The 72,089-nt window shown below is 36.3% G+C and overlaps 1 long non-coding RNA gene across 2 annotated transcripts; it reads left to right on the top strand.

Moving 5' to 3' along the window:
• The first annotated feature begins 4,061 nt into the window (after positions 1 to 4,061).
• Positions 4,062 to 28,723, top strand: LOC107979989. Of its 2 annotated transcripts, none has more exons than XR_003482667.2 (4): positions 4,062 to 4,087; positions 23,641 to 23,900; positions 26,105 to 26,170; positions 28,511 to 28,723. It is a non-coding gene; the product is annotated as an uncharacterized LOC107979989 (long non-coding RNA). The 2 variants fall into 2 exon arrangements; XR_004768026.1 differs by lacking the exon at positions 4,062 to 4,087 and adding an exon at positions 8,808 to 8,908.
• The last annotated feature ends 43,366 nt before the right edge of the window (positions 28,724 to 72,089 follow it).

The following is a 72,089-nucleotide window of genomic DNA, read 5'->3' on the forward strand; positions in this document are numbered from 1 at the left end:
ATTAAAATAACTATTTAACATCTATGAATGCATCTTTCTAAGTTACCTGCTGAACCCTTTGCCCTCTGGTACAAAACCAGACATTGTTTTTCATGGCAAATAAAACTGTGCTCCCATTTAGGTTTAAACATCCCTAAATCCAAATTGAAAAGCGTTCTGTGCTACATATATTTACTTTTATTTTTTCTCTTCTCCATTCCCTCTTCCCCTGCACACCTGCATGTGAATACAGAGTATATGATTCTGCCTTTGGCATTTTCACTTCCTGCCTTATCAAATACATTGTCTCAGATGTACTTGTCCGTGTTCTCTTAAGTGAACACTCCATTTTTACATATGAGGAATGTACAGTATTTTATTTAACCACATTATGATTAGTGGAAATTCAGGGTGCTTTTCAGTTCTTATGTTTGATCATTTCATTTGATCATGAAGACCTTTATTTTCATGTGTCTGCACTTGTATTCCTAGGGAATGACATCATATGTCTTCTAATGTTCCTCAGTGTTCATCATTTCAATCAATAGAAACCTGTTTGTGTCTGAGGAAACACATCTTAATGCTACTGCTTCTGTTGGAGATGAGAGGCAGCCAATAAAAGTTCAAAAGATCATTTGTTTGCTGAATATTGAAGAAACCTTGTAGGCTTCATGAAAAGAAACATATATGATCCCTCAATCTGAGAGATAGCCCTAGAGACATACAACTTGGTGAACAGATTTTAGTTTGGTTAACATGGCTTCAAAAACACCAATACTTGACCAATGGATGGCAACTCCATGCCAGTTCGCATTTTTGCATGTATTTCTAGTTTATCTATTGTGTAATTGAATTAATTTGTCTCATAAAATATTGAATTCAGTAACCATTGGGCCACTTCCAGTTCTAAAATACAAAATCTTTGAAACATAGTTTATGATAAAACATTAGGACCTAAGGCCAATAATAGGAGTTGAAGTCTATCTCTGCCCATTGTGTGTCCATTACCTAGAGAAGTACTTCTTTCTCTCAGTCTTTAATCTCATATCTGTATGAAAATATTAAAGTAGAATTATTGTGAGACATACAATAACAAAACATATATAAAGTGATATTAGCTAGTGAATGGTCAGTATGATATTCACCATAATGAAAGACAAATGCCTAAGAGATTTACAAATCTCTGAGTGCATAAAGCTGACCTTCATCTGCCTTGTGCATTCTAGGTTTCTTGTAGGAAGGAGATTCTTTTCTGATAGCTTCAAATTTTTTTATTGCGTCACCAATGGGAGAGCAAATCCATGTAATGGAACAATCTGCAGTAAATCCTTATTTTTTCCTATGGAAGAGGCTATTCTTCAGTCTATCTATCACAGTCTTATACCTACGACACCTTAGTGTTGATAACCCCTCATCATTTCTGCATTTCTATCATCAGAACATGGTGTGGTCAGTTCTTCCTAAGTGTGTATGGAGACTATGCTTCCTTTTTCTTGTAGCTCACCCTGGCAGTTGTGGGACTACAGTAGAGTAGGAATAATCTGATCTGTTCATAGTGCCAATGATTTTTATTCTGATTATATGATAGGATTTCAGTCCCATCTTTCCTTTCAATCAGATGCATCCTTGTCACTTGCTTTGGTGAAGGAAATGGAAAACCATTTAAAATAGAACAAAACATTTTATCACATTCTGGGAATTACCAAAGAATCACTCCAAATTATGCTCTTTGCTTAGCCCTTGTGATCCTATCTTAATGAAAATCATGTCAACTTGGTCACTAAATGATAAAATACAGGTTTTCCTCTTGCCAATCAGGAAGAAGCATTTGTCATGAACAAAAAACTGAGCACTACTTTAAGTAAGTGCAACTGTGGTCCTTTTTGTTACATCATCGAAAATTAGCCCATACTAAAAGATGAACCAGATTAGGATCAGGGTAATAGCTTTATGCCTTTCCCTATTTTTAAAGTAATTTTGCAAATGTAGCATGCATTATTGTTAATAGGTATCTATATCAATCGTGAAATTAATTTATCTAATATTAATGTTCTTTACCCAATCTTCACAAATAACATCTTGCATTTTTAATATACAAAATTGAAAAAATCTTAATATTCATTAAACATTTGTCTGAATAGGAATTCACCAACAGGCTCCATCTAGCACTTATTTAGAAAATTGAAGCTCCTAAATCCCCAATGTAATATTGCCCTGAGAGGTTTTGTTTGGCTGAGGTTAGCAAATGCAATGATCTCAGGACAGTACCTATGACCTGTATTCACCTGAGACATAGAGCTAGATGTTCATAAAGTCTGTCTGGGAGTGATGCCCTCTGAGTCAGGTAAAGGCAGGTGAAATACAACCCTGAGGTTTACTGAGCCTGGATCTGCTATTTCCAACTGGGAAAAGCACCACCAGTGCCTGATACACATTTATGAAAAGCAGACATTGACACATCTGTACTCTGTGCTCACCATCCAAGAAAGATCCTACAATCAGTGGGGTGATTGAGCAAGCATCAGTCTTAACAAAGAGAGTGGATCCATATTAAGAATTTCCTTTATTGGAGCCTACTTATCTTGTTTTTTGGTCATATAAGTAATGCTTAGAGGTCAAATTTTAACTTGATATTAGTAAGAAAACATGAAGAAAGGAAGCTTTGCTGTAAAATGTGTATTCAGATTTTTTTGTCATCTTTTGCTGTACAAATTAGTAAAATTCTTCAGTAACAAAACACTCAGAACAAGTTTTAATCTAAAGTATAGCTGGGTGAGAAAAGCAAAATAACAGAGGGATGTCTGAAAAATTGCCATAAAACAGCCCTTCTTTACTGTTGGGTAACTTGGGGGAAAACAAGACATGTTCTGTTCACATGCCTTACATGAAGTCTTTTATGCAAGCAAAGCTAATACCAAAATTGATTGTTTTTTTATGTGAACAGTATATTCCCAAATGACTCCTATTGCATACATGGTAATAACTGTACCCTTATTAAAAATGTGGTGTTAGAGAGTGAACCTGATGCTCTGTCCATGCCAGGAAAACACAGTATTGCTGAGTTAGTCACTGGAGCTCAAGCAGATTTGTAAGATTATTATCTAAATCAACCAGATCACTGGGCTTTCCTTATTTGCTTCTCTTCAACTGTGTAACAATGTGGAAGTGAAGTATATTACCAGGAATACTATGCAAAGTGCCGTAATCTTGTCTTTGTACTTTCCATATATCACATATTCAGACATTTCATTCACCAATCTTCAAAAAGACAAAGTATATTCCCTGGAGAATAAGGCAATAACTAACAATCATGAAGTCTTCTTAGAAGTATAGAACTTATAAAATATTGCATAAGTAGTATTTATGTATATGAACATATGTTTGTTGCCTAAAATAAAGACACTTATACCCATTTTAATTCATCTTAAAGTATAAATATTATTGAGTGGTTGGCTAACTTCTAAATCTTTAAAAATATGTAAAATCTGGTAAACTGCAAAAATTCTCTTTTAACCTCATTCTTAGAAACAAAATCAGTAATTATGCTGAAGAACAAGAAGATAAGCTAATTCACAACAAATTATTTGTTCTGGGTCAGTAAACAGTGACAATATGCTAATGGTCATTAATGGAAACCAGGAATGGTGTTCCCCACATTTTCCTTAACTAATCTGTTACATATTCATACAGGGTCCACAGATGTAAGGAAATAAGATTCAAGTCTGTTGAGTCTGAACAACAGTGAATGTAAAAATGGCTTCCTTCATTACTCAATGAAAGAAAAATTCCCAGAAATATTATAACTTATACATTTTTCAATGAAAATATAAGTACATATTTTACAGGGACTCAGCATTAAAGTGTGTGTGTGTGTGTGTGTGTGTGTGTGTGTGTGTGAGAGAGAGAGAGAGAGAGAGAGAGAGAGAGAGAGAGAGAGAGAGAGAGACATGTAGGGGAAGCTGTAGCCACGCCTTCTTAGGGGCTGGCTACAGGAGTACCTGAGGGCTTGTGAGGGCGTGGTCAGAGTGAGTACAGGGGACTGCGTTTCGGTTTCGGTTTCTCTTTGCTTCTTGCTGTATAGACTACCACCGGCTGGCTGGTTCGCTCTGTAAGTAAGGCTTTTCCCTATTAAATACCCTTATATTTCTACCTGACTCCGTATTGGTAATTTCCTACTATAGAGACAGAGACAGAGACAGAGACAGAGACAGAGAGATGAAACAAAAGATTTTAAAATAGGGTATAAAATGCTGCTATATAAAGTTTTAATTTATAAAACAAAGAAATATTGAATATTTATTTATAACTCTCATTGATAGAAAATCAAGAAATTCTCACTATATGGAGAGTTCTTAAAAATCATTAAACAGAAATGCCATAAACTAATAAAACATAGATAATACACATAAACAGAAAATGTAATGAAATAAAAACAACTGTTAGTGATATGCATCATAAGATGAATGTAACTCTCTATGGGTGTATTCATTTTTTATCAGATTGGTAATGTGTAAATGTTTGATCATAGACTAATTTTAAGAGAAAAGTAGCAGGAAAGGTAAGGTTCAAACTCTAATGAGAAGGTAAATGATGACAAAATTTTTGAAAACCCGCGTGCTGCTATTAATTAAAACATAATACCAACATACATTTAGTAACAACCATTCCATTTCTAGGTATTTAGATTACACACAAGTTATGAGGAAAGGCATATAACAGGAAGAATTGCAATGGCTTCTGTCATAATAGAACACAGACCCACAGATAGAAGGTTGGAATAGTAATGAACATTGTTGCAATAATTTTGTCATGTCCATGGATTGTGAATTCAGTCTATAAATAATCCATTAATATGTTCCTAAGCTATTATGAGGTTATTTAAAAATGAAGACAAGGGACTGAGGCAAAGGGTTAAAGTAGTATTCTTGTGGAAACAAGAGCATGTCCTGACCTGAAGTAAACAGAAAGCATTTGTAGTGTTGCTCTTTTGATCGAAGTGGATAGGTATTGGAAGACAAGAAGTTTTCATCGTACCAAAATTTTAGTTTTTGTATATGACATTAGAGCATCACCTACACTGTGAAATCACCAGAACTGACTAAGCTCACTTGAAGGTGTTGTCACTGTGACTGGCTTGTTTGTGAAACAGTATCTTAGTGAAGCTGTTGTTCTTCTCACTGAACAAATTACATCTAGTTTGAAAAAGGCAGATTACCCATTTCAATAAGGAAAGTATTATTTACAGCAATCTTTTGTTTAGTTGTGACACATGTCTTGAAATTTATGTCTATACAAATGCCCAATAACCATAGTATACATACAAAATTGAGCTGAATGAATCCTATTAAAATATGGTATCTATATAAAACTTCATTAGAAAAAATAAGATGACACTTAAATATGAAGATATATTTTGATGCCGCTTACTCTCCATCCTACATAAAAATAATTTAAAATTTGAAAATTAAATAAATGCATTCTTAGTTTCAAATTGATTTATTAGTTGATTTTTTCACAATCTTGGCTTTCAACTGATTTATTAGTTAATTTTTCACAGTCCAAGTTTTCAACTGATTCATAAGTTGTTTTGGAGGGGTTGTTTTGTTTTTTCAAGATGCAGTTTCTCTGTATAACATCCCAGGTCATCCTGGAATTCACTCTGTAGACCAGGCTAATCTTGAACTCATAGAGATCCACCTGCCTCTGTCTTATGCATTCTGGGATTAAAGGCATGGAACATCACAAACCTGCTGATTACTTTTTGTTTTGTTAAATTAGGGTCCCACTCTCTAATGAAAACTGGTTTAAAACTCACTATGTAGCCAGACTGTTGCTAATTCATGATAATTTGCCTTTCTAAGCATTCAGAGATTCTAATAGGACAACCAGCTTTTTTTTAAAATAGAGCTTTACATTTAATCCCTGTTCTCTGATGAAATATGAACATATTGTAGTGATGATTTTTTTGCAATGGATGTAATGGCAAGCCATTTGAAAGTCTTGTTCCTTAAAATTTTATCTATCAATCTATTTTCCCATCCTTTATCCTCCAGAATTTTATCTTTTGTTTTAATGTCCATGAGGAACAATGCTATGTGCCTAGAACAGGAACTCATATATCAAAAACACACAAAGAACCAATTTTACCAGGAACCAAAGTTCTTCCTACACCCCTTCCCTATGGTTCCCAACAGTTGTATTAACTTTCTGACTTTTAGAAATATAAATTAATTCTTAGCATTTTGTACATTATAGACATGGGATACATGGCATGTTTAAAAGTATATATTATAATTGCTTCTTATAATTTTAATAAAAATTGTTCATTGTTATCAGAAATCACTATGTAATCTCTAATGTTATACTTAAAATCTGTGGGTAATTTTAGTATTTGTTTCTAAAATATACCATGTACAAATGCTCATATATTTACTTCTTTGTTTTATCATTGAATCAGTTACTTGGTTTTTATCTTCTAATTCAGTAACTCTATTTATAAAACAACAGAAATAAAAGTGTATGTTGTGTTGTTTCTCAGTTTCCACAGAATATATTTCAAACACGACCTTTAGAATGAACTGCCATATACCTTTAGTGCCCAAATTCTATCATGATATGGGATCTAAATTATATCTCAAGGTTATTGTTGATATTTTTAATTAAAAGTGAGTTTTGAACCATTTCAAAATGTCTTTACTGTTATTTTTTAAATTTTATGTTTGTAGTTATTTTGGTGATCCAGTTTTTCCTTGTTTTTATGGTGTGTTAAGGGCAGTTTTGTCCTGTTTGGTTACTTCTAACACTTGTCTTCACTTCATAAATTTTGTGATTGTATTTTTATGTACTTTGTCCAGTATCTAAAGCAAGCCTGCAGTTTCCCTTATTAAAGCACTACTGTCTGCCCTTTGAAGTCTATTGTTGTAGAATCTGGGTGAATTTACCCTCAAGGGAACAGTGTTCTCTCCAGAAAGGAGAGGTCTGGCCAAGACATGTGAGGCACATCTCACAGTTCTTCTGTCTGTCCTTGTTCTCTGAGGAGTTCCAGTGTTGATTCGTGGTATTGCTTAGATGATAATTCTGGCTTTCTCAGAGTCCTTTGTAACATTTTCATTTATATTACTCTATCCACAGACAACTACCTACACTTAATTTCAACAGAATTTAGTTTCCTTGTGTTTTTCTCCTGATATGTCTTAACAGAACTTTCCTCAGGCATTAGATTTTCCAGAAAACCTAAGAATAATTTCCTGCCATTTCTCTGTGATGCAGTTCCAAATGCATGTATTTCTAAGTATTTAAACAATTACATGTGGTCTATTTTTTGTTACTGTCTGAGAGCTTTGGAATTTTGTTTTATTTTATTTTATTTTATTTCCTGCGTGCATGAATGGCACACATGTGCCACAGCATGCATGCGGGGTTAGAGAGCAGCTTTCAGGAGTCAGTTCTCTTTCCAGAAGGAGGTGGTGAGTGTGTGGAGTGAGTGAGCGTTCTTGCACACATGTAGGAAGACGGCCATCTGTCCTCCCTCCTTGGCTGGCTGCAAGTAATGTTCATCTTCAGATCTTCAGAACATGAACCCATGATATCCTCAGTTAAATCAAAAGGAAAACTTCTGACAAATGATTTCAAAGAAAAACTAATCTGTAATAGGCTGGTCAAATTCTGTAGCAATACAGGTGGACCCCCTAGGCCCCATGACTGTAAGGATCTGCATACACACTGCAGCTCACTCACATGTTTACTTTTCATTATGGTAACCTGAAAGCTTGTATCCGACAACACCACTTCAAAGTGGAACAGTACCTGACTCTTGTACTTTTCGAAATTACAGTAGGTCAATGTTAGAGAGAAAAACCCCGGATCTCCAAATAGGTGGAACCAGTAGTTTGTTCTTAGGAGAAGCTACACATATGATGTCTCTGTGCTCCTGGGAACCTCATTATATCAGCAATAATATTCAAATCCGAGAACCTTTGACTTCTTCCTTTTGTACGTTTTCACCTGATTCAGGTTAACTTCAGCATTTAATTTCTGAGTCATTTATTTGTTGTTGGCCTTTTGTTTACTTCTTTTTGGGGGTGGGGGATGTCAGTCTTCTCCCAAAATAAATCACACATGGAGGCTTATTATTACTTTTCAATGCCCAGTCTTAGTTTAGATTATTTCTAGCCAACTTTTCTTATATTATCCTATCTACCTTTTGCCTCTGGGCTTTTACATTTCTCCATTTCTGTATTTATTTACTTCTTACTCAGTGGCTTTCCATGTAGCTGGATAGCTGGCCCTTGGAGTCCTCCTCTTTCTTTTCTAATTCCTCTTATCTTTCTTGCTTCCCTATCTTTACTTTTCTCTTTCTATTTTCTCTCTGCCTGCCAGCAACTTCTATCCTTTCTCCTGCCTAGCTATTGGCCATTTAGCTCTTTATTTATTAGACCTATCAGCTGTGTTAGACCAACACAATATGCTGCTTCACATAGTTAAACAATTGCAATATAAAAGAATACAACACATCCTTGCATCTTTAAACAAATGTTCCACAGCATAAACAAATGTAGCAGATGTTAAAATAATGTTCTACAACGTTTATTATTCAGATGTGTGTGTGTTTGTGTGTGTGTGTGTGTGTGTGTGTGAGTGTGTGTGTGTGTGAGTGTGTGTGTGTGTATGTGTGTGTGCGCGCGCACGCGCACACAAGCACATGTGTGCACATACTTGAATATATAGTATGTCTCTCTGTGTGTAGAATCAAAAGACCACTCTTGGATGTTTTCTCATGAATTTTTCATTTGTTTTTATCTTGAGTTTTCTTTTTTCTTGAGAAATAGATTGCCATTGAATTGGGAATCTCCAAGAAAGCTTTGTTGGTTAACCAGCAAGTACTGGAGTCTACGCTTCTTCACATACCTAGTGCTGGGACTGTGAAAAGGTACTACTGTGTCCAGATTTTGGTATGTGGGTCCTGGGGTTCAAAGTCAAGACCTCACAGACACATGGCAAGCACTTTACAGATTGATCTATTTCCCCAACTGTCAGTCAGGAAGTGAGACAAGCACCATGTTTATGTGTGATCTGCAGCACTCCTGTCTTCTGTACACTTTCTTGAATCTGCTGGTAAAGACACTGTTGTCCTGAATATCTCACAACCATCTGTAATTTAACATACTTGTTTTTAGAGATAAGAATTTATAATGTCCACAGCACCTGAGCCATCCATGTGCCGAATTACATCTCTGCATGCTCTTTTACTTTGAGACTTGTAGCTATGGAAACATTTATCATTTCTTCTTGCTGTTTTATACAATAGTTGGACATAATGGTACCTTTTATTCAGTGACATTTAGTGATATTATTTGGTTAAATAAACTCAAATTCCAGATGAAGTCTCAGACAAGTGTTGCTGGTTCTGAAAGTACCTGAAACTGCTAATCATCATGATAAATGTCCCACTGCAGGTTGGTGAGGGACAATGGGCTGTCACTAGCTGCATTCGGAATCACAATTGTTTTGTGTAATATGAACAGTTTGCCTGACTAAATATGAAAATGGAAAAAATGAAAATGAAAGAGCCTTTATTCTGAGATCTTACTTTAATCTTGATTTGATATAGACTAGAAGAAATGTGCCCAAATAAATTAATTTTGATATCAACCGAAGCTTAAATCCTCTTGTCTTATTTTTTGAAAATAAAATTTTTCCCATACAATATATTCTGATCACAGTTTACTCTCCGAAAGTACTCCCAGTCCCGTCCAAACTCCCCACTAACCATTTCCAAGCCTTGGATCAGTGAGAAGAATATCAAAAGCTCATGAAAAAAATATGAATAAGATACATATTTTTTCTCACAGTGTATATACATCTAGTGTTCTACTAATAAATAACTCATATAGAGCACAGTAGTACACCAGAGTAAATTTGGTCTTGGCCATTGTTTCCTCTGCAAAACACTATGCCTAGTGTTTTGGGCTGTCCAACAAGGAAACCAGAGTTGAGAGAGGTTTAACTAATGTATAGCAGAGTGGCACAGCATGCATTTTCTAATTGCTATAAGTTTTGTATTTAGATTAATGATTTTTTCTTTAATCAGCTGCTCTGTTTGAAGGTTCTATTTAGGTTTTCCCTCTATTTTCAGAAAGAAAACCTGAATAATATGTTTCAGAGCTTTAAACTTGTAGAATACATAGGCACATTTTTCCGTATCTTTCTCACATTCATCAATTTCATGCTTTTGGACTTGTGAACTTAAATTTGCACTATTCTAGTTTTAGAATGTGTTGTGTGTGTGTGGAGGGGGGCAAGCACACATGCATGCAAGCCATATACATGAGGGAGCCTCCTAAGGTCATAAGAGGGCATCAGATTCCATTAGAGCTGGAATTACATACAGTTGTGAGCTCCTGGACCAGGGTACTTGTAGCCATGGAGCCATATACCCAGCCCTTCACCCACATATATCTTGTACAAATAGAAACAAAAGCACACAAGTTAAAGGTCAATGCCATTAAATGCATCGAGTCACACAGTATTGGATTAGAGGAAGCTCTTTCAAGACCACACTTTAAATTAATTTTAGTTGTTTTCAAAATTAACTGAACAACAGAATTTTTTACTTGTATATGTTACACTAATCCTGCTCATGCTGTGGTAAAGGAAATAAAGCCCACCAGGCAAAAGCCCAGGCACTTGATTAACAACACTGAAAGCTCTGCTAGAGTTAATTTGGTTAATGTGGAGTATGTGGATATATTTAGAAATTTAGAAGTGAGCTAGGCACACAAAGAGATGGAAATAAAGATTATCTATTGATGTTCTTCACACTTAAAACCTGTAATTGCCAGGAATGATAGAGGAAGATTCCATACACTTGAGTGACTTTTATATTGCAGTTACTATAGCATTTCATTGCAAAGTAAGAATGCTTACCTTGAAGATATACTTTATTCTGAGTCAAATATGAAAGGCCATGGCTCATGAACAAATATGTAAGTTGCCTTGTGTAGAAGATTTGAATAAGCAGTCTTTATGACAGGGATGATTAATGAAAACTTCTACTATCAACATTCTCATTTGAAGTATATTAAAAATCAAGGTTAAAATTACTTCAATCATTTAGAAAAATATTTCAAGGCAAACCCCAATTACCTCATACAGCATAAAATATAAATATGAAGAGAATGAAGCTGTATAGTGAGACAGAATAGGGGTTAGTATATCTGTTGTCCAGGGTGGTATTGTATTATATGGTGTGTTCAGTTGTGAGAACAGGTGAAGCAGCTTAGCTCTCAACTTTTAAGTTCACATGTGTTTGCTATGAAAAGATCATTGCATAATTTGCGGTTGTGAATACAAACCCAAGAGCTCATGTCCTAAAGGATATTTTAGCACAGGTGTAGTTGACAGCACTTGACAGAGTCTCCATCCTGAATGAAAAGAAGCTTCAATGATCAAAGCAGCTTTTTTCCATTGATGACATCACTTGGCTAGGACTCTAGTTTAGTTAGTTCTTCCTGCCCAGGATTCACTGATGAAAGGCATTTTAAAACAAATTTTAAATATTAATTCATCACTTGACTTAGTGTATAAAGTTGACTTGTCATATAGCTGGCTCATGCAGTTTCACTTTATAGGTTGTCTAGTAATAGTAATTATTTTGTAAAATCATGATGTTTTCAAGAAAAGAAGATCTTAAATTAAGAAGAACTAGTGAGAGTTTTGGGCTAAGAATGTCAAATACTTTAGTCAGTTTTGATAATGGAGATCTTGAAAATATAAATACGTATCATGTTTTTAGATTTTTCTTTTTTATTTTAATTAGAAAGAAAATTATTTTACATGTCAATCCTAGGTCCCTTTCCCTCCTCTCCTCCCCTGTTCCCCCAACTAACGCTCTACCTATCCCATACCCTTTCTGCTCCCAAGGGAGGGTGAGGCCTTCCATAAAAAAAAATTTAAGCAAGGGTACAAGCATATATATACTGTGTTATAACAGAAATTAATTTAAATTTCTATTAATATACCAAATATTTGCGATTAATAACTTGTTTTTAAGTTACAGTAGATTCAATAATCTACCATTTTGTCTTATGATTATTAAATACATATCATTTTTATACTACTCTAATGGTTTTTGAATTCAAGACATCTTTTGATTTATGGTTACATATATTATGTAGGTAGGTATGCATGTGTATTTGTATCTATTATTTATCTCTCTATTTCTGTTTCTGTCTCTGTCTCTATCAGCCTATCTGCCTAAACACATACACAGATATGTATTTTATATTTTAAATATAATGTATTTTGAAGTAAACTTAGAAAATAATGTTTTCCTGTGACCTTTTCCAAACATCCTTGATGTTGTGAATTCCTTGTTCCTCCTTCTCCCTCTGTACTATTGTCCCTTCCCCATTCTCAGTTAATTCCTCCAGTTGTCCCTGTTTTGCCCTCTTCCCCTCCATAGCTTCTGTGCTCTCCTATCTCCCTTCATAGGGAATTTTCATTTTTTATTATGGGTGTTTTACCTAAGTGTGTGTCTAGGTACCATTTGTGGGCCTGCTACCCATGTAATCCAGAAGAAGGCATCGGATTCTCTACAACTACAGTTACAGATGGTTGTGAGCTATGCTGGGAAGCTACCACTGGCTCACTGGAAGAAGAGTCAATGCTCTAAACTCCTGAGCCATCCTTTCATCCCCTAGGACAAAATTTTTTTGGCATACTTTAAGCTTGTTTTATCTTTACCCTTTCTTTGTCCATGTTAGAAAAATCATCCATTTTATCATACAGGACAAAAATATATTTTACTATGAAACTAGCCTTCTCCACTTTCCTATCCAAAAGCACATTTTTGTACTTACAACTATTTATCTGTATCCTACTTGACACTTATGTTCTATAGCTTTTCTAATTATTTTTCAAAATTCAGAAAAGATATTTCTTAACAACTCTTCATATTTCACTGAAACCCAGGAAATTCTATATGAAATACAGGCAAAGCATGTTAACAGTTCTGAACCATTTTTATGTTCTTATCAACACATTTAAATGAACTATTTGTTAAAGATTAAGTTCTGATATAACAGACATGTGGGAATTACTTTTGCTAAATGCAACAACTTTTTATTTGGACTCACAAAGCAATCAAAATCAGGATGAAAGTCTGACATCCATGCTTTCATTTTATGTTTAAACAGATTAAGCATGTTTCTTAATCACTGTTCTGTTGCTATGAAGACACACTACAGTCAATGCAACTCTTATAGACGAAAGCATTTCATTGCAGAATTCCTTACAATTTCAGAGATTTAGTTCATCATCATTATGACTGAGAGCATGGTGCCTTCCAGGCAGCCATGGTACTGAAGATGAAGCTGAGAGTTCTACATTCTGAGCCACATGTAGAGTTAAAAAGAGAATGAGAGAGAGAGAGAGAGAGAGAGAGAGAGAGAGAGAGAGAGAGAGAGAGAGAGAGAGAGAGAGACTGGGAGAGAGAGACAGAGACAGAGAGACAGAGAGACACAGAGAGAGAGAGACTGGGTGTTATTGTATGGGGTTTTGAAACTTCAAAGGCAAGCACAATGACATTACTTCCTCCAACAAGTCAACACCTTCTAATCCTTCCAATCTTGTCCAAACAATCCTTCCTAAACAGGTCCATTGTCTGGTGACCAAGCATTCAAATACATGAAGTTCCAGGGACTGTTCTTACTCCAACAACCACAGCATATAATTTCAATAAAATATAATTTATGGCTTTAAAGATGAAAGCACAGACAAGTTATCCTCCTGGCTAAAAAACAGAAAACCTTCCAAAATAGGCGATCCCCTTGAATGACACTTACCAGTGATGGAGAAACAGTGCTCTGTATCATGAATAATCTTCTCTTGGCAAAGTTTATTTTCTTACAAATACTTCTTCAGATCAGGTTGCTGACCTAGAACTGAGATAATGATCCAGGAGGCGACTTCTTGTTCAAGACTACTAAACTGTGTTTACCTCTTTCCTGTAAGCTCAATTTTTTTCTCTGTTTACAGACAAACCTCATGTCAACACCATAGAGACATACTTGAGTTTATTAGAATCACCTGTCCATTCTCCTCCCAGTTAAGAGCAAATTGATCACATTTCTTTACTTTGTTGTTCTTCCTTGGAATTTGAAACAGTACTATCTGGGTGCTTGCTTTGGGTTGGTATAAGATGGCAATATGCTAAGATTTCATTTGGGACTCTTAACTACTCAAAACACATGGATACAGAGATGGATAAATCAAGGCCATAATGAGAATAAAGATATCCATGACAATTCAGACTCTTGGTTTGCAGCATCCCATATCTTGACAATCACAATGTTCTAATTTGTCAGCCATATAATATTTTTTGTTCTCTCCAGGTACTTCTGTTCACAAAGGCATGGTTATATCTATCAGAAAGCTCACCCAGTAATTCAGCAGAGAGACACACATACCTAAAACCCTTATGTACATATAATCCCCAAAATAAAAAAAAAAAAAGATGGTTTAATGCTGAGATAGTCAATAATTTTAATAGTAGCATACTTTGTGGTCCAGTTGAAAAACATAGACAGACAGATGGCATAAAAACCTCAGCTGCATGCCACAGGAAGCTCACAAGCAGAGTTCTTCACTCATCAAAGATCCTCTATGGATGATCCCACTGTAGCAATGGATGTTTAGTCAGTAAACAATAAACAGTGTGTGGTGGTACATGGCTTTAATCCCAGCACTCAGGAGCCAGACAGATCTCTGAGTCTGAGACTAACCTGGTTTATATAGTGAGTTCCAGGAGATTCAGGGAAATGTAGAGAGACCCTGCCCACCCTCCACCCCTGCCAAAAAAAGGAAAGAAATAAGGAAAAGTCAATAAACAATGTAAGACAATAGTTACATTCAGAAAATCTGTTAAATATGATACAATCTTTATCAACAGATTTTAGAAAACATATCTAAGAGGGATTATTTAAAAGTTCTTTAACACACATTTATAAAACTGAGGAACTTGGACTGATATGAATTGAACAGGATATGAGACTTAGGACTTAATGGTGGCACTGTAGGAAAATCAAATGCCTCTGCTTCCATGTGCATTCTGTAGAAAATTCTGTAGGCACTGTAGAAAAAAAATGGCTCTAATTCCACTTTCTTTGTATCAGGTCTGTGTATAATCACATCACTATCAGACATTTATCATTTATGAAGCCTCCAAACAACACCTTTTTGTTATTGTCCTTATTTCCTTCTTTATCCTTAATTAAATTCTTGCATGTGATTAATTAGAACTGTGAATAGCTAACCTCAGTTTTCACAAGTACAAGTCTCTAATGATGTTTTCACTGAGAGCCTTGAAATAGATCTAGATTATCTGATGACTGCAACATACCTGTGTTTGTGCATTGTGTACCTGTGAATGAAGACTAAGTAGGAGATGTTTCACCTCCTACAGCTTTGCAATCCTGAGTCATATCTTCAAGTCACTGCACTTGACTCTAATGAGACACTGCATACCATTTTTTGAAGGTGAAATTTCAGATAAGGAAAAAAGACAATATTTTCAGCCACAAGAAAGTGTAAATATTTTCAGTGTGAGAATGTTATATAAGTTAAGCTATCAATTTTGACTCAAAATGCTCAGCTGTCTCTTTGACCCAAGTTTCTGTTCATGAGAATCTCAGTAAGAAATTATCCACAGAAAAGGTGTTGCAGTCATGTTCAGAGTTTATTCAGAAGACTTCCTCCGAGAGAGAAATTAAGGAATTTTAACAACTGTTTCATTTCATTCTGATGGTTAGAGCTCACTGATTAAAAAGTATCCTCTCAGAATCACAGTCCCGCCCAGTGACTAAAAGACTTCCTAATCAAATTTCAATTTTAAAATAAGGCAGTATCTGAATGCTTTCTTGTAACATAAAGATGTTTTAGAGAAAATCACTATTCTACCCAAAGAACTGAGAAGAAGTCCTTTCTTGCTATGATTTCTGAATCTGTAATTTGAAGCCATGTTTTGAAAAAATTCTGTAAAAGCACACTATGCATGCCCATGGCCTTATTTTCTCCACAATATGACTTCTATTCTACAGCATTTAATTATTACTAGTTATAATAATAAGTAAACTAGAAATGACATAAAGTTTACAGTAGGTGTTTCTACTTTGTATGTAAATGCAATTCAATTTTACATAAGATACTTGAGCATCCTGGAAGTTATTGTTCATGGACACCATCAAAGAGCAACATGTCTATTGCCCCAGTTAAACAAGGAGAATGTCAACTTAGGAAAACTAATCTCAGAGAAGACAGACAACAATTCATTCGTCAAGATGTACTCAAATCTATGTTATTCCCAGACTCTGGCTATTATAAATAATGCTACTATGAACATAGTTGAGCAAATATCCTTGTGGTATAATTGTGTATTCTTTTGGCTATATGCCCAAGAGTGGTATTGCTGGGTCTTGAGATAGATTGCTTCGTAATTTTCTGAGAAACTGCCATATTGATTTCCAAAGTGGCTATACAATTTTGCACTCCCACCAGCAATGGAGAAATGTTCCCCTTACTCTACATCCCCTCCAGCACTTAAGCTGTCATCAGTATTTTTGGTCTTAGCTGCTCTGGCAGTTGTAAGATGGTATCTCAGAGTTGTTTTGATTTGCATTTTCCTGGTGGCTAAGGATGTTGACCAATTCCTTAAATGTTTTTCAACCATTTGAGTTTCTTCTGTTGAGAATTATCTGTTTAAATCTGTACTCCACTTTTTAATTGGATTATTTGGTAGTTTGATGTCTAGCTTCTTGAATCCTTTTTAGAGTTTGGAGATGTGGTATTGGTGAAGATCTTTGAAAATTTTGTAGGCTGCCATTTTGTCTTATTGAGTGCATCCTATGCCTTACAGAAGCTTCTCAGTTTCAGAAGGAACTCTTTATTAATTGTCAATCTGACTTTGCTTCTTCCTTATAGTACTGGGATTAAAGGCATGTGATCCCAAGTTCTGAGATCACCTTTGTGTAAGCTGTTCCTCTTTTAGACTGGATCAATTTCATGTAGCTCAGTATGGCCTTGAACTATCAGAGTTCCATCTGCCTCTGCCTCCACTGCCTGGCCTCTATGGTTTGTGGCTAGCTTTGTATTCTGAACAGTCAGGCAAAATTTATTATATCATAAATAATATATCACCACACATAGAGAAACACCAAAAATACGTACTACTCAGTCTAAGTAACATTATAAAGTAATGTGTTTCTTGGGAGTGGGAAACCCTTTATTAGAGGAGAATAGCAGGCCCATTGTTTAAATACATATTTTATTTTCTGAGATTATAATATAATTATGATGGAGTTATAATATAATTATATTTATATAATTCATATTTTGTGTTTAATTATAATATGCAATTAAATATTTCTCCTCCCCTTTCCTCCCTAAAAACCTCCCATAAATCCCTTGGGTTCCTCTGAATAATGTTTCTTGTATATATGATTTTACGGATGACCATATGGTAGTGGATGACTATTTGGCATGCAATAATGCTTCCCAAAGAGAATAGATTATCTATAAAAATGCCAGTGTCAGGTTGAGAAAACTCCATTTAAATGATGATTAGAGGATCCCAAAAGACTCCCTATAAAATCTAGGCTATCTCCATTGCCAACAATGACCTCCTAGAACTTGATGGCAAGTCCTTATTGCATAAGATACCACTTTGGACACATGATTTGTAAAAATCAGGGTGGAAATAACCTGGCAGCTCTTCTCTGAGGATTAGCTCTTAGAATTGGAAGGTGTTAGGCAAGATGCCAAGATAGAAAAACAATCAGTACTGTTACCCAACTGAGACACCTAAGAAGCACAATGATAACCACCAGGCAAACTGCCCATAGTGGCACTTCTAACATGAGAATAGCTACTGGCTCTTGAATTGGACTTGAAGACTGATAAATATAAAGGGAGTTCACATTTTTTCCATTTTTTATTTAAATTAAAAACAAGATTGTTTTAGATGTAAATCCTAGTTCCCTCTCCCTCCCCTCCTCCCCTGACCCCACTAATACCCTACCTATCCCATACTCTTTCTACTCCCAAGGGAGGGTGAGGCCTTCCATGGGGGGCTTCAGAGTTTGTCATATCCTTTCAGATAAGGCCTAGGCCCTCCACTGTGTGTCTAGACTAAGGGAGTGCCCTCTATGTGGAATGGGCTCCCAAAGTCCATTCCTATGCTAGGGATAGGTACTGATCTACTACAAGAGGCCCCATAGATTTCCAAGGCCTCCACACTGATACCCATATTCATGGTTTCCCAGCTATCAGTCTGGGGATCATGAGCGTCCCTTTGTTCAAGTCAGCTGTTTCTGTGTGCTTTACCAGCCTTTTCTTGACCACTTTGCTCATCACTCCTCTTTCTCTGCAACTGGCTTCCAGTTCATTTCAGCATTTAGCTATGGATGTCTGCTTCTACTTCTATCAGCTGCTGGATTAAGGCTCTAGCTTGGCATGTAAGTTACTCATCAATCTCTTTATCAGGGGAGGGCATTTAATGTAGCCTCTCCTCTGTTGCTTAGATTGTTAGTTGGTATCATCCTTGTAGATCTCTGGACGTTTCCCTAGTGTCTGATAACCCACATACCTATGAACACCGGATTTTTGACAAAGAAGCTAAATTTATACAAAAGAATAAAGAAAGCATCTTCAACAAATGGTGCTGGTATAACTGGATGCTGGCATGTAGAAGACTGCTGATAGAACCATGTCTATTGTCATGCACAAAACTTAAGTCCAAATGTATCAAAGACCACAACATAAATCCATCCACACTGAACGTATTAGGAGAGAAAGTGGGAAGTACCCTTGAATGAATTGGTACAGGACACAGCTTTCTGAACATAACACCAATAGTACAGACACTGAGGTGGACAATTAATAAATGGGGGATCCTGAAACTCAGAAGCTTCTGTATGGCAGAGGACACAGTCAACAAGACAAAATGACAGCTCATAGAATCGGAAAAGATATTCACCAACCCCACATCTGACAGAGGGCTGATCTCCAAAATTTACAAAGAACTCAAGAAGCTAGTCTCCAAAACACCAAATAATCCAATTAAAAAGTGGGGTACAGAACTAAATAGAGAATTATCAATAAAGGAATGTAAAATAGCTAAAAGACACATAAGAAGTTGTTCAACATCATTAGCAATCAGGGAAATGCAAATCAAAATAACTCTGAGATACCATCTTACTCCTGTCAGAATGGCTAAAATCAAAAACACCAATGGCAGTTTATGCTGGAGAGGATGGGGACTTCACATTTATTTTTACTGTAAACCCAGTCAGTTGCCTATGGTTGGTGAGGTTGTGGACCCTAGAGGAAAACCTTCTACTGAAATTTTCATAGACCAGTTTATTCTAATATGTACTTTATATTTATTCATTCATATATCTGCAGATAGATGTCACCTTTTCCTTCATCAAAGAGGCTTCTTTTCAGCTGAGTTTTGATGGTGTCTTTAATTCCAGCACTTGGGAGGGAGAGGCAGGAGGATCGCTGTGAGTTTGAGACCAGCCTGGTCTCCAGAGCGAGTGCCAGGATAGGCTCCAAAGCTACACAGAGAAACCCTGTCTAGGAAAAAAACAAAAAACGAGGCTTCTTTTTGAAGTTCATGGAGGGATTTATGGAAATCAATATCTGGTCAAAATGCAGAGAGTGATTGGCCATGGGGTACCTAGCTCCAGCACCAATTGGCACCCTTGTCATGCAAACCCTACACTTAAATCTCAGAGTACATCATGGAAAAGGGGAAGGCTTGAATGATTGTTAGCAGCACAGCACAAGAATATTTGCTGATAAACAGTGACCTCTAAACATCACAAAAACAGCATCCATGAAATTTCAACAAAATACTTTCCTAAACAAGTCGTGTATAATGGCATCATTAGTTGACAAACAATGTCAATAGAGGTAATTTCAATAGGCCCCATCCCTAGGTGAAAAGTAATTAATGGCTACAGAAGATGAAAAGATTAATGGCTACAGAAAGAGAGCAATCCTTTTCTTCAGGGAAGAACCCCCTAATTGAGACCCACTCCCAAGAAGTCAGTCCAGAATTCATACATGTACATAAAGAGATCACTAAATGGGCTCAGTAGTTCTGTGTGTGCATGCATGTGTTTGTATAAAAATTATAATTCTAGCCGAAAAAGTCATAAACTTGAGCAGGAGTGGAAGGAACATGAGAGAGCTAAAGGTGGGAAAGAGGATGGAAAATAAGTATATCTAGTATTCATATATGGAATTCTCAAAGATTTTAAATCACTAGTATATTGGGGATAGAAACCGTGTACCTTTTATTTCAGCAAGGTAGTAGAAATGGAAAATAATTACCCCAAACAAATTAATTTTTAAATGATATAAAGTGGAATGAGTTACTAAACTCCCCAAATAGCTTGTCTCTCAGTGAAAGTAAAATACTGAAGACGGTTCTTTATGCTTTCTTTTTGCACATTGACTGCTGCGTTTACAGTTTCCTTTCTCCTGTGAAATTCTGAACATATGCTCTGTTATGGTCCATATCTCCCAGTTGAACAAGGAGTATGACTTGTAGCAAGTGTAAGGAATAGTAATTCTTTAGTTATTACACACACACACACACACACACACACACACACACACACACACACACACACACATATGAACAACATTACCTTGTATTGGCAGTCAGTCTCACAGAATTAACATCAGAAGGCATGACCTGCATATTTTCCAATTGCTTCTTTATTTTAATAATGAACACATTGATCTTAAAACTTAGTTCATTGGTCCTCATAATACATTCATTCCATTATCTTTTGTGTTTCAGCATTTGAAAACATTAAAGAGTAATATTCACACATTTTCCAGCTTCATTTATGGGAAACTTGTCTTTTTGTTATTACAGTTGAACCTAAAGGTCTTATACCAAGTGGAATAAGCTTTATTGAGAAAGATATGTGCTGCATCCTGGCTACTGATATGAAAGCAATGGGGTGAAGAGGAGTGTTGATGAATGGGTGTAGCCCATCACACAGAATGAGGAAATTCCAGACTTCCAGTGCTCAGGGTGTAATAACTCGCTGTGTATTTAAAATTTGCTGAAAGCAGATCTCAGTGTTCTCACTACACACCCACACAAAAGGATGTGTGTGGGGGATGGGTGTTCCATTAGTTTGACAGTAATTGCCATATGCTGTGCATACTAGCACATCACACAATTTATTTGCTCAGTTTACCTCAGTAAAGTTGGGAAAAGTGTCTTAGTTTTATGTGAGCATATTTTATAATATAGTGATATTATATTGGAATTTCGAATGAATATTAATGTCAGAATATTACAGAAGAAAGCAAAATGTATGCTCTCTTTTTTGCCTAAAAGTGGAAAGTTTCAGAGGATTTATAAAATTAGATACAGAAAAGTGAATTTCTTTCCATATTTACTATCTAGTGTATTTGGGATATTTATTCATCCTTATATACTTTACGATGAAGCAAGGAGTTAAGTCAATCTAATTTAGATTTGTTGAAAAATTTATCTTACTTGCAAAACAACAAGCCATAATTTACAAATAAAATCATTAATATAAACTATATCAACAAGACAAAATCCAAACATTTTATTCTTTTGAAGTTGTTTTTACTTTGAAATTTCCTAAATAGAAATAGAACACATTACATTACTTTTAAAATTATAGGCATATTATATATTGCATCAATGCATATTAGGGACCTTAGATTGGACTATTTCATATGCACTTGTGAATATCCTGCACATATAATTTAATGTGGGAATATATGCTTTAATCTCAGCTTTCACAATTTTGTTGTCTTCTATTCCTTCAAAATTTTCATTTTTCCCTTCAGAATGATCTGCTTCTAATAGGGTAGGCATGGTGCTGAGTTGGAGGTAACAGGATCTATATTGTAATTCCAGCACTATGAATCCTTAAGGCCATGAATATTTTGAAGAAATCATTTTGTTTTCTTTGGACTCAATGACTTCACTGGATTCAATGTTTCTGTGTGTGTGTGTGTGTGTGTGTGTGTGTGTGTGTGTGTTTTGATGTAAAAAAAGATCTTCAGTGGAATAATAGCAAGTCGCTTTTAGTTCTTACTATCAAAGTTTCCAATAACCCAGATCGCCACTGTTATTTAACTTCTAACTTTTTATAGTTATTTAACCCTAATTTTAAACTACACATATAAACAGGAATATTCATTACTAAGATTTCTCACCCTCTCCTGTGTTAAGGTTAATGCACTTTGAAGGTTGAAAGCAAATCCTGTTTCTACACACAGAGCTGAAACCCTTTGAAGGTCTGTGGAAATGCTGTTCTCCTTTGTACCCCCAGGAGTGGTCACAGGTCCTGGGTGAGCCAGATGGCCATCAGCCTTGTGCATTCACAGAGCTGAAGTCTTGTTGCTCTAAGTCCTGCCATTCAACTTCCATGCCCTGCCCTCTCCAAAACATGATGGGCACTAGAAGTTGGAAACACATGGGTGACATTGACATTGCATCCTCACAGCACCCACACTGAGAAAAGCCAACAGATCAGCCCATCAGCCGCATTAGTCATTAAGGATGTGCCTGGGAGCTTAATGAGGTCACTGTGATCTGGGGCACAGTGGGCTGTGAAGAAAATCAGAAAGCTAGTTTTTTTTTTTCTTTACCTAAATGGACAAAAGTCAGAGTAATATTTAGTGAATTACAAGATGTTTCATTTCCTTTGCTCTCATTCTTCTCTACCTTACCCTTGGTCATCACTAAATTAGTTGAACCTGATGTTCTTCTATGGCTGAAACTACTTACAGATACATTCTTACTCTGTTAAAGTACAAAGTTTCAAACAACACCTCCCCAATCCACAATGCAAACACAAAACAATTTTATCACTGGCATCCATAGAAAATTTGTAATTGTGTATTGTATTTATTATAAATGTATTTAGAATTCTTTCAAATCTTGAAATAACAAAGAAACCAATCCTCTCCAAATGTCAGGCAGTAATTATCTGAAAATCTAAGAGATAATGAGATAAATCAGTAAACTGATTGTATATAAATGCAGACATTTATGGCATGAAAGTTAATTAGTATGCTGGGCACGGGGCTTTTAATCCTAGCATTTAGAAGGCAGGGGTGGGTGAATCTCTGTATGTTCTAGGAAAGCCAGGGTTACATAATAAGACTCAGCCCCAAAACAAATAAACAAAAAGTAAATGCATTGGGAGCCCCCACTTTCTACCCACTACAATTTACTGTTACGTGATGGTTACTCTTATTCTTTTTACTTTTGGTTATAAAGTTAACAACTGAGAAGTTGCAACTTGGTAAATTTACCAATTTCTGGCATAAGTCTTCATTGTATATTGAATTAAAATCCAAATAACTGTTGAGAAGTGGTTTGTTACTTATAATCAAGTATGGATATTCAATTAGAATTTTTTAAGAAAAAGATCCCTCCTTTTAATACTAAAATGCTATTACTTTTTATACTCAATCTACATGCCTAAGTATTCATCAAAATATCTGCTATTGACACTACAAATATAAGAAATCAGGCTTGCCTATATTTACCCCAAGATGCCAATTACTTGTCCTGCTTGCCTCTGGGACCAGATTCTAGCAGAATCCTCTTCAAAGAGATCAGAGAGACCTCATCCAGCAACTAATGGGAGCATATACAAAGTCCACAGCCAAACATTAAGTAGAGCTGAGGAGTCCTTCGAAGGACAGGAAGAGTTGAAGGAACCAGAGGGGTCAGGGATGCCACAAGAACATGGCTGACAGAATCAACTGATCAAGACTCATGGATGTTCCCAGAGATCAAGAAGCCTATAGGGGTCTGACCTAGGTCCTCCTCTTCTTGTATGCTATGGGTGAGTTACTTAGTGTTCTTGTGGGATTCCTACAGTGGGAATAGAGGCTGCTGATTCTTTTGTCTACGTTTGGGACCCTTTTCCTCCTACTAGGTTGCTTCACCCAGCCTTCATTTGATAGTATATTCTTGTTCTTATAGTAGCATATTATACTGTGTTTGGTTGATATCTCTGGGAGGCCTGCTCTTTTCTGAGGGGAGACAGAAGGAGGGAGGATGCATCTGGGGGAGAGAGGATCTGGGAGAAGTGGTTGGGGACGGTAAGGAAGGGAAAATTGGTGTCAGTTGGGATGTAAAATATGAGAGGAGAATAAAAAAGGAGGAAAAAAAGAAAAAAGAGAAATGCCTTTAAATATCCACAGCATTCTTGAATGGATGCTCTTTCCTCTGCTGGAAGAGAACATAAACGAAGGCCATTGGCTTAGTTTTAGGAATCTAGGGAATGTCATGTCAGAGAAATGGCCTATGCTGAGGTCTGAATTTGATTTGGATTTATTGGTGCTGTGGTCTGAGTATCTATGTCCTCCCTAGATCTATATGGTGAAATTCTGACACAATAGGTAATGGATTATTAGAGGTGGAGCCTTTGGGAACTGATCTTATTCCTATAAATGAAATTAATGCTCAAATAAAAGAGATCCCAGAGAGCTATTTTGGCTCATTCACCATGGCATGATGCCCAAAAAAGAGTCCATCATGAGGCAGAGCCTCACCTGGACATATTCATTTGTTTTCATAAACAGTTCTGTCTGTAGTTATTTTGTTATAGCAACAAAAAGAGAATCAAATAGCTTAGAAAAACATTTTGGAATTACCAATAGAGACATAGGGAAGGAACACTAAGAGTTAAGATTCTGGAAAAAGACAAAGGTGACAGGCTGATGCAAGAAGTGAAAATGTATTCATGAGGCAGGTCACCATTGAAAAGACTTTAAAGAAAAGAATAACATTATTTGGTTTATGCTTTTTCAAATGTTTCTTCAGTGTAAAGGTTTTTTTTTAATTGAATTGATAAGGTGTTCATGTAGTGACCATGGATTTTTCTCTGCCCTTGAGCACACTGCCTACTTTTAACTTAAGTCAGTATCTCTCCTCCTCAGACAGTGATTGTCCCTGCTGTATTTTTTCTTTGTCTTTTTCTATTATATATAGGAAATTAACTATCTTATTTATCCTCTGTATTTTTATTATTTAAATCCTTTCTTTGATATTTTCTTTTTAAATATTATTTAATTTAATTTAAATTAAAACAAGCTTCTTTTACATTTCAGTTTCATCCTCCCATCCTCCATTGTCCCCCACTGACCCCCTGTCCCAACCCCTTTCTGCTCCCCAGGGAGGGGATGCCTTCCATGTGGGATCTTAAAAGTCTGTCATATCATTTGGAACAGGGCCTAGACCTTATCTGAACAAGGCTGAGAGAGTATCTCTCTATGTGGAGAGGGCTCCCAAATCCCATTTGTGTACTAGGGGTAAATACTGATCCACTACTAGTGGCCCCATAGATTGTCCAGACCTCCAAACTGACCTCAATGTTCAGGGGGTCTGGAACAGTCCTATGTTAGTTTCCCAGCTATCAGTTTGGGGTCCATGAGCAATCCTTTGTTCAGGTCAGCTGTTCGTGTGGGTTTCTCCAGGCTGGTCTTGAACCCTTTGCTCATAACTCCTCTCTCTCTGCAACTGGATTCCAGAATTCAGCTCAGTGTTTAGCTGTGGGTCTCTGCTTCTGCTTCCATCAGCTACTGGATGAAGACTCTAGGAAGGTACATGAGGTAGTCATCAATCTCATTATCAGGGAAGGGCATTTAAGGTAGCCTCTCCACTATTGCTTAGATTGTTAGTTGGGGTCATCCTTGTAGATCTCTGGACCTTTCCCTAGTGCCAGAATTCTCTTCAAACCTATAATGGCTCCTTCTATTATCATATCTCTTTTCTTGCTCTCCTCTGTTCATCCCCTGACTAGATCTTCCTGCTCCCTCATGTCATCTTCTCCCTTTTTTTTCTTCTAACGCCCTTTTCCCTTCCCCCATGTTCCCAATTAGCTTAGGAGATCTTGTCCCTTTCCCTTTCTCAGGGGGACCATGTATGTCTCTCTTAGGGTCCTCCTTGTTTCCTAGCTTCTCTGGTGTTGTGGATTGTAGGCTGGTAATCCTTTTCTCTGTGTCTAAAATCCATATGTGAGTGAGTACATACCATTTTTTGCAGGCAAACAAATGGAACTAGAAGAAACCATCTTGAGTGCGGTAACCCAGTCACAAAATAACAAAAATGGTATGTACTCTTTGGTATTTTCATATACTTGTAAACCATATTCTAATTTCTCTCACTTCCCCTCCTCTTTCAGTTTTGTTTCTCCTCCTTACAAATCTCCTACATGCATATTGTTTCATTTTGTGGCCCATTGAGTTTAATCAAGAGCACCTATGTAATCATGGGCATAGAACTATCTGAGCTTTGTGGGATCACCACTGAGTATACAGTGGGGCAGAATTTCCAGTCTCCTTGAACTTTTCAGTAGCTCAACAAGGAGGTGCATGGCTCAAAAGCCAATTCATGATTCAAGGTTATCAACAGAGACAGTCTTGGGCAGGCCCAGTACAGAGCTGATGTGAGCTCAAGATTACAGTAGATATGTCATGTCCAGAAGATGGCAATTTGCAGCCCTGTCTTCAGCCTTTATATTTTATTTATGTCTGTCTTTATGGTACCATCTGGTACCTAGCCTTAGTGTGTTTGGTGAAAGCACTTTTCCTTCTTTTGGAAAAGTGAAGGGAGAAAGGAAAAGTAGCCTTCTCCTGTGTTCTTGCCATGGGCAGAGGTTAATAGTGTTATGGATTCAGATCATCAAATAATATTTTCTCAGCACCCAGTACTGTCCCGGAGAAGACATTCTGTTTTGCCATAGAAAACACTTGCAAATGTTTTATCTTCTTATTTTCTTCTAATTATCATAACAGTTTTCCTCATGGCCTTTTCATACATAGTTTTGGTTCAATTTCTCTGTATAAATCATCTCCTCCATTATCTCCCTGGCTCCTATTGTTGCTGTGCCTTTTCTGAAAGTGTTCCCTCTCATATCACATAAATTCTATTCACCTCCCAATGATCTTCCCTTAAACTTAAACTCTTTTTAAACCTTTCTACTATGTATCTTTCTAGTTTTATAACCTCCAGCTACATTTATTGGCATATAAATACAGAACTAGGATTTGAAAATGTAAAAGAACATGTAGCATTTGTCTTTCTGAGCTTGTGTTACTGCAATTAATATGCTATTTTCCAGTTCCATCTATTTTAATAAAATTTCACAATTTTGTTTTTCTTTGTAGGTAAATAAAATAGTTTTTTATTTGCATCACATTTTTCATATTCATTAATTTGTGGACCTATAGGTTATCAGTGTTCTAGCTGTTGTGAATCCTGCAGAAATTATGCTAATTATCAATGAAGCTAGGCTATATGGTAATTATAGTCTTAATTTTTAAAATTAAACCCTAAAATGATGTCCGTAATGGCTACAAGAGTTTATATTATCACAAGCAGTAGATATGAGTTCCCCTTTTCTGAAATTTTTACTACCATATTTTTACCATTTTCTTGATTATAGCTGACTGAAATGAAATGGAATCTCAAAGAAATTTCAATTTCCATTTGCCTGATACCTAAAGATACTGAACACTTTAAAAACTATTTACTAACCATTAATATTTCTTATTTTGTGAAATATTTATTGTCATATTAACACTGAATTGCATCACTTTAAAAATCTACACCAAATACATAAACTAATTTAAGGTATATTTATTTCTTTATTAGATAATAGCTTATGTCACTAAAATTATGAATTAATTCTTTCTCTACTCACAGTCTGACTATCTATTGAAGAGGTTACTATTGCTATTTTCATTTTGTAATATGTTCCAGAAATATTCACTCAAGGTTTTTGAAGGGGGAAACATGCCATCCCTTATTTTCTTTATACATAGGGTCATACCATAAAATTCTTTTGCACTGTGATACTGATATTATTGTAAATTTATTAAATACAATTTCTTCATGGCCCAACAGATTGAAAGGTCACAATTTACTGAACTTTGAAACTACTTCTAATGTGACTCAAAATCCAACCCATGATCCCAAATCTAACAAATTCCCACCAACTAATCTAGCTCCAGGCCCTCCATTTTCTGTGTACATTACTTGTTACCTAAGTGTGGGGATCAGAGAGAAATGAGTTGCCCACAGAGTGTAGTCTTAATTGATCTGATTACCACTATGCTTTAGCTCAAGACACATTGGGATATGTACTTAACACAACTTCAAAGGAAAAAAAAATCAATACTTCCAAGATGGTGGCTATAGAGTAATTGATTAATTTGAAAGTCAGGCTCTTCCGGGTGTGAAATTGGATGAGACCAACTCTGTCTTCTGGATGCAGCCCTCTTATTTCCATGCCCTCCACATACACACTTTGACAATACCCTAGGCTGTTAAAATGCTTTAAAACATCACATGCATGTTTCTTGAGCCTTTTTGGACTTTGTTTTCTCTCTTCAGAGTAGCTGCACTTCAGTTACACACTTGACCCACTTGCTTCTATTTTACTTGTAGGCAACAATAAGGTTTGAACCCTGAGCATTCCTCATTTTATGGAAGTATTCTACAGACAACCTACAAGTCCTGCCAGCTTTCCACCTATTAATGAGACTGCAATGGTGCCTCCTCAAGAAGAGCTTATAGGATTAATGTCTCTTTATTTCAGAGGACAGCAAGGTGAAACACAGGCCAGAGCTAGGTTATAGAACCCAGCCAGCGCGGCCAGAACAAAAGAGAGCCAGGGTCCCCACGTGCAGCCCCTTAAGAAGCTCCCTTACGTCACCCCGGCTTTCCTTCACCACGCCCTTCTGGGCGAGTCCCCAGATCCACCTGGTACCTGCCCCAGGACTATTGGGCGGGGCTAGGGTGACTCCCTACAAGAGCTTATAAGTAACTAGTTTAAAATCATCATTGTTCTTAACAGAGAATTTCACTTACCCTTTGTTATTTTACTTTCTTTTAACCCATATAACATTTAGCTGTGTTGTGTTTGTTTGCTATTGATCATCTAGCTCCCTTAAACTACAAATTCCAGGGAAACAAGGACCAAATATCTTACAAATGCTCAATACTGGCTGAAATGTGATAGATAATCTGAAAATTTCAACTAAATACATGAAATAATTTTATCTGAAAATAAAGAAATAAAATTACTCTTCCAAGAATGACAACTGTTTCAGCATCAAGTATCTCTGAGTATGAGTGTGTGTGTGTGTGTGTGTGTGTGTGTGTGTGTGTGTGTGTGTATGTGTGTGTGTGAGAGAGCACTTTGTGTGTGTGTGTGTGTGTGTGTGTATGCACTTTGCTGTGTAGCAGAGAAAAGAGAAGAAAGATTGTAATGAAAACTATAACATATATTTGGAAAAAAGAAATGCTATTAATCAACACCAGGATGTATTTATCAAGTTTTTTCTTGTGCAAGTCTCATTAAAAGTTGGATTTAAAAGTAGGTACTTTTCCAAGTAAGTAACAGAGGTTGACCTTAAGACTACCTGTATTTTATGCTGAAGCCTGAGCTAAGGCTTCTCAGGGGGTACTTATATTTCAAAAGAGGTTCTTGGTAATTCACATCTCGACATTTTAAAATACAGAAGTGGTAGATAAATGTTAAAAGTTGTCAGTCTGTGAGTTATTAACAAACCAATGTATTGCTCCATTTTCAGAGTAGCGCATGCTTCATATAATATTACTTATGATATTAATACTGTGTCAACATCAAAATATCAAAAGCTTTGAGTAGCCAAAAAAGCATAGTGAGTGTATTAGGCCCCTGGTAAAGACTATTCATTATTTGAATAATGTGGAAACCCTTCTTTTCTCTTTGGATTGGTATTTAAATCATTTTGACAAATGAGAGAATACCAGTCTCAATAGTTCAGTTAGGTCTGGTATGTGTGTGCCTAAATACTAGAAAGGTTTCTGTAGTTAAAATCTACTGCAGTATTCTGCTAGGTTTGGTCTGTGTGTCCCTAAAGACTAGAAGGGTTCTGCAGTCAAAGACTACCTCCTTCCAGAATTCCAAAGAAAGTTGCTGTCTTGCCAGTGGGTAAGTAAGGATGAGATTGACACAATTAGGACTTTCTGCAAATAGGCTCAGAAAAGGTGTAGCAGTCCCAACTTTTCTCCTCGGGACTCTGCTCTGGATTCCAAACAAACTTGGAAAACATTTGAGCTCATCTATGACAATAGCAGAAGAAATAGGGTATTTTCCTATGTCAAACAGGTTTCAGCTTCATACTGAGTACAGTTCTATTCTCTCAGCATTTGCTCTACTACTGTGTACTGTCTGTGGATATCTTCTAGTGGATTTAAACAGCCTAGGTGTCTCTCATCTCTCTTTTCTCTTGTATAAGCAGTAAAAATTTACATTGGGAACATTTACATTAGTAAAATTTGCCCAATTAAAGTACTTTTAGAGTTAAGCAGTAATGTTGGAGGCCACTGTAAATAGTGTATGAGCTAACCCCTAATGAAATGATATTCTTATCACCCACACTGTTGTTTGGAGACATCACTCATTTTGATGGCTTTAGCTGTTGTTTCTACAGAGAAAAGCGTCTCTAAACAATGCAGCTATCCTTGAGCTTTTTCCTTGGTTTCATTTATCTCCTCTAGACAACAATATACAGATATCAAACATAAAATATGCAATCTAAGTCACAATGTTTATCTTTCCCTTTAGAATTTCTTACTCATTCTAATGCCATCATCATATTTCTGTTTCATTAACACCGAACTTCTATACAAAACTATTATTTTAGCACAACAGATTAAAATATTAGATGCCTTTTGTGCCTACAAAATAAATAGAGACTTCCTAACCAAAGTATTCTTATCACAATAATATTAAAACAATCTGAGGAAGGTAGTGTGTTAGAGAAAAACAAAGCAATACAGTTGTTGGTTTATGTATGTAAGAGCTAGTAAGAAGGAGGGTCGAATTCTGTAATATAAACATAAGAGACCAATAATAACATACAACAGAAAGTCCCAAGAGAATAAATAGATGGTAGATTTCTGTGTGCATTTACATAGTCTTTCCAAGCATAGAGGAGCCAAGTAATAGGAACTATTCCAAAGTATAAGCTGAAGACAAAGGCCCTCCTACCATTATGAAATGACACCTGTGCCATGTACTTATTTTATTGTTAAGAGTCTTTAATTAGCTTCTATAAATGAAAATGTCAGAATGAGCCAATTACCCAGTATAGGGTGAGATATAGTATGTGAAGATGGGAAAACAAGTCTTTTTTTCAGAAAACACACAGTTTTATTTATTTATGTTTTTGTTTTTCTTGTTTCTTTAAAAGTAAATACCCTATCATGTTTTGAGAATCCTGTATTTAGATATGTAAGTTTTGCCTGATTTTCCCTCTATCTTTTTAATGAGGCTCTATGCCATTGAATGAGATTTATTTGAACTTTGTAAGAATTCAATAAATTTTAATCCCCACTAGTGCACATCTCTCAGCACTGGCATCACTTGGAGCATAGAGAAACACATATAAAAATAGCTTTAGTGATAGTATAGACACAAGGGCCAAGTTAAGTTACCTGGTTTCCATGTCTTTCAGAGCCCTGGGCACTTGGGATCTCAACCAGTGTCACCAAAGATGCCCATTTAAATCATTGCCTTTCTTTTTAGAATACCATATTATCTACCTTGGAAAAATGCTCTTTTACATAGTATTTGTAATCACAGAAATAGTTAAATTTTAGAGCTAGACATTCTTATTTTTGTCTACAAAGATATTTACATAATTAAGGGAAACAGTATAAATTCAGAAATGTTGCTGTAGAGAGTTTAGGGAAGCAGAATTGTTTTGTCTTCTGTGTTTCTGTTTGTGTCACAAGGTGTATACTGCTAGAAGTATGATAGCTATGGCTTTCAATGATATTGGAACAAAAAATGCCTAGGAAATTCATGACACACATTATTAATGTGTCTGCAGTAGCATTTCCAGTGATAACCTGATTACTGGGATATTGTGTTAGTCACTGATTTAAAACCTGAAGGTTCCATGATATGATGGCTTTATTGGAAGGCAATGGAAAGTATAAGGCAGGATACACCAGTACTCTGAGGAGTGTCCTTTAAAGTCACACCTTGCCTGGTTGTCTCCTGTAAATCTATTTTCTTCTTTCTGCATGTAATGATACAAACTTCTTTGCCAAGTCCTCCTTGCTATGATGGGTTGGGTTTCCCAAAGTGATGAATTCAAGACACACCTTTTTTTTTTCCTTTTTGATCCAAATCGAGGCTAATATAATAAATGAGTGGTCAATGCTAATTCCTATGTAAGGGAAAGGACACATAATTCAGGTTGTTTATTGTCTGCAAAGCAACAAAGGCTTTAATTAGATATGCTGATATTCTCTAATATAAAATGTCTCACAAAGTATTTTTTAATTTTTGCTGTGAGATTTGGTTGAATAGGTTTCAGGTCACCATAGTCAGGGTGCTCTTCTGATAATAATGTTTTCTATTATACATTGGTGAAGTAAAATGCTAACCAGAGTAGACAGGGCTGTTTCCCATACTTTACCCTGAAATACCTGTAAAGATCCGTATCCTTCCTCCATAGTATTCTGCAAGCATAATCCCATCCTTACTAAAGAGATACAATACACACACACATACACACACATACACACACACATAGAGACACACACATACACACACACACACACACACACACACACACACACACACACACACACACACACACACAGAGAGACACACACACACACACACACACACAGAGAGACACACACACACACACACACACACAGAGAGACACACACACACACACACACACACAGAGAGACACACACACACACACACACACACAGAGAGACACACACACACACACACACACACAGAGAGACACACACACACACACACACACACAGAGAGACACACACACACACTATATATATATATATATATATATATATATTCTATTACTGACCTAGAACTGTGTCAAGTAGAGTTCTAGGCACTTGAAAGTTAATTCATTTTATTCATTCTTAACTTAACAGTAATTAGGCTATGCTATTATGGTAAAATTTTGACAGATATATTTAAAGGGCCCATGATAATAATGCAAAATTTGATGTTATCCAACTTAGGCACAATCTGCAGTAGCATGCCCTGGGGTGGGGGAGTATGGGCATATAAAGATATTAAATGAAGAAAAATACTTTAAAAAATAAGGCATGCATTCTGCCAAATGCACAGCAAATTAGGATGAATTCAGCACATTGCTGAATTAAATGTAATCCTCAAATATAGGGACAATTGAAAGCCCTCATCAATAAAAGTTCCTCTTGCAGCCATTGTCACAAGCTAGTGAGAATGTAGAATGTAGAATGCTGGACGTGGAAGATAACTTTGAGTATCTTACAAATTCAGAAGAAACAGAACTGTAAATAACTCAAGACTGCAAGTGTCCCCAGTCATTCCTACTTCCATCCAAGTGGCAGCATTCTCCAGGACCCAAGGTAAAGACTATAAGCAGTGATGCAGGATGTGATGATTTTTATATGAAAATGCATCGATTGTGAATATCATCAATCATGATAGAGTTTGGTAGCATGCACAAGCCCCAGGTTATATCAGTAGTAACGCTGTAATATCAGTACAGTGGTAGCATTAGCCCACAAAGGGGGCTTTGAGAAATGGGGACCATGGGATAGAGGCACTTTTCAGTGTAACTATCTGCCATCATCTTTGTACTTTAAAGTATCCTTCACTGTGTTGCCCCTTTGGTAAAGTCTGGGGGTAAAGATCTTTTTAGCACTCAGCTCATTCCTAAAGACCCATGCCAAGACCTCCTTGGTGGTCTTAACAATTCCTTCCCTATTTTAATAACATGTAGAAAGGCTTCTTCTTGGCTCTAGGCATTTGACCTCTCTTTTCTGAGGAACTTTTATTTAGAAATCTTCTAATTGCTAATGTTTCCTCTGCATCTTTGAGATATAAAGTCATTTTAATCTTATATAATAAAGCATCATCAACCTGTAAAATGAGGTACGATTTCACAAGAGAAAAGATGAGTGTACCAAAAGGTTAAACATATTTGTCCAGATGTTTTTATTTTGCCAAAGTAAATAATATGCCATGTTTTTCTCAGACAACTGTTATACCCTTAACGGGATATTTTAGTCATATCAAATGATGGCACTTGTACATCTACCAAAGTTGAATAAAATACTGAGATTTTTGACACAGATCCTATTAAGAAGAAGTGACAGCTATGAACAAACTAGCTTGTCCTGGCCTTTGCCAGGACACTTGTCCCCAGATAAAACAACTCCTGTTTAGTTTTATGAAGTTTAGAGGAGAATTTATATGTATCTGTCCCAGACTGGATTCAGTATTCAGTCTATTGTGAAATCTGTAGTGCTGGAGATAAATACTCCCTTACATTTAAAAGCACTGCTGTATTCTGTATAAGCCATTTATTTAATCATAAATGATTTCCTTTTAAATAGGAAATGAAGCATCAGTCAACATTTCTCAATGGGTAATGAAGTGATGATGAGCCTGGTAGGTGCAAAGATTCTTTCAAAAAGCTGCCAAGATGTAAGAGCTGGCATGATGGCTCAAGGTCCTAACACAGAGAAGTTTTAAGAGTTGTTCTAAAGAACTAAGGCTACAGTTCCTCAAATCCAATGACTGTGGCACTAGCTCTTGAGTACATGGTTACTGACATCCAAAGTAGAGTGAAATAGGCTTTGACAAGCAAACCGAATGCCACATGTCTCTCGTTATTTGGAGGTTTCTCAGAACTGGAACTGTTTAAAACTCTGGCTTTAAAGATGCAAAGCTTGTATTTAGTACTGTAAACCTCTGGTCTGGAGCCATAAATCGCTAGGTCTTAGGGCCCAGAGCAGTAAGCCTCTGGGTTTGTGAGTCCAGTCCTTAAAACTCTCAAGTCAAGTGTTCAGGACCACTAATACTAACTGAATAGCCCCTTGCCTGTTGTATTTGAATAAATAGATCAAGATTCATCTGGTAGTCATTTGTAACAAAACTGTCTTCCTCCATCAGAACTTGTTTTTTCTAACCCTTGACTTACTTACAGTGTCCTCCAGTTTAAGAGTGATTAGTCAAAATATGTAGGAGAGTCTAGAAAATGGAAGAAATGATCAACTCTAGCAATTCTTCTCTAAGTGGCAAAAAATTCAGGGATTATATAAAAATACAGAATGTTTAGGGCTCAATTATCAGTGGTTTCTGGATACACTGAGGCCTTCAAGTTTATATTCATAGCTTAAAAAATACTCCATATAAGCTGTCCAGAATAAGAATGAGTGCATAAAGTGATTTTTTTCAGAGATATGTAATTGCTGAACACATTCAAAATAATAACATACTGCTAAGATGTCCACTGGGTTCTAATATTTGAAAGACAAAAACTTTGGTTAAGTAGATTTACTATTTCAAAATGATTAAGATATAAATAATAGATTTTCTATTTTATAACAAATTAAAAATATTATTTTCTAAGGGCATTAGGTGTGGACGATATAACATTGACAGTCATCCAAAATATTAAGTAATAAAGGAATGTGTTTTCTAGGTAATTTGACATTATGAACACTAGGTTCCATTATTTTTAGTTTCCTGGGTTTATAGTTATAGAAATGTTTGAAAAGATGTTTACATGGTAATAAATTATGTCCAAAAGATTTTACTTAATAATCATTATAATAAATTCTGTAAGAAATGTCACTAGATTAAGTGTTTTTAGGAAGTATCTGTTTGAACTTGAATGAATGTCAATGTGTTTCACTCTTACAAAATATTCTGAAAAATACTGAAAAAAAACCAACAATCACTCTAGAGTAGAACTTCTGAAATCGCAGTGACTGGGCTAGCAGTCCCAGTATTTTCTGCAAACTAGAAAATGCACATCGATGGGGCCCACCATAGAGGACAGAGGCCCAGCAATCTATACTCCTGGTGGTCTATTGAGAGCTATTGCCTAGAATTAAGGCATGTGTGGAACCAAGCAAAGAAAATGGTCCCCTGACAGGAGCTGCTTATAAAAAAAACCACAGTAGCTGAGATGGACAGTAGATTTCAGACTCTGCCAACAACTGACAAGGCAGCCTGAGGAAATTCTTTAGGTCTGTTCATTAGGTACATCTAAACACTGGAGATATTTCTCTTAAACCTTATAATAGAGGCATTGTGTCCTCACATTTGTATCACGTATGACAAAGCTAGTTACACTTCCTCTTGAGTCAAAAAATACGTGTAATACTTGAAATAAACTCTGCATTTAAAAACTAGACCAAGATAAATATTAACTGTATGTCTGTAGGATTCTAAATTTCATTTTCCATTAAAAATTAGCTTCCGATAGAATGAGAAACTCTGGCTCTCTGACAGTCAAGCCGTGTGGGATTGGAAAGACTGAGAACACAAACTTTAAAATTCTGGGTAATAGATGCTTCCAGAAATGTCTTTCTTTACTCTTCAAGTGTAAGTAGAAAAGGAAGATTATTCTTCCAGATGGTATCTAAGCTTTCAGGGATTTGTATTAATACAGAATTCATTGACTCATCTATCAGTTAGTTCATTATCATTTCATCAGGGGTCAGATACTGAACCATGGTCAGGTAAGAAAACCCAAAATATCTCCCTGAAAATGAAATAATGAAAAGATCTGATAACAAAATATCCAAGGCCTTTTCACATTAGGATATTTGGGGAAACAGTAACTCCTGGAGATAATTAAAAATGAACATGGTGCCTAACGTGCCTATCACAATGCCATAAGCCTGGCATTGTGAGACAGATCCCTTGATAAGGAAAATTTAAATGACATAGTCAAAGCATTTTACAATTTTCCAATGTTTAGCTGTAGTTTGAAGAATGCTTATATATCGACTTAAACTTTTACATATCTTCCAATGTATATATAACACTCGTTATATTAAGCAAAAATGACTAAGGAACTTTAAATAAACAACTCACATTGAGATAACACATTAACATGCATTTGGGATAGATAATACAGATCCTTTGTTGTATCAATTTTTTCATATGGGAAAACCAATCATACAGTATCACAATAAGTCAATGGAGATTCATACAGTCAAGAAACGGAAGATTTGCATCAATATACTACGGTCCTCATTTCCTTCGCTTGCCAACTGCACTAAATAATTTTACATTTGTCTACTGGCCATTAGCATGCTCTCTGCTCTTAGCCAGCTGTTCAGGAAGTCTTGGGTCAGCTTAAAATTCTCTGCCTTAATTTGGAGGTTTTGAGAACTCTTTACATATTCCGTGTACTCATTCCTTGTTGTGCATGTGTTCTCCTTATATTTTCTTCCACTCTTTATCTTTTCTTTTTCTCCCTGTTTATGAAGTTTTTCTTAGAATAAAAATGCCCTCTCTGGGCGTTGGTGGCACATCCCTTTAATCCCAGCACTCGGGAGTCAGAGGCAGGTGGATCTCAGTGAATCCGAGGCCAGCCTGGTCTCCAGAGCTAGTGCCAGGATAGGCTCCAAAGCTACACAGAGAAACCCTGTCTTGAAAACAAAGCAAAAAAACAACAAAAAAATGCCCTCTTTCAACAAAGTTCTATTTATAAACTGTGTCTTATACAGATTATACTTTGTGAATGTAGTAAAATTTAACCTATCCTTTAATTAATTTTATTAGATTTACAAAGTATAATCAATATAATCTGATTTTTATGAAATTTTATGGCTTACATTTTTGTTTATGATTCAGTTTGAGCTGATTTTTATATAAGTTTAACTCAGTTTACTCTATGGAGGGAAAAAGTTCATATATTTAAATATATGTGTATCTCCATTAATACAGTGCAGTCTTAATTACCATAGCATTATATGGCAGTAGAGCTTTTTTTTTCCAGGTATTCATGATGTATGTTTTATTTATTTTTTATTTTTTGGGAAGCACTCTTATTTACATTTCAATCCCCCATTTCCTTGCTCCCTACTGACCCCCTGACCCCCTAACCCACCCCTCAACCACTCCCCAAGGATACTGAGTCCCTCCATGGGGGACCATCAAAGTGTGTAACATCATTGGGGGAGGGCCTAGGCCCTCTTTCTTGTATCTGGGCTGCAATAGTACCCCTCCATAGGGATTGGGCTCCCAAAGTCCATTTGTGCTCTACGGATAAAGACTGTCTTTACTGTTAGAGGTCCCATAGACTTTCCTGGCCTCCTAGCTGGCACCCACATTCAGAGGGCTTGGTTTGGTCCAATGCTGGTTCCCAGCTTTAAGACTAGGGTCTCTGTGCTCTCACTAGGTCAGGTCAAATATTTCTGTGGGTTTCTCCAGCTCAGTCTTGGCTCTTTGCTCATCCCTACTCCCTCTCTGCAACTGGATTCCAGGAGTATAGCTCAGTGTTTAGCTGCCATTAGTTTTAATGATTATAGCTATATACAATCCTCTTGGTCTGTTATGAAGATATCAAGTCATTACACATGGAAGTGACCAATATGTGTCTTTGAACTCATGACACAATCAAAAAAGATTATCTCATTGTAGTAGCATCTCCTTGCCAGTGAATTTGTGTAAGTGACCACTCCCTTTTAGGCGTGGCTTACAAGACCAGAAGTTAGTTGGAGAAGTGTGGGGTGGTCTCTAGCTTGCTCTCTCCCTGCCTACCTTTTCCAGTATTCTCCTGGTCTCCTAGTCCCGCCTATCTTCCTGCTTCTATTGACCAAACAGTGTTTTATTCATCAACCAATGAGAGAAGCATGTATACAGAAGGACATCCCCCATTAGCTAATCATCCCATAAACAGGATGATACCCTGTGAAAGGGGAAAGGAGTTTTGGAGACTTTTAGGTGTGCCTTCTCTTCAGGGAAGAACTTTATTTGTTTTTATCTTAGAACTTAATTCTTTTTAGGGGCATAAGTCATTGGACAGAAAAAAGGGTGCTATTTATTTTCCACTAATATTTATCTTATAAAACTCCATATGTATATATTTAAATATTTCAATAGAATATAGCATTTTACATACGCAAACAACTTTTGAACGATTAAAATAATCAACATATAATAATATCTTTTATCTTTTAATCTCTCTGGAACATTTGAAATATACTGACATACTTATTTTAAAACACACAGAATGTTGTTATTAAATATAGTCACCCTTTGTCCAAAGATTACAGGAATTTGTTCTTTTTTTTGTTGAACCTTTCTGAGCCTTTGATAAAAAACTATCCATTTCCTCTTTGCTCACTTCCAGCCTCTGGTAACAATTATTCTGGCTTCAACTTCCAAGAGTTCAGCATTGTAAATTTTATCAAAATGAAATCATGCAGTTTCAGGCTTTCTGTGTCTGGAATTGACTTAAGTGCCTTTCAACATATATTCAGAAATAAAATTGTTTTTAAATGGTAGCACCCTCTCTGTAATTCTCTCTCTCTCTCTCCTTTCTATCTTCATACTTTAACCCTTTTATTTAAACCACTGCACGTTGTTAAACTATTTCCTTGGAATTTAAATATTATCTCCTTGAAAGAGTAAGAAGGCATAGAAGTATTTGTAAGTGGATTCTAAAAGATTCAGGGAGCAAACAAAACTCCTAAGTTTCAGAAAGCAACTGAAACTTACAAAACTTACATGGTTACTCTTCTAGGCTAGGAAGAGAGTAATGATGCCTTGGTCAAGACTGAGCAACCACCAGGGATACAGCTGTTTGTGGTCATTACTCAAACTAGAGTGGGAAATTTGGTTATACAGCTGTTTTCAGACCACCTATACTCTTGTGGGTAGCATGCTAATTAGACTTCTGTAAGAAACCTCAATAAAGTCACTGATTCAGTAAGTTTGTGTGAAATTGTTTATTTTTTTTTTACCATTGGTGTTCTACCTGGAATAAACAGACATTTTTTTCATATCTCTCCATGAAAAGTCATATAACAAAAGGGGCAGAAACTGAGAATCAAGAATGTATTGGAGATGAGTGGTTGTATAGCCTCTGCAACTGGTGCTGATTTATACAACTGAGATTGATCCATGTGAGGGTGCAGCACATATTGGGGAAATCTGTGTGGGTATCTTTCTTTGTGTAGTATTGGATAGCATGCCTCCTTGCCTCAATGGTTGATAAGGCATGTAATCAAGGCTTACATGTATGAAATGGGAATTTCCTTGGTAGAAATCCCAGGATGACTATATTCCTATTTTTTATATATGATGCCATGTTTTCTTTTTGAATCAATTCCATCACTTGGATGTTGGGATGCTAACTAACTTGTGATAGACTAGAGAATATGTCACAATTTCTGAAAGTGTCATACAGGTGACAGGATCATAGTCCATCTATGGTGTCACTTGTACAGCCATTTTACAACTGACTTCCCCCAAATGAATTCACACACACACACACACACACACACACACACACACACACACACACGAGAGAGAGAGAGAGAGAGAGAGAGAGAGAGAGAGAGAGAGAGAGAGAGAGAGAATTTATTACATTGGCTCTGACATAATAACATTGTGGAATGAGAGGATGAGATGGTGATGTTAGTTTGCATATTCTTACAGCTACCAAAATGAAAGAGAAAAGATGTGGAAATTAGATCCCTCCCTACAATACCAAAACGTGAAGCACATGAGAAGTAGAATCAGACAATGGAGATGAAAACCACATGATAAAGTGTCAGAAGATGCTCCCTTGGTTCTGACCTTCAATACAGAGGAAGGAAAATTTCATGCTTGAGGATGCAAATCAGGCTTTAGTAATGACCCACTATTAAGAATATTAAAATAAAGACAAAAATAAAGAGGAAGAAATGAGGAAACTGTTATATGCTGGATTTCACTCTGAACTGCTTGAATCTAGAGAACTTTTAAAGCATGCTTTTCACAGCCTGGCTTTCAAACTTGCAGGATGAGCAGGAAAACAGGGTAGTTTGAGAGTGATGGAAGTAGAGGAACTTGAGCAATACAAGGGCCATTGTGTCAATGTCACAGTCAATAATGAAGACAAAATTTCTCAAGGATTATTTGACCAAGGGCAGTACAAATTTGAATTCTCCATTTCTCTCCCATGTCTTCTGTGGTTACAGGACTGAGAGTTGTCTATTGCATGTGTCTGCTCAGTATCTATCTGTACTTCTTCTGGACGAGGGGCTCTGCTCTCTATTTATTGAACAGCATAGACAGCATAATATGGGAAAGGAACAAAGAATTCAAGGGAAGAGATGCTTGACTTACCCCAACTGACCCAGGATAGCACTCAAACCACAAACAGATATTATTAACCTCTGATGGGGAAAGTGCTTCTGTGCATGTTTATCTTAGTGATTGTTAAATAAAATACTGGTTGGCCAATGAGACAGCAAGTTAGACAGGACTAGAAGTTAAAGAGGATTCTGGGAAATGTAGTAGAAAAGTGATGATCCAGGCAGGAAGTGACATAGCAAGGAGACTCATATTTAAGCGAAGGAGAAACAGGAAGGGCCCCTTTTTCCGTTCGCCTCCTCCAGCGGCAGGATGTGAGCCACCAGCAAGGAGGGACGCCAATAAGGCGTCCGATAAGACTTATAAAATAAATAGATGTATGATAATTGAGACTGAGCTAATAGATGAGAATCCTAGTGATTGGCCAAGCAGCATTGTACCTAATACAAGTTTCTGTGTATTCATTTGGGCCCTAACTCAGGCGGGCGGCTGACGAAAAGTTTACACGTGGCAGTGAGGCTCAGTGGCTTTTGGCAGAAATATTTATTGTAACAAACCTCTATCCACATATTGCTACCTACATTTGTAGAATTTGCACTTTGGTTAAGGTAGTTTTCAATCTGTTGGTTACATTCTTCAGACAACTACCCCAAGACACACACGAATACATATACATTATTCTGGTTCATGGGTAAAGAAGAGTACCTAACTTAAGAATGAAGCTACACATTTAGTTTAGATTGTAAAATTTGCATATCCATCCCCCCATTCCCTCTCCCTCCCATCCTTCCATGTTCCCCACCAATCTCCCCCAACCCACTCCCTAACTTCCCCAGGGATAATAAGGCCCCTCACCGGGGAACTTCAAAGTCTGTCATATCATTTGGGGGAGGGCCTAAGCCTTCCTTGCTATATCTGGGCTGCAATACTAATTTGATTTTGTGACAAATTCAGGTCATAGTAAGCCTGGTTATACTGTTTTCTTAAGGGCAGGCTAAATGTTAACAGACTGAGTACACAGGAGGATAGCAGACTGAATACCTTGTAATAAATATTATCTCCAGGCATATTATTAACTTGGTTGTAAGGTCTTGTAAATTTAGTCTCTGAAGAGATCTTTTTCAGAAAAACAAATACTGACACAACACATCTGTATTTGAGACAAGGGCTGCATAATTTGAGGTAATATGAGGAAAATCAGTCTCTGGTGGACTAGTTGATGCTTTCAGGAGAACAAAGATGGAAAGCCAAATGCTATGTTTGAGAGTGAGAAGATGGCACAGGAGGGTCTCACTGTATACTTTGGAGATGGAGATATCTTGGGTGGAAACCACCATAGTGATTCCTTTGACAGGGTGGTCAAAGTTATCTGAAACAGGGCTGCACATTGAAAACAGATGCTCCACCTCAAATTAAGAATTTTTTGGTAACTACTAATTTGCAAACTATTTGGGCTACATAGATTATTGGAGAAAAGTGTTCCTTTGTGTACCTTACTTAATAGTAAATCCCCAAAGCATCAGGTTCAATCAACTATTGGATAGAACTGTACAGATAAAGGGGATTACAGTAGCCCTAGAGATGCAAAATTACTTTCTTATGCCCATGCATAAATACTTCCTTGTCTCTGCTACAAGAAAACTTTTCAAACATGAATGTCTTGCTGGGTGATTCTGTGTCCCACTGTTGGTGACTTCACCATTAGAACATGCTGCATTAGGTTCACTCATGCATGGTTTGGTGTGATATGAGCTTATAACGTTTCCTATAAATAAAAATTTTGAACATCAAACTGTAGCCTGTTCTGTTTACTATCCCTCTAGATTTGTCAGTGTTTGAAAGTAGAGATGTAGGTCCATGAGAACTAGCAAGACAGCTTTTCGTTCTCATTAATATTGTTAATAATTACTTTCATTAATTAGATGTTATAGTATAATAATCTCCATAATTTCAATTTAAATGTTACTAAAATTACTCATGATGTAGATAAGCTATTTCTAACTAAGTGTAGCTTAGATATGATATCTTTTTTCCACAAATTCACATACATAGATATCTAATCTTAGTTTTCTGGTTATAAGGTTGCACATTTATTGGTTTATCTTCATAACAAATAATATGGTGCAATATTTATTTGGACTGTTTACTGACCTCTATCTATTTGATTTCTGTAATGCAACCTTTATCTGTTAGCCATTTTTTTTATAACAGTAATGCAACTGTGTTAATTATATTTCACCAAGTGATGCTATCTTCTTAGCAGATTTGATTGAATTATTTTGATGGTATTTTTGTTAAGATTTAGATTGCTAAATTCTAAAAATGGACTTTTAAGCACCCTTACCTCTGAGAAAATTCTATTTCATTTTCTTTCACGTGCAAGCAGAACACTTTTAAAGAAGTAGTGGCATTCTGCTTTTCTGTGTCATTGAAAAGGTGGCCTGCAGCTGAGCATATAGCTCAATTCATAGAGAGAATGCCTAGTAAGCCTACAGACTCACATTTGATCCACAGAACCCATCTGAAAATGTTGGGCAGGGTGGCACACACTTGAATTTAAGCAGTAGTGAGGGAGGGACAGGGGAATCCCTTGGCTTCACTGGACAGTCAGTGCAGCCTAGTCGAAGAGCTCCAGGCCAGTTGGAGAGACCTTGTCTCAAGGAAAAGGACGGTGCTCTTGAGAGTGACACCTGAGCTTGTTCTCTAGCACATGCACAAATGCATACACACACACACACACACACACACACACACACACACACACACACACACACACACACACACACACACACACACACGAGTGCACACACAATCACACAAACACATACACACATGCATTTTTAAAGGTAGCCTTTAATCCACGTGGCCCATAAAGGCAGCAAATTCAATAGAGTCTTCTGAAAGGCACCAGAGTAATGACTTACAGTGCCTGAGAGCATAAATCCCTAAATAGGGATCAAAAGCATCATTGAAATTTAACTACAGTAACAAAAATTTCATTTTCTAATGCCCTTCTTTGGCTCTGAAAGTCATTGTAAAGACACATTGCTTGTGAACTGGTAGAGAGAAGATACTTTGTATTTTAGGGTAAGATTTCATTATTAGTTATTTCACTGAACAGTAAAGAAAATAGAGCCTATAAAAACCTAAAAATTTTACCAATAATATTTTTTTTTTGTTTTTCGAGACAGGGTTTCTCTGTGTACCTTTGGAGCCTATCCTGGCACTCGCTCTGGAGACGAGGCTGGCCTCAAACAAACAGAGATCTGCCTACCTCATCCTCCCAGTGCTGGGATTAAAGGCATGCACCACCAATGCCTGGCTACCCAATAATATTTTAATGTGTGTAAGAGAAAAAAATGAACTATTTATTATGTTTAAAATCATTATAAAATTACTTTAACAACTCTATTTATATTAATGTGTTATATATCCTGTAGGCTTTCTATTTTAAAATACAAGGTTAAGTTCATTCTTCCTGAAGTTTTTACCATTATATCAGCTGGACATTTTATGAATTGACTCCCTCTAGAATTTGCAGATATAAAAAATGTAATATTACTGGAGATAAGATTCATAAAATGTACTGATGTTCTGACATACTCTGATCAATTCCGGAATGGTTACAGAAATAACTTCTGATGTAATTAATACCATTTTATAAAACTTACCAGAGAAATATGGATGCAACTTAGTCTTGTATAGGAATTTAAATTTGCATTGCCAACTCATCACTCTAGATTCTAAACTAAATTCAAAAGTCATTTTAAAGAAACAAGCACATGCACAGAGCAGTGATTATAACATGGTAATTTGAATCTGTTTGAGTCATTTGTGGCATTATAGAATATTGCTCTAGTAACCTTTTATCCAGAATAATTGGCAGCCACTTTCTTCAGTATGACACTCATCTAAAATGTGCCTTCCTTTCAGTTTTATCTTGTAAGACACTGGGTCATTCTATATGTAAAAAAATTTGAAAAATCCAGGTCTTCAAGAGGAAAATTAACATTCAGCTATTCTGGATGATAACTTTAGAGATTATGTAATAGCTAGACTATGTTTTCAAGAGAGCTCATATCCTAAATTAATCATGTCAACTGAAAGCAATAGCAATTGAGATTTGGATGATAGGATGATAAATGTCTGCCCAGATGACTAGGTAGCTAGAAAAGTAGATGCATTTGTTCTATAAATAGTTTTCCATTACTTTGTGTTTGACAAAATCAACTGATTAATTTTAGCAATAACAAGGTATGTATAAAATTTATGAAATATTAATTGCCTAAACAAAGTTGAAATATACTTGGTGATAACTCTTTATTTCTTTTATTTAACAAGACTTCACATGATGCCAAAAATTATTAAAGATAACAAATGAGACACAGTCTATGTCTCAGGCAGTCCTGAAGCAGGAAGACAGGTAGTTACAGTGAAGAACATCACGGTGAATGTGTGAAAAGCTCTGTGGTGGATGAAAGCCTGAGAAATTAGTGGGTTAATAAAAGCAGAAAAACATTTTTGTCAAACATAGGAGATTAAATAAGACTTTAAATCTCAGTAGAAAGTATAGATGAGAAATATCACCCTGGGAAATGAAAGATGTGAGTTTTAGCTCAAAAGTAGATATCAAAACCACTGAGGATGAAGAAATACCAGAAAGTTCAAAATGAATGCATTAGTATCATTGCTCTTGAAGTCAGTTGCTATAAACTTGGTGATTGCAAAGAGTTACTTTTATTACTTCTTATGTGCATTTATATGCTTCTTTATGTACATATAATGTGTGGCAGTTGCTAAGAAAAGGCCAGAAGAGGATGTCAGGTCCCCTTTAGCACAGTTATCGGAGGCGTTTGTGAGCCACTTAACATGGGTGTTATGAACTGAACTCAGGTCCTGTGGAGCAGTAGCAAGCATTTTTAATGGCTAAGCCATCTCTGAAGCCCTAATTAAGGAGATTAAACAACAACATATGAGCTTTGCCATAGTTGTCATGGGTTAAGATGAAGATGGCAACAATACTCCTCACTGGAAACTTGTCTGAGGATTAGTCTTTATCCACCTTGTGATTTGTTGGTAGAAAATCATTGCTTGAGGTTTGGAAGTAAAATAACTACTGACATGCATATTTGTTTTCTGACTAGAAGCCACATGCATATTAAGGGTTACATATGATAAAAGTATCTGATGTTACTAATGTCTGACCTCATGAAAACAGATGCCATCAATATTGTTTATAATGTGTCATTGAGTATATAAGTATTATCTAAACTGAGCAAATGCCTAAAAGTGGCTACATATTTGCACCATAACTCTGATCTCAAATGAATCTGCTGACTTTAAATTCATTCAGCTTCAGTTATTTTGCTAACATGAACAAAAATAATACTACAGTGAAAATGATACTTTATATCTGTATATCAATATCTTTCTATCATCTATCTAATATCTATATATGTATGTACATATATGTAGCATATACCAAATATAACAAATACCATAAAAGTTACAAAAAGACAAATCTTGAAAGGAAATTACATCAAATTAGTCCTTGACAGCATCATTATAACCCATACACAAGCATAACAAAGTAAAAACTAAAAGATAGGGTTTGGAGATAGAATGCAGCATTCCTGAAAGCACACATGATAAAGGGGTCCACAACCTCTTGTACCTTCAATTCCAGATGATCTGAAGCCCACTTCTGAACTCCATGTGCACTGCATACAAGTATTACTCATACAGATAAACAAGACATACACATAATGCAAATAAAAAGTAAATCAATAAAATAAAGAAAAACCCTAAATGTTAGGGTCAAATACTATGATATCCTCAATTTCATTAATTATACACATTTGAAGAAATAAATTCATAAAATGGACAAATTAGATGAGCCAAGCCCTCCAAATGTGGGTGCCAGCTAGGAGGCCAAGACAGTCTATGGGACCTCTAACAGTGGAGCCAGTGTTTAGTCCTAGAGCACAAATGGACTTTGGGAGCCCATTCCCTATGGAGGGACACTATTGAAGCCCAGATACAGCAAGGAGGGCCTAGTCCCTCCTCCAAATGATATGACAGACTTTGAAGGTCCCTGGTGGAAAGCCTCACTATACCTGGGGAGGAGTTGGGGGATGGGTTGGGGGGTTGGGGGGGGAACATGGGAGGATGGAATGGTGAGGGAATGGGGGGTGGATATGTAAATATGAGTAGTAATTAAAGAATTTAAATAAAAAATAAAAACGGACAAATTATTTGAAAAATTCTAAGAAGTGTACAACAATTTCTCTTAAAATATAATGACAAAGATGAACTGAAGTAAGATTAGGCTTATTATATACTATGTATAACCATGTAATATGCAAATAGTAATTGTTAATCAAAGCAATGTGGTAACTGTATTAATATAATAAAGCTTACTTAAAAAGTTACATGAAAAGAAGGATTGTATCTGAAAGAAATAAATCTATCAGGAAAAAAGCTATATATCTTGCATGGTGGCTCTTGTGTAGCAGGTTCCTCCAAGACTGAACTGTCCTATCTGGAAGAAATTCTCCTTAACACAGAAAGTAAACAAGTCAACATAGCTCCAGGAAGTCCCTGAAACTGAGCAGATTCATTTGGCCCCTTCCTGATAGGAAAGAGTAAAGACTGCTGTGAGTTAGTCTCAGACAAGCCCAGCTATAGAGAAATCTCTCAGAGCCCAGCCATCCTGAAAATGTAGAAATCAGCCAAACTGTGTGGAAGAGGCTTAGATCATCTGAGACACCTGGAAATGACACTTCAGAAGGAAGTAAGCTACCTGCAGGTTCTGCTGTGTGCTCCAGGTGTCCAGATTTTGTGAGCTATCCAGCATGAACCTTGGTGCTGTTGCTATTTTTCTATCATTTGTGCTCCTTTCAATGACTCCTCACCCATATTCCTGTAAGTAACCTCAAATTAAACCCACTGGATCACCGAATTGGACTTTGATAGTATCTGTACTTTGGTCTGCTGTAGGCTCCATTCTGAAGTGAGTAGTTGTATTCTCTCTCTCTCTCTCTCTCTCTCTCTCTCTCTCTCTCTCTCTCTCTCTCTCTCTCTCCCTCCCTGTGTGTGTGTGTGTGTGTGTGTGTGTGTGTGTGTGTGTGTGTGTGTGTGTGTGTATGTATGTGTGTGTTATATGTCCCCCACACAATACTGGCATACACTTTTAAACTCAACACTTGGAAGGAAAAGACAAGTAGATGTATGTGTTATAGATCTACATAACAAGGTCCAGAACATCCAGGATGATATAAAGAGACTTTATCTCCAAAAGAAAAAGAAAAAAGAAAAGAAAAGAAAGAATAAAGAAATGGCACCCTTAAGTAGGTGTTCACAACAAATGAGAAAGGAGGGAAGGTTTTAAAAGTCATAAGATGATACATCCTTTCATTTAAAATTTAGAATCTTTAAATAAATAAAATGCATTTATTTTATATAAAAAAGTTGCAAACAAACAGAATTTTCACACAGTAAAATCAACCAAAACAATGGAAGTAAAATCGGTAATCTGTAGTTATAACTACAGACATAAATAACCCCTTTTCAATAATTTATAGAATGACTGGCCAGAGCATTGAAAAGAACACAGAATTCAAAGTTATCAATAAAAGAGCTAATCAATATTCATAGAATTCTGTATTCAAAAACTGCAAAGAGCACATTTTTTTTTCAAATGCTCCTGGGAGAGTTGTCAGTAGATCTTCTAAAGCCTAGAGCAAAAGTCAATACATTTAACAGAAATGATTATATAGTGTTCTCTGGCTATAGCAGAATCACACCAGACATTAACATGAAGGGCAAAGAACCCAAAAAAAACTTGGAAAATGTCTACTTCTAAATCTGTGAATCAGAGAGTGAATCTCAATAAAACAGAAAAATGAATGGCCATATAAATAAATAAATAAACAAACAAATAATCTAAGTACTCAAATAGAAAATGGAGTTGGCCATATAAACATTTAATGCCAGGAGTCAAAACACGAGGAGATAAAGAAACCACACATAAGGGTAAAATTAAGAAACAGAAGCAATCCTTGGAGAGATACGGGAATTATGATAATGATTTTGAGATGAAAAACTGACAGAACAGAAGGAGAAGGGATTTAGAGATGGAAAGTTGCTGGAGATGCATTGGTGTGCCTAGTGTATGGGCTTATGGGCATTTATGAATCAATGTGTTCTTACTGTTAACATTGTATTAATGTAATTGTGGTTTGGTTAATATTAAATATAGCAAAAGAACAAAGTACTTTAACCTCTTTATTTCCCTCCTTCATTTTTAGACTACAGGGGATAGGACTGGAGTCTTATGCATGGGAAGCAACACTCTGCCCAGTTAAATCCCATAATGCCGTTCCTATCCATTCCATCCCCAAATGCTGTTGATCTGGCCTCCTCTATGAACACTACCGTAGACTTGGTTTGTGTTCATTTAGCTTCAAACTACCTCCATGCACATCCTTCTGTCCATAGCCTCTTTGTCTCAAACCAATTTCCTGAAGTCCCTAAGCAATTAGGTGAAGAAATAAAAGCAAACGCAACTCATGGATAAAGTTCCATCCCCAAACCATGCCAGGTACCATCAAATTCACTCAGCGAAGCCAAGCCATTCCTGGACTGAGATTTCTCTGTGCTTACTTGTTTTATTTTGATATGTTAGCATACATAGCACCTTTTCTGACTCCCATGTGGTTGCTCAAATCAGCTTTCCCCCTAGACTACCATTCACTCTCTAGTGTGGTTCTAGCTTCTTCCAGTGAGTGGGTTACAAGGTCAGTATCTGTTCTTCCTCCCCAGCTTTCTGGGGCCTAGAAGGCATCCACTTCCATATGTTTGCATAGGGACCTGCAGTGTATCACTAAATTAAAGTGTACATCGGTAAAGTGGCATAGAATCAATTACCCCACTGATTGATTTTCTTTTAAAAATAATTGTAAAGATTTGTATGACTTGTGAAAACCAGTTACTTTAGAAAATTTAAAGATAGATACTAAATTCTTTGTAAAATATATTTCATAGTTTAGAATTTATCATCACTCTTCCCTAAAAACCCTTTAAGCTGCAGTGATCAAAGTCATCCGAAGCACAGTAACTGTTTCTATTTCTGCAAAATATGAAACTTACAAATGTTTCAAAGTCTGGATGTTTTTCCTGTTACCAGTGTTTAAAATTACACCTTTGTTCTCACATATAAATTATGGTGTCAAGCCAAGACTATTATGTTGGCCATACTAATTAAAGGGCCCACATCTCCATTGTACATAATAAACAATTGTAGTAGAGTTTATGTTCTTTGCCTCACTATTCTTGAATAAAAGGTCCATGGAGCCAGATAAAGTGTTTTTCATCCCTGATAATCTTCTGCTACTGCTACTGTGGATTCAGGTAAGATAAACAACTCAAAATGTGTCTCCCCGTGATATAAAATGGTAATGATGCTGTAATATGACACAGTTTGGGGGGGCATCTCAGAGTAAACCTGGGGTCTGACAAATGATAAGCTAACATTTGAGCACTAAACAAAATTTTCAGTTCTTAATAAATCTGTTTTGAAAATTAAATGAAATCATAGTTATTTATTACAAGTATTCTTAAATTCTTGTGAGAAAAATTATAAAGCATAAAATTATGAATATAACCTTAGCACTATAATTCACACTGTATTTACCTGCTAGCACAAAGCCTAGTTTAGCTAGCCCATGTACTTCTTAACCCACTCCCCAGGCATTAGTTTCTTAGGAACACCAGATTCATCTAGGGCTTTCTCACCTCTAAAGGTCCTATTGTACTTGCAGTGTCTATGATTTTTGAGCTGGACCTGAGCTTACTGGCCTGCTTGTTCTAAAGAACTTCAGACACACCTCACACTTTTTCCTAGGAAAGAATGACACTCAGAGGTACCCTGATAGCTCAGTGGGGGCCTGACATAGGTCCTGAAAGAAACATGTGTTCAGAAGTCATTAGTTTTGTATGCTTTCCTCTTTCCTTGAATAGCATCATTTGCTTTTCATATTTTTCCAAACAATGCATGTTAAATGCAAACCTCAAAGTAATTATGTGTTATCTCCCCAAACAAGACTCATTGATAGTTTATAGTTGTTCTACAAAGTTACACAAGGATCTGAGTGAGACTCACCCTTCACTAGTGTTTATAGTTTAGCTAATGTCAAAATTGAAGCAAGCTCCCCACATAGAAATTTTGAAAAGAAAAATCTTTTGCCTTTTCTCAATATTTCCTCTTCAAATTTTGCTTTCTTCTAGGGCACTGAATTTTGCCAAAAATGAGTGTTATGCATGTGTTTGTATGTGTATTCATATGCATGTATATGGAGCAACACACCACATAGTGTGTGTGGTAGTCAAAGGACAACCTGCAATGTCAGCCTTCACTTTTCATCTTATTTGAGACAGACCTCTGTATTGCTTACAACTGCAAAAACCAGGGAAGCTAGCCCATGCATTTCTCAGAATTGTCTAGTGATCCTCAGTCTCCCCCTCCCATTTCTCAGGAGAGACACAGATTACAGATGCATGTCACCACACATGGCTTTATATTTGTTCTGGAGATGCCAACACAAAACTTAATGTGCTCCCAACATGTGCTTTTACCTATCTCTTCAGCACTGGTTTTGTTAATCATAAGAAACACCCTGATAAAGGCATCTTGAGGAAGAGAAGGTTTATTTCAGCTTACAACTCAAAGGTACATTATATTCTGACAGAAAGGAAAGCTGACAGGATCTTGAGGTTGTAGGTCATGCTGACTCCACAGTCAGGAGTTATAATAAATGATGGTGCTCAGATCACATTATCCTTTTCACACAGCCAGAGATCCCAGGCTAGAAAATCATGCCACCCACTGTCTGTGTTTTTGCCAGCATTTCTTTCTTCCAAGATTCCTCAAAAATAGGAGCATTGTTCCAGAATGCAAACCCCCAAATAGCAAACTCTTCCACATTCAGCCACACAACAGTTGTTCAGGTTTATTACTGCAATGGTCCCAGTTTTCTGTACTGAATTTTTGTCTTAGTTACTTTTCTTGTTGTTATGATAAAGTACTCTTGCAAAAGCAACTTTAGTGAGGAAAGGATTCCTTTGAGACATACTTCCTAGGTGTAGTGTGATATGGTAGAGAAATCTTAGTATGAAAAAACTGAGGCAGACCACACCCACAGTCAGCAAGCAAAGATAAATGCATGTTTGTGGTCAGCTGTCCTGTTTAAAAAATAACTTAAGCCTGGGTCTACAAGAGCTAGATCCAGGAAAGCATCCAAAGCTACAGAGAAACCCTGTCTCGAAAAACCAGAAAAAAATTTAATAGTCACCTTCTGTGCAACATTTATTATACTTATCTCAAGATTAGAATTTAAAGAACAGTTGGAAGAATATCCTTACTTTCCAATACTGGTAACTGCTTTTCAGGAGTTTTTTTGTTTCAAGCCATTGTCTTTATATTCCTCTCTTCTCAGCCAGTCCTCTCCTTTTTAAAAACATAATTGCCTTATTGATTCTTTGGGAATTTCACATCATGCACCCTAATTCTGCTCACTTCCTGGTCCCCCCATATCCTTTCCTCACCCATGCAGCAACTGCCAAAGAAAATTTTAAAAATCAAGTCAAAACAAAACAAGCAAACAAACAAAAACAAGAACAAAACAAGTCCCCTGCCCCTCAAAAAACAAACCAAAATAAAGCAAAGACAAAACAACAACAAAAACAAACTGTTAGCATGACTGGGGTGGCTGAAGGATAACCCAGAGGAGGTCCAGTGAAGATTCAGTGATGATGGTGTACCAGAAACCAGAAGACTTGAATCAGATCAGTAACTTTATTGCAATGAGCATTTGAGACTAAAGCTGATTGGACAAAGGGTATAATGTGAGACACACTACATACCATGGCTCCCAATGCCACAAGGAAAAATGAAGAGGAATAGTAGAAGAGGGAAAGAAAGAGAAGCTTATTTTTTGCTTGTTTCTTATGTTCTTCTGTTTTTTTGCATATATGTAATTCACGATGATTCCAGCCCAAGAAATAGTGCCACACAATATAATAATAATTAAAAAATAAGAAATAGTGCAACAACAGACTGCATAGCTTCAAACTTAATTAACCTTATCAAGATAATCCCCATCATACTTTCCCAGAAGCCCATTCTGAGACTATTCTAGGTCTCAAGTTCACAACTGAAATCAATGTTTAGTGTCATTCATCTGCTATTTGCCTTGCACATATTTCTGTCAACTTGAAATTCACAGAATTAAGGATGTAGAACTTTGGCTTGAGAAAGATGAGTTCTATCCAAACTTAGTAGGCTTAAATTAGGGAAATATACCAAATTGGCCTCCCTCTCATCCCAGTGAGTTCTTAGTGGTTGCAATACATTTAAGTTTTTTCCTCAGCACAATCATTTAAGAAATACAAAAATCATACTTTTTTCAAAATCAACTACTGACATATTACATAACTTTGTAAGGAAAGTTTTAGAGGATATTTTAAACAATTAAAATATAACAATTTTACTATTTGAATGACTTGGGAAATGATCAAGGTAAGTGTGGTGGCTATTCTAGGAAATAACTGGACTAAACCTTGAAAAAACTAAACCCAAATAACTGGGCACAACTCTGAGGGATTTTTTTTCTTAATTTAATCATTTCAAATAGGAAGTCCACTTTTATTCTGGATCTTTGAGGTAGGAAGATCAAATTTAATCTGGACACCACACCTTCTCCTAGCAACCTCTCTCTCTCTCTCTCTCTCTCTCTCTCTCTCTCTCTCTCTCTCTCTCTCTCTCTCTCTCTCTCTCTCTCTCTCCCTTCCTCTCCCTCTTCCTCTCCATCTTGCTCCCTCTCTCCCTCTCCCTGCTTGCTTGCTTGTTTTTGCTCTCTTTAACAAGCCCATAGTGTCACTGGCATTAGAGACAACTTCTTCTATTGCAGTGTACATTGAACACCACTTGAGACTTCCAGATACATGGACTGAGGAACTACTGGATTCTTGAACCTTCTGCTCATAGGTAGCCATTGTTCAATAAGCTAGACCACAGCTTGTAAACCATTCAAAAAATTCTACAGAACCTTGACTAACATAGTAAGTGTGGAAAAAAATGTATCAAAACTACATGAATTTTCATAGTTGTATAATTGACTAAATATAATTGTTCTTCTACACTATTTCATTTTCAGGATTTTTTTAACGTCTTTGAACTAACATTTATAGCTTCACAATACTGAGGCCAAGTAAACTGTTTAAAATTAAAATTTCCAATCTGGTGTTTTGAATAATAATAGCCCTGTAGGCTCATAGATTCAATGGCATTGTTGGAGTAGATGCGGCCTTGTTAGAAGAAGGGTGTCACTAGGAATGGGCTTTGAGTTTTCAACAGCCTAAACCAGGCCCAGTTGCTTTCTCTTTTCCTGATGCCTATGGGTCTGGATGTAGAACTCTGAGCTCCTTCTCCCATAACATGTCTGCCTGCCAACTGCCATGCTAATGGACTAAACCTGTGATATTGTAGGCAAGCCCCAATTAGATGCTTTCTGTTATGAGAGTCATTTTGATCATGGTGTCTCTTCAAAGCAATAGAGCACTGACTAAGACACCCATTAAAACTAAAACATGCCTGTACCTTTTAACAACCTGCACATCTTTAAAATGTACCTTTCAACAGCTTTAAAATCCAAATAAAAGGTTAGCAGTGAAAACTGCTCAGCTGATTTGCAATTTGAAGTTCTTAATGAGTTCACAAGGGCCTCTTCAGATTTCCAACTTGAAATAAAGGTATGAAGGACAAGAATGAAGTGTGTACAAAATCCCATCCCTGAATTCAAATTTAATTTGAAATATTCATTGTAAATGGATATACCATCCATCCTTTTAAAAACAGTACAGGGGTGTGTTTTAAAGCTCTTCATTCTTTCTCTTTTCTAATTCTCATGTTGAACAGCCTTAAATTATTAAAGTTAAGTGTCACTATTATACATGCAGATTTACATGTCCACATCATTTTATTAACATAGTATTATGAAAATGGTTTTGAAGTAGGAAATCTTTTCCAGCCTGAAAATATATTAAAGGAGATGAATTTGATACCCTCTTATCATTCTGAAGAGGTAGACATTTCTTCTGTGTGAAATGACAACAAATTCTATGTAAATTTACAAAATAGCAAGATACAGTGTTCTCAAGTATTACTAATATATTACTTAACTGGTTATTTTAAAGAGTACTTGGAACATAATTGAAGACGATTTGATTTTGTTTTTCATGTTAAACATAAAACTCTCAGTAGTTTGAAATTCAATACAAAATTAAACATTTAGCAGTGCATTTCTTAGGGATGTACCTGCCATGCTTCTCCATCCTTCTTAAGGCACAACTCATGTGCTTGTGTTGCTGAGTTTAAAGTAGTCTATTTTTTTTCCTAGAATTTCTGTTTTCATATTTCTCTTCAGAGTAAAATGTCCAAATAAATGAACTGTTGCTGCACATGTCATAGTCTATGTCTTACAATTTCAGGAAGTTTGTTTCTTCCTCTAAATCCATTTAACTGTGGTGAGCGTTTACATTCTGAGGCTTATCTTTTTGTATTTGTCCTTCTGAAAATAGTGTTTCCATCTCCTGCAGGTGTCTGTCTCTTCCATTCCTCAACATTGCCAGTAGACAAGTTATTCAGTGCTTGGTTAGGTCTGGTTTCTTGCTATTAATGATCAAAACTTCTAAAAGGGCAATTTTTACCTGTAAATGTACAAATATCTGAATATGGTAAATAGTAAGTTCCTGATACCTCATTCAAACACATTGTATAAAATAACCAAGAGATCATTTAATTAAAAAGGCAATATAAGATGCTGGCATTTATTTTTTTACAAGAAAGAAAATTTTTCCTTCATATAGTTTTATCTATTAATATTACAACATGGCATTTTGGCTTATAGTGAAAATAATAGTTTGTCTAAATCAAAAATATAAATATCAACTCATATGATTATATTTCTTGTCTTTCTTTCATGAATATATAAGATACAACACTTTTATCAAATTTCCATTATTCAACACAGTATGACTGACTATGGTCTAATGACGTACATTAGCTCATGAAGACTTACTCTTTGTAGCTTATTGTCATTATGCCTTCTGTTTTCATCTAATTACTGCTCTACCAAACCCTGTTCCCTGGAAACCATATTCTCCTTTCTGTTTGTATTGTACATTGTGATTGTTTTGTACATGGCATATTTCATTTACTTTATTGTCTTCCTGTTGCATCCTTATTATTTCAAAAGGCAAGATATTAGCTTTTTAATCTGGCAGACAACTTTTACTAGGTATGTAAATTTTTAAAAATATATCAGAACTTTTATGATTAATAATTTCACTGCAGCTTCCATGATGAAATTTTTCCTTTATATCACCCTCCTTTTTTTCCCTTTTTTCTCTTAAATTTTATTATGTTCTATTCTGGGTGGGGGGAGGAAAAGGGGAATTTGGAAGTGTGATGTGAAAGACACAGAGAATAAATAAAAGGAAAGTTAAAAATAATTTTCAAGCCGGGCATTGGTGGCACACGCCTTTAATCCTAGCACTCGGGAGGCAGAGGCAGGTGGATCTCTGTGAGTTCGAGACCAGCCTGGTCTACAAGAGCTAGTTCCAGGACAGCCTCCAAAGCCACAGAGAAACCCTGTCTCAAAAAACCAAAAAAAAAATAATAATTTTCAAAGTAAACATTATAACTATTTTGAGCAAACTAACTAAAGTATTATTTGGGCAATTTCTGCAAACAATGAAATACAAAATGTTAGAAAGGATGTAAAGCTGTATCTTAAATAAAATGGTTAGATACTTTAGATAAAGATGAATCTCACATATATAGAATTAGGTAAGTTTTTCCCTAAAAATAAAAATGGTAATGGAGAAAAAATAATGGACACAACCATAGAGACTTAAAGACAAGCCACAGAAGGTTTGAATGAGTTACACAAGGTTTGCAGGGAATGATACATTTAATGATTACAATCTATTAATGCTTCCTAACTGTGGCTTTAAAACTACCTGATTTAAATTTTTGCTTAATTACTTAATTCTTTGTTAATGTTGTCAATCTTTATGCACTTGGTGAAACTAAATCATAGCAATAACTGTGATAATGATTAACTACGCACTTTTTATTCAAGTTTTTATTTTAAAAAACAATCTTATCTTACATATCAATCCCAGTTCCCTCTCCCTCCCATCCTCCCCTGCCCCCCACTACAGCCTATCCCCATTTTATTTAAGATACAGCTTTACATCCTTTCTAACATTTTGTATTTCATTGTTTGCAGAAATTGCCCAAATAATACTTTAGTTAGTTTGCTCAAAATAGTTATAATGTTTACTTTGAAAATTATTCTCACACATTTTTATTCTTGTCAATGTCTCCTTAGGAAAATAAATGTGATTGTTCTCTCCTATAATTATATTATTTATTATGAAAATGATTTTTCTTCATAATGTCAAATGTTGAAATTCCTGGAAATATCACTTTAGGTATGAGGATTCAAAAGTTTTTTTAAAAAAATGCCAGCTTTGAGGAAAATAAATACCAAAAAGAAATAAAGATAGCCTTTGGATTTGGGATATACTAAAAAATTGAAATAACCTCTAAAAATAATTTCTTCAGGTACATTAGCATTCCTGTTTTTGCCTTTTAAAATATTTTCCAAATTAAATAGCATACCATATTTGAACTATGTAAGACAAAGAAAAATTTTCATACAATTCTCTTTCCAGGCTCTTCCTATGATGTTTAGCACCAATAGGTATAAAGTTAATTGGAAGGAACTTTTGATGGAGACAGTGAAGATATGTATTTATATTTAAAATTTATTGCTAAACCCCAAAACAGTTTTTTGGTTGTTGTTGTTGTTTATTTTTCTACAACTACAGCCTCCTAATAGCATTGCCAACTTCATATGTATTATACCAAATTAACATATGTGACTCTATGGAATAATGTTTGAAAATTACATTCCTTAACTCAATGAGTGAAATATTTCATTTTGAAAACAGTGAAAAAATACCCAGGGATTCATCAACAAGTGAAAAAAAGAAACAAATTGTGTTTTACAATAAAATATTATTTGGTTCTAAATTTGAATGAAATAATAGTATATGCTGCAAGCTGGCTAAAACTCAAAATTAAGCAGAAGAAGACTCACAAAAAGAAATAATCCACACATTTTATTTATATGAAATGCAAATGATGAATATTTTTAGTTTTTCTCTTCTGTGGCTCATGTTGATGCTAATAGCCTTATCAACTTATATAGGAAAAAACTAAAAACAATACAGAGAAATAAACATGCTCTTTTTCAACTGTATTAACACTTATTTCAGATGATTTGTGCTAGTAGTTATTCGAATGCTACTTAAATCACATAGCCTTGAAACTTTTCCACAGATGAATTTGCTGAGCCTTTCTTATCTCTGTTTGTAGGAATAAAGTCAGAAAATCAATCCAGTAAATATTTGGCTAACACGTCAAGAATCCCTTTCCCTAATTAATTTAAGACTTTTGCAAACTCTGACGATGTAGGAACCCTCCTTTTTCAAATAACGGGTCCTAGAGCTGAAAGGAGAGTGGACACATGCCCCAAACCTATCCCAGAAGTCAGCTCCAATTGTTAACCACTTGCAGATGAAAATTTAGTTTTCTCCAAGGAAGTCTTATTGCAGAAACAAACTACCCTTCAGTGGGCATGTCCAGCAGTAGAGGGAGAAAGGCCAACAAGCTCAATGTATTTGTAGGTTTCTTGTTTCATAGTGTCATCAAGACTTTCCCCACATTTTAAAATTGTATCTTATATATCTATATATGTCTTCCCTAGTTTTGCCCTCCATGTCCTATATATATATAATATATATATATATATATATATATATATATATATACTCCCACTTCAGTGTTTCTACTGGATTCCTAAGTGTGTGGACAAGTGGGTCACTGATTATTGTGCCTTCTCCTGGGCTCTTTTCCCTCTGTTTGCTTATGTTGTCCTATTTCAATGTGTTAGTTTTTGTTGTATTTTATTACATTTCATTGTCATCCCTTAGAATCCTGTTTGCTTTCTAATGAGAGATTAAAAAGTTTGTGGCTCTGGGATGGGAGGTAGGGAAGAACAGGGGGGAGTAGAAGAAGGGAAAGGGTAATCAGGATATATTATGCGAGAAAATAATCTATTTCCAATTAAAGGGGAAAATAGAGGGAAAAACTGATAATGGGTTTTATAGTAGCCTGCAGCTGCCTCAATAAGGAAAGAATGTATACAGGCACATACAAAAGCCTTCTTGACAAAGGTCTTGTAGTTAGGAAAAATACAAGACATCTTATACCATGTGCTCTGCGTCACAATTATGTGATGTCTGCCTCATCTTCCTGTTCTTCATATGTTAAATTAAATGAACTATAACAAGTGTAAATTAAAGTAGCCTAATATGCTATTGAAAATAGAATCTAGTTAAGAATTAACCATAAGGGAGTCTTCTATCAGAGGCCAGCCTAGCATTCTAAAAACTAACATACTCCAAATGACCCTCTTCTTGTCATCATCATATCTAGGTCCACACCTCTGGAGGAAGCCTCCCATCCCTCAGATGCTGGTCCAGTGTCTAGAACCCTAGGTAATATTGCAACCCACTCAGCCCATGCTCACTCAGCATAACTCCAACTCTTGTTATCACCATACCCTGACAAATACCTTTGGCCTAAGCCTTGCACCCCATCAGAGGCCAGGCCAGGTAGGCTCATTCCATCAAACATCCAACTGTCCCACTCACCCAGCATAATCCCAAAGTGCCCTAGTTCTCCTTGGCATATGATCTTGGCCCACACCTTTGGAGGAAGCCTTCCACTCTCCAGAGGGCAGGCCAACATCCTGATACCTAGGTAATACTACCTCCCACCTGGCCTGAATGCTATAGAAACTAAGCCTGACAGTTAATGAGACCTTATAGAACTGAAAAGTTTCTGTAAAACAAAGGACACCATCAATAGGACAAGATGTCAACATACAGAATGGGAAAATTTTTTCACTATCCCCACATATGATAGAGGGCTGGTCTCCAAAATATATAACAAACCAAATAACCCAATTATAATGGTGCATAGATATAAACAGAGAATTCTCACCAGAAGAATCTCAAATAACCTAGATCCACTTTAAGGGTATGTTCAACATCCTTTGACATCAGGGAAATGCAATTTAAAATGATTCTTAAGATTGTATCTTACACCTGTCAGAAAGGCTAAGATAAAAAACACAAGTGACAGCTCATGCAGGAGAGGATGTAGAACAAGGGGAACATCCCTCCACTGTTGGTAGGAATGCAAACATATACAACCAGTTTGGAAATCAATTATTTCATTTTCTCCAATATTGGGGATTGATCTACCTCAGGACACAGCTATATTACTCTTGGGCAAATACCAAAAGAATGCTCAATCATATAACAAGGACACTTTCTCAACTATGTTCATAGTAGCTATATTCATAATATCCAGAACTCAGAAGCAGAAAACACCAGCCCAGACACATAAACTTTGACCTATAGCCTGTCAAGCCTATGAAATGCACTGTGGTAGGAGTGACACAGATTGTGTCCAACCAGACTGGTCAAACCTGAGACCAATACCAAGAGAGTGAGGCTCCCACTGACACTGCCTGGAGTGCCAGAACCTAGGGGCTGGATGACCCAGAGACCTAGAATAAAACCAAATATGACTGGAGGAAAAATGTCAATGTAATGGTTCTTAATGATATTCTTCTATAGTCATAGATTGGTGCCTAGCCCAGTTGTCATCAGAGAGTCTTTATCCAGCAACTGGTAGAAATGGATGCTGAAACACACAGCCAAACATTAGGCTGAGCTAAGAGAAGTCTGCTGAATAGAGGTGGCAAGGATTGTAGGAGTCAGAGGGGTCAAGGACATCACAAGAAAACCCATAGTGTCAACTAACCTTAACTTATAGAGGCTCACAGAGACTGTATCAATAACTAGGGAGCCTGCATGATATTGGCCTAGGGACTCTGCATATATGTGATAGTTGTGTCACTTTGTCTTCTTGTGGGACTCAAAATGAGAAACATGAGCTGTGTCTGATTCTATTGCTTGCTTTTGGGACCCAATTCCTCATACTTGTTTGCCTTGCCCAGCCTTGATACAAGGGGAGATGCTTAGTTTTACTACAACTTGATTTTCCATATTTTGTCAATATCCATGGGAGGCCTTCCCTTTTCTGTATTAAAGGGAGGAAGAGTGGATGGGGGTGGAGGCTGAAGAGAAGTGGGGGTAGGAGGAAGGGAACTGAGGTTGGAATGTAAAATAAATTATAATAATAATTAGCCACAGATTATACAATGTTAGAACTATTTAAATAACAGATTTCTCTGAGGTTTCCTTAATCACCATATTTCATAATGATAAAACAATAAATAATGCTAGAAATATACTATGTGTGTATTGTCTAATTTATAGCCCATTTTCTTTGAAATTGGCATGTTTGGATTTACCAATTATAACAATGAAATGTATCATGATTTTAATAAAAATAATGAGTACCATACATGCATTTTTGTATTATACATGAAAAAGTATTTTATTCAAATCTACCCCTGTTGCCTCCCCTGTATTCTCTACCCTATCCCAACCTACCACTTTCCCCTCCAACCCTCACTTGAAACTAAGAAGCCACTTAGTGCTGTTTGTGTGCAAGGGTGTAGATCCACCTGGTGGAGCAGGAGTAGCTTATGGCTTCTCAGTGGCTACATGAAGAAAACTGACTTTTCTTCCCCAGGACCCACACACCAATTTCCAGTAGTGTCTCAGCTAGAGTTGGGATTTTGTAAATGCCTTTCCTGTCCATGCTGTCATTTTGACTAGCTTGATTTTTTTGCTAGCTTTATGCATGCAATCACAGCCACTATGACATGTGTCAAACAGCAATGTCATGTCTGGAAAACTATGTTTTGATACATATGTTCACTACATTTGGGTGTTACAGTCTGTCCAGCCCTTCCACGATGAAACCTGAGCTTTTATTATGGAGTGTGATGCAGATGTCTCATTTAGAGCTGAGACACCTAGGGTCTCTTTTACTTTGTATGCTGAGCAGTTGTGGGACTCTATATAGGTATCAATCTACTAAAAAAAAAGAGGTTACTTTGATGAGAGTTGATAGAGGTACTAATCTGTGGGTGTAAAGTTAATAAATTGTGAAGAAGCTTAATACTGCCTTTTATGGTACTCAATTTAAAAACACATATGCAAAGATTCAAAGGTAATAAATTCATATGAGGAAAAATGCAGTTTGTCTCCCTGGGCCTGATTTATCTCACTCACTATAACTATTTGTAAAAGAAATGAATCAGAGCAAGCCATAGGGAGAAATATAGGAAGCTACAGCATGAGGCAATATGGTAAGAGAAGTGATATGGCAGAAAAGACGGACTACCTATAGGGTAGGAAGGTACAGAGCCTAGCTGATGGACAAAGAAGGGAGGTTACAGTGGTTCTGGGGTTTTACAGGGTAGGAAGGAGCAAGCCATACATGGTAATCCAGAAAATATAAGTGCCATAGGGGACTGCTTGGTATTTGGAGTTAGAAGTAACAGACAGGCTGTCAATGTGAAGAACAAATGGTCTGCAGAATACTAGCAGACTGATGGTATGGGGATGAGGGTCCCAACTTACATGGTTGGAGGGTTGGAATCTGGGAATTAATGAGAGAGCCTGTGAAATAGGAAGAGCAAGTATACAAGACCATCTAGGCAAAAGAAGTCCCACAGACACCCAGCAGGCCCATGCAATGGGAAGGAGGCCGGAGGAACCCAGCTGGAGGCACCAGGAAAGCCAGTCTAGGAAGAGCCAAGATGACTAATCCTGAAAAAAAGTTTTGGAAGTTTCTTGCAGTCTGGTGGGCCAGGAAGAATCATCTTGCTTATTGGTGCAAGTAAATGGAGTCTCACAAGATCAGGACAATGGGAAGAATGGGAATGAGGGGCCATGCTGGAGAGTGAATTAACTCAGAAGCCAAACAGGCCTATGGGAAGGCCTGTGGGTGTGCCTAGCCTGGAGACTTGAGGAAGAGAAGTCTCAGAAGATCTGAGTGGAAATGTGGGATGGGACAGTGTTTCAGGATATTCTTTTTGGATGCCAAATATGAGTGAGTCTACAATGTCAGAATTTCTTTATCCAGTCATCTGTTTCTATCCTGCTTCATTGTACTGTGGTTCAATATTGTGATTTACTTTAGCAATGGTGACTAAATCAAGGTGACACGTGCCACATCTGAGCAGAAGTTTTAAATATTCTTAAATGGTTTGGTACAATCCTTGCTTGTCTCTTCTGCTTGGGGAGTATCACATTCCACCTAAGTACTGTTGTTGCAGGTTGATTCTTATACTCTATTGCTATGTCGAAGAAGAGATTATAGCAACACAAAACTAGTTAATGGTTAAAATAGTTTGATAAAGTCAATTAATGCACATTATTAAAATGAAATCAACTACTCATTTTCTAACCAAAAATAAAAAATAATAATCTATTTGCAGAACCAAGAGTTTGTTCATGAGACTCATTCATTCCAGGACACCCATTCTCTGCCTTTCACACCTGGATGAGCCATGACACAGTGTAAAAGCAACTTATCTTTCAGTAACAAGTTCACATTTCAAGACCATTCCACTTGCACGGGCTGTAATCCCAAGTTATGGCAGTGATGCATTTTCTGTCTCCTGTATAATATTCAAGCCATAGAGTCTTTAAAATACAGAAATAACTGTTTCAAAATAAAAAGTTCAGGGATGACTAACTAATAATAGTTTATGGTCTCTTGAAGGAGATATAAAAAGTCAAAATGAAGTGATAATGACAATGTTTATTTTACTTCACTGTGTATTTGTTAAGGCTTTCTGTCACTTTTTATATAGATAAGTTGAAAGAGCTTTTCTGAGATGCATTTAGGAATTATAAAGTCTTATGAAGCATCATAAAGTGGTGATTGAAAAAGTCCAAATGGGTACTTTAAAATTACTACTTTTTCATATTCCATACTGGCAGTAAAATATCCAAGATCATGACTGGTTCCTCAGTATCAAAGACTGAAGTGAGATTCAGGATGGAGGACTGTCAGCTGTGCTTATGTTAGTGTGGTTCGTGTAGGACAGATGCTAGCAAGTCAGTGGTAAACCTCACTAACCTGTCATAAGCATCATAATGTGGCATGAAATGCTTAATTTAATACTATAAACCTATATATATTCTAGGCTTCAGCCCGAGTCTAGCCACCACAGTGCTCTATTAAGTAGGTTTCTTCAAAATATGTGAGTGAATGACATATGGCATATGAAGATATTTTATTCCTGCACTTCATGCATTCAGTAGATAGTTTATAGCTATTTATTTCTGGTTTTATTTTATGTGTTACAACATACCTACTTCAATTTTCCATGTTGTCTTTGCATATGTTTTTTTTTATCTCTTGACTAGGTCTATTTTCATTCTAGTTTAAAGATCACTTGATACTGAAATTTATAGGCTAATTTTCACATTTTAGGAATGTTCCTATTCCTCAAGCCTAGGTAGGTATTATGATGATAGTCTCTCAAATTCTATTTATTCTTAGGTTCTTTCCCTTATTTAAACTTATATAGCATTAATGCAATTATATTTTATATTAACATGAACAAAACATTATGAAAAGGAACTTTCATTGCATTTACAAGTATATCATCATTGCTAAATGCCAACATGTGTGTTTAATTTTTTTAATATGGACAAAACTGGATAGAAAAAAGAGCACTCCTTATATTTTATTGCAGTGTTATTTAATAAATATAGTATTTAAATTACTATTTTATTTTATTAGAAACATTATGCTATTAGATTCTTTCATATAGCTTTTAATTTATTATATTTTACTGTATTTATTTAATTCAATTCTTCTGATCCATTCCTTGGATGTGTACAAACAGGTGAGAGCTACTGCTCAGTTCCTGTTCAACATTTGTTGTTGTTGTCTTATCAACTGCATTCCAACTGCATTTCACTGAGCCCCATCCACTCCTCCTTTATTTCTCTTCAGAAAATGGCAGCCTTCCAGGGATATCAACCAAACATGGTATATCAACACGCTTTGAGACTAGGCATCTCATCTCTTATTATAGCTGGAAAGACAACCCGTAGGAGGAAAGGGTCCCAAAAGCAGGCAAAAGAGTCCCACCATTAGGAGTCTCATAAGAATCCCAAGCTACACAACCATACCATATATGCAGAGGGCCTGGGTCATTCCCATGCAGGCTCACTGATTGTGGTTGTTCCATCTCTGTGAGCCCCTATGAGCTCCAGTTAGTTGATTCTGTGGACTGTGTTCTCATGGTGTCCTTAACTCCTCCTGTTCCTACAATCCTTCCTCTCCCTTTTCTGCAGGATTCACTGAGCTCCACCTAATGTTTGGTTGTGGCTCTCTGCATCTGTTTCCCTCAATTGCTGGATGGAGGCTCTCTGATGATGACTATGCTAGGCTCCTAAGCTCCTGTCTATGAGTATAGCAGGATATCTTTAGGCACATTTTAGGGTTGCAGTATTACCCAGGGTTCAAAACACTGGCCCAGCATCTGAGGGAAGGGAGGCTTCCTCCAGAGGTGTGATGATGACGAGAAGAGGGTCATTTGGAGTATGTTAGTTTTCAGAATGCTACCTTTTTTTCCTTCACATGTTTGTTTTTATCATAGGTCTCTGGGATATCTGGCCTCTGGTTCCACATTCCTAATAGGAATCATATGTTGATTTCAAAGCCATTGAATCATTTTGATGATTCAGTTGAAATAAATTATACCCAAGGAAATTTAATGTAAACCTTTGCATTTCAGCTATTTCTGGGTTGATATATTCTAATGAATTGTTTCCTATTCAGTCATGGGTACACCATTGGAGTAAGGCAGACAGAGGAAGGGTTTATAAATTTTTTCCAACATATTAAGAATTTCATTTAGAGACTATGAATAATTCTGTTTTGAAAGAGAAAACTTGTGTGAATCCATTCACAAAGTCCGGGATTAAATCACTATCACCACGAAAGGAATAATGATTTAACACAAAAGTAGCTATGTAGATATATTAATTTTTCCAATATATACAATACTATTACAAAAAAACAAAATGTAACTTCTTCATTGTTGTATTGAAAGTTTTCTCTACAACGACCTCTGTAACAACAAATAATAAAAGTATAATTATTGTCCTGTATGATCCTTTTGCCTTTCTTCCTTAATATCCTAAATTGTGTATGTTCAGGAGAATCTGGAAATAGTTGGGAGGTGAAACTTTGCAGATTATATTGGATGAAAAAATGTTATTTTCAAAGAAAAATTTCTTTTCATATGCAATTTGTCTAATGAAGACTTTCCATTTACTTCAACTTGTTTTCCAATGCAACTGATTATTTATTTTCTCTGGTTGTGATTGAGATCCATGTTAATATTTTCCCTTTGCAAGGTTGGTCATGGTGTGCCTAGGCATTATTTTCTTTAAGTTTGTTTTCATTGTTGTTCTTATTTATTAATTTATGCATTCTGTTATCTATTGAAAATGTTCTTCCTTAACATTTAAAATATATTTTCTTGTTAACTTTATGTTGTATAATTTTATATCATATTCTGGGAAAGTTTTAGTGATTATTTTACAGCCAAGTATTGTCAAAATTCCCAGACAACTGTATATCTTTTCTCATTTAACAGTGATCTTCAGACCATAAGTTGAGATTCAGTCTGTCTGTATTCTATAGTGTCACTGTCAGTTCTAATTTTAGTCTTGAGGTGCTATTCTAGTCCATTCTACATGTCCAACTTCCAGATGTCAGAATACCACCTGTGTAATCATCTACACTATAATCTCTGATCAAATCCATTGCTCTGTTATTTGGCATCATTTTCTCTGTACACATCAGCACTGAGTCCTGAACTTTATTCATAGTTTCAAACAGCTTGTGTCTTCAGCACTCTAATTTTCTCATCTACTCTATTAGGACATGGATTTCAGGAGTTTCGATTAGAAAGCTGGAGTTGTGTCTTCCTGAGCTCTTGTAAGATTTCTATAACTAGGTTTGGCTCTAGGAAATCTTGACAGAAAGAGAACATGTTACGGAACTTCCACCTATAGCCTCCTATCACCCTAAATATCTCTTGTCAGAAAGGAACATGGGATTCTTTGTTGTCATGCAGCTACCATTTCTCTCTGCCACAGTACAGCTTCCTATAAGAAGCCTCCTTTATTATAGTACCAAGAGGAAAATAAAATGAAGAAAAACAAGTGTTTTCAGCTATGGTCACCCATCACTCAGAGGTGATTTTCTACATCCTCTGGCCACAGTGATTTATTCTTGGAAACTCTCCTATGGTTACATACCTCACAGTTCTCTCCAGGGTTATCAGCTATATTTTATGAGAGGGTGTACTTCCTCTATCATTCTCTGGTAGAAAAAATTGACTATGTAATGCTGATGCCAAGGGGAGCATTCTTATTTTGCTTCTAGCCTACCTATTAGGACGTCACTGTAGATGCTTTTCAGATCTTACTGCTTTGAAGAGTGTGGGAAGTGATAGAGTGGCTAGGGAGATGGGGGTTGTTCTCCCTTTGAAATTGTAGAATAGTGAAGCAGCTTCAGAAGAAGGATTAGTGACTTTTGACATTGCTTTTAAGAATCTACTTTGTGTTCTTTGTCTAATAGATAAAGAAGTATGTTTTGTGTCATAATCAGCAAGCTCTCAGCTTGGACTTTCTATTCATGTCAATTTTAACTTCATCATACTTGTCTCCTTTGTGTTTTCTGTTGGCTCACACCAGCTTGTTAAGCTTTTTTAAAAGTATTATGTCATAGCTGATTATGTAGGTAACCTTAGTCCTCTCTTGGAAATAAGATTTAAATGAGTCTATGTTTATTAAAATTGCATTTTACACCATAGCCAAGAAGTCCATTCACATGATTGGAACTGAAAGTACATGAATATATTAAAACCAAATTTTGGAGGAAGGATTCTAAATGGAGAGGGTAAGGGAAACCAGAGAGGGTAATGGAATCTGTGGATTACAGAGACAGAATGGGGTGACTATTGAGGGATCAAAGGGACCAAAAGATGGAGGTATACATGAAAGGGAAGTGGGGAAAGGAATATAAAACATAGGATAAGACGTGTGTGTGTGTGTGTGTGTGTGTGTGTGTGTGTGTGTGTGTGTGTGTGTGTGTGTGTGTGTGTGAAGCTATCATAATGAAACTTATGCTAACTGAACAGCTAATAAAATCTAATTGATTTTCTGAGTTTTGTATTCATTAAATTCACATCAAATCATTTTCTATCTACTCTTGTTATGGAAACAATTATTACTGGATTATGAAAAGTAATTTTAAAAATAAGACCATTTAGGCAATGTTTAAAATATCTGAAAACTTAAAATTCTGAAGCTTATCATGGGCTGAGTCTAAAGTTCCTGGTGCTCATTTGTGAGTGGTTGGGAACTAAGATGTAAAGACCCTTAAAAACCAACTTACAATGAATTTCATTTGAATTAATAAATTTTAAAATTATACATTTATTCTAAAAAGAGACCTTTTATAAATCTTCATGTTTTTCCTCAACACCCAGTATACCAACTTTCCCTTGTCGTAGATGTATAGATTTGTGTTTGTAGTGAGATCAGTACCTGTTGTGGCTGGCTTTGGGGAAACTTCCCCATGCTGACTTGTCCAGCCTTTCGACACTTGATGTGCCATGATAAGTTCAAGCCCACAGGAGATCTGCACTTTCTGAATGGAGACAGGAGGCATATGTGCATGGGGAGGGAGGTAAATAGGAACCAGTGGAGGGAATGAGATGACAGGACAGAAGGGAAAATGTGGTCTGCACATAAAGGGAAAATGTTAATTAAAAAGATAAAAATAGTTATTTTATAGTGGCACTTAATTAATATACATTTAACAATTTGCATTTCATATGTTGGAACCAGAAAAGAATTGAGCACTTTTCTGAGAAAGGTCACCTGTAGCTTTGCTTGTAGCAACTGTCTATGTTTTAGTTTTCAGCATACTCCCATGGGTGTTATTCTATAACCTTATGTTTTTCATCCTAACACAGGAATTGGTCTCTTTACTAAGAACAAGACCTGCTCTTCCCAACCACATTTTCACCTATACTTGACAGTACTTTTCTCTCAAAAGCTTCTATGTTATCTTTTCTTTCATAAGATCCTAGGGGAAAAGATCTTTTATTTCTGAAATGACCACATTGCATGTTGGAGACCTCTCTTGAAATTTATTGTTATAATAATCATAAGATAATGTCTATATTAGGGTTATGTCTCATTGCTGTGAGGAAATATTTGTCTGATACAACTTAAAATAGGGAAATTTTGGTTTTGCCCTGAGGTTGAGGAAATGTAGTCCATCACAGTAGGGAAGGGGTTGTAGCAGCTGTGTTCATGGTGGCAAAGAGCCTGTGGTTTAGACTCTTCATCTCATCATATTACCTGGAATAGGAGTATAAATGGAGCAACAGAACTAATCTACAAACCTCAACACTTGCTCCATAGTGACACATTTCTTACGACTAACACCTTATCCACTAAAGTTTCTACAGTGTCCCAAAATAGCATCAGTAGCTGGGGAAACATGTTCAAACACACAGGTATGTTAGGACATTTTGTCAAATAAACCATAACAATGTTTTATTCATGAAAGGGTAATGCATAAGGAAGACCTTTAACTCAGATATAAGAATGCACTGTTTAAAAATACATTTCCAAAGACATTAGGCCAGGCAGACAGCACATTAGAGGGACTTAATATTATAAGGCAAGAGTTGATAAAGAATTTAATATTATTAGAAGAAAATAAGATTATGAGAATATCAAATATTACATTGTGAATTGAAAAATAGAATTTTCCTATTTCTTGCAACAACTAAAGTGCCTAATTTGATTAAAGAAGACGGCCCATTCAGACACCCTCTCCACTACTGCTAGAGGTTTTAGCTGGGATCATCCTTAAGGATTCCTGGGAATTTCCCTTGCACCAGGTTTTCTCCTTAACCCCATAATGGCTCCCTCTATCTCGATATTTTTTTCATTGCTCTCCTCCCACATCCTTCCCTCACCTCGACTTCCTGAATCCCTCATTTTCCCATCCCTTCTCTTCTACCCCTCCCAGTTTACCCTGGGCCCTCTATATGTGTCCCTTGAAATTTCAAGATGTCACTTTTTTTTTCTGCTGAGTAGTACTCCATTGTGTAAATGTACCACATTTTTTTCTGTTGCTCTTTCTTCGGCTGAGAGGCATCTAAGTTGTTTCTAGAATCTGGCTATTACAAACAATGTGACAATGAACATAGGTGAGCAACTGTCCTTAAGGTATGATTGTGCATTCTATGGGTACATGCCGAAGAGTAGTATTGCTGGGTCTTGAGGTAGATTGATTCCCAATTTTCTGGGAAATCACCTTACTGATTTCCAAAGTGGCTGTACAAGTTTGTACTCTCACCAGCAATGGACCAGTATTCCCTTTACTCCACATCCTCTCCAACATAAGCTGCCATTAGTATTTTTGATCTTAACCATTCTGAGAGGTGTAAGATGGTATCTCACTATCCTAATTGTCAATATCCAGTAACTTATGGAAGCAGAAGCAATGGCCATCAGCCAAGCACAGTGTGAGCTCCTGGAGTTTATATGAAGAGAGGGAGGAGGGATAATATGAACAAGGTGGGGGAGTCAAGAGCATGATGCAGAACATCACAGAGACAGCTGACCCCAGTTAGTGGGAGCTCAGGGACTATGGAATCTGGGGAACCTGCGTAGGACATAACTAGGCCCTCTGAATGTGGGTGTTTGCTATCTGGCTTGATCTTTTCAGGGGCCCCTGTTAGTGGGATCAGGACCTATATGGGGCACAAAAACTGGCTTTTTGGAGCCCAAGGTGGGATATCTTGCTCAGTCTTGGTATGGGGGTGTCACAATTTGGTATGACAGACTTTGTTTACTCCCCAAGAAAGGCTTTACCTGCTCTGAGGAGTGGATGGGAGATGGGAAGAGGAAGAACTTGGGAGACAGGAGAAGGGGTGGTAACTGGGGTTGGTATGTAAAGTGACAAAAATTCTAAATATTTTTTTTCAAAAAAACAAAGTGTTTTTTGCTTGAAAGATGGAAAAAATATTGTTATTTCTACAAAGCTTTGGCTCTGTTTTTTGAATATATTTTGAGCTAGAAGATCACAGAACAATTGTTTTAAGAAGAGTTTCTTCCAGCAGATATATTATTAGGGATATTGCTTGTGGTTTATGGGGTGTGTGTGTGTGCATATGCATGTGATGCCTCAAGTAGGTAGGCTGTTTGCCACTTTCATGAGAAAAACTCTTATTCAACAATGATTGAAGGAAATTAAATATAACAGCTTCTTACATTACTTCTAAATTCTCATGGAAAGATCTCAGCTGTGGAGCCTATATGCCCCGAGGGCTTCTTTTAATTAACCTTATAGTTTGTGAAAAAGACATCAGAATCCCTTGGCACATTTTCATCTTTGATACTTGTGCCAGAAGCACAGCAGATTGAATGCCAAGTGCTGTCTCTGCTCCTTTATCACTAGGTGCACTTTAAGAGTATAAACACTATAATGAAATCCTTGTGTATTTCTATATTTAGTCTATATTTCTATTTTATAATGCATTGATAGACACTATATATCATTCACCCATTAAACACATGTTGCCATGTAGAGTCACATTGCTTTTAAAGATCAATATATTATTGGCTTTGACACTTACTTCATAATTA

The sequence above is a fragment of the Cricetulus griseus genome, chromosome 2 (genome assembly GCF_003668045.3).
Source record: "Cricetulus griseus strain 17A/GY chromosome 2, alternate assembly CriGri-PICRH-1.0, whole genome shotgun sequence".
Classification (NCBI taxonomy): Eukaryota; Metazoa; Chordata; class Mammalia; order Rodentia; family Cricetidae; genus Cricetulus; species Cricetulus griseus.